The 60,948-nt window shown below is 40.5% G+C and overlaps 3 protein-coding genes across 4 annotated transcripts; 1 reads left to right on the plus strand and 2 right to left on the minus strand.

Moving 5' to 3' along the window:
- Positions 1-33,269: 33,269 nt before the first annotated feature.
- TDP2 (tyrosyl-DNA phosphodiesterase 2) lies at positions 33,270-39,755 on the minus strand. The gene is made up of 7 exons (XM_040073091.2): positions 39,564-39,755; positions 39,401-39,489; positions 36,616-36,783; positions 35,863-35,954; positions 35,266-35,384; positions 34,717-34,887; positions 33,270-33,924 (listed from the first exon to the last, which is right to left on the minus strand). Exons 1-7 carry the CDS (start codon positions 39,753-39,755, stop codon positions 33,643-33,645), a joined length of 1,113 nt encoding a protein of 370 aa, XP_039929025.1. The 3' UTR covers positions 33,270-33,642.
- Positions 39,575-45,912, plus strand: ACOT13 (acyl-CoA thioesterase 13). 2 transcript variants are annotated; one of them, XM_040073101.2, is made up of 3 exons: positions 39,575-39,922; positions 42,874-43,058; positions 45,213-45,912. In XM_040073101.2, the coding sequence occupies exons 1-3, from the start codon at positions 39,842-39,844 to the stop codon at positions 45,367-45,369; spliced, it is 423 nt and encodes a 140-aa protein (XP_039929035.1). In that variant the 5' UTR covers positions 39,575-39,841; the 3' UTR covers positions 45,370-45,912. The 2 variants fall into 2 exon arrangements, with proteins under 2 accessions (XP_039929035.1, XP_039929046.1); XM_040073112.2 differs by lacking the exon at positions 39,575-39,922 and adding an exon at positions 40,700-40,889.
- Positions 45,913-52,572: 6,660 nt separating this feature from the next.
- Positions 52,573-60,280, minus strand: C1H6orf62 (chromosome 1 C6orf62 homolog). The gene is made up of 5 exons (XM_040063664.2): positions 57,983-60,280; positions 55,981-56,157; positions 55,269-55,391; positions 54,421-54,555; positions 52,573-53,880 (listed from the first exon to the last, which is right to left on the minus strand). Exons 1-5 carry the CDS (start codon positions 58,109-58,111, stop codon positions 53,755-53,757), a joined length of 690 nt encoding a protein of 229 aa, XP_039919598.1. The 5' UTR covers positions 58,112-60,280; the 3' UTR covers positions 52,573-53,754.
- Positions 60,281-60,948: the final 668 nt, after the last annotated feature.

The raw sequence follows: 60,948 nt of genomic DNA on the forward strand, positions 1-60,948 counted from the left end.
AAACGTTTATAATGTGAATCCACGGAGATAAGCGTTCAGAGGAGTGAGCTTCAGAGCATTTTCACATGGACCACGGTGTGTATACACACTCACCAAGCACTGTACATACAAAGCCAGAAGTATTTTGTTTCACTGAAATGGAGGGTCAAACTCACGTAGGCATGGCACTGAAAAATGTGCAGCTACATATTCTAATGCTAACAACCAGAGAATACCTAGCCTGAAGGCAGGGTCAGGCAGCAATGAAAGGGAGAAGTCAAGGTCAGATTAAATGGAATGAACAGTACCATAAGAACTGAAAGGAAGGCTTGTTGGATGAATTCTCCAGACAACAGAAGGGCTCTGGAAAGGGTCCTAAAAAAGTAATGATTTACTGAGAAAGATTGAGAAATCCATCAGGTGCCTGTTGAACGGAGGGTGCATTATTTCTGCTCTTCTGCACTGAAAGTTTGCTGATGAGCTCTCACAATATTTTAAGACTCATAAAACCAGATACTTGCAAGTGAGAAAATAAGTGAGCTCTGGGATGAGCACTAGAGGATGAGAAAAAGTCTGTAGCTTATTTCATGTACAAAGGGCAAGCATATTTTGAGGTTCTTCTCATGAAGTGTATCCTCACAAGACTACCTACCCATAACCAAAGATTAAAGTTTGCCCTGTGCCCTGAAAAAATATCTTATAGTCCCAGGAATTGCAAAGAGAACAATAACTTCACTAGTACTAAAGACTGGATATCTGTGTAAATAAACGTCATGTTAAATAGCATTAGTTTCTAGTTGGTATAAGTCTTATTTACTTGGCATTCCCCGGGGACAAGCAAGAACAATGTCAAATTTGTTTTCCTGACAATCTTTCTTTTGTGGTTTTAGTCATATTGTAAAAAGTTGTTGTATTGTTTTGTAACATATTATAATAAAGCATAAACAAAATAGATTCTTACAGAACACGCTATTCAGTCTATTCAGAATCTGAAAATTGTAACATACTTTTCTAGGAGCTAGTGTATCACTAAATCCTCTCATATTTGCTTTTGGCACTACATGTTTATCGTTGCTTATCGAAGCCCTGGGTTATTTACATATAAAATATTATTTGGGATTTTCAAGGGACATTGATCTTCCCTGTAACTGGAGGGTTTTAATAACGAATTAATGCTGCCCTCTGCAGTTATTTTGGAGTCAGAACCTCTTTCTACTGCTCTTACAGCGGTGGTAATGCTGTGGTTACCACAGTGGTCTAAGGGTTTAAGGAAAGCATTTCTTAAATTAACGTATTGTACTTGAAAAAAACCCCAATCATCTATGAGGTTTAGGGATGAGGAAACATTTCTTTTGAGGCTAGGAGAAAGGTTGTGGTGCTGAAAGCTCCTGTGTATGACTAAAATTAATTCCAGATACCATCACTCCCTACAAACTTTTCCCACCCAATTAGCTGAAAGAAAACACAGATCAGGTACTGAGTAAATGCGTAAGGACACCCAGCTCTGCTGTGCAGCTTTCTGAGAGAGTCCCGATGCCATCCAAATATTTTGTCTAAAATCATAGAACCATAGAATATCTTGAGTGGGAAGGGACCCAAAAGAATCACTGAGTATGAAGAGTGACTCAGACGTGGAAGACTGAACACTTCTTGTAGAAAAAGAATGATAAAATTTAGGGGGAGACAGTAAACTTCCAGGTCATTTTACAAGGAAGAAGCATGCTTTGCAAAGTGGAAGAAGAAATAGCAAAAGCAGCCATTTTGATGTTGATGCCACCGCAGGAGCAGGTACTGCTCCTGTGCCAGTAATTTAGATCTGCAACTTTGTAGAAATATGGATTTATAACCATAAATCTGCTGATGTAGATTAAATCTTACACAGTATTTGAAGCAGAAATCATGTTTTCAGATGGGCTACTAGGATGTGGTGCTATGAAGACATTTTTGGACCCCACATTTCCTCATTATTAAGGAATGAGCAAGACTTGAAACATTATGTAGAATTGCTGGAATTTCTCAGACTTCAAAGTCCATGAGCACTAAAAGTAGGATTTAGCAGGTTTTATTTGAAGTTTAAGAATATTGCTGGAGTTGTACCAAGCATATCAACAGCTCCTTGGCTGTCATAACAATTATACTCTGAACTCTATAGCTTTCTCTTTTTAACTTCTTTGAAATGAAAACCCATTTATTTATGAAAAACAAGATTGCAAATAAAATTAGTGCACTGCACATTTTTTATATCTAAACATCTGCAACTGGGTGAGTTGTAGTCACAACTTTTGGATAGCTGGCATTGTCAGTACCCATGAGACAACAGGAAAGCCCCAGGGATGGACAACTGTAAGGACTTGCACCCCAAATATGTCTCAGAAGCCAGTGGTTCGTTTTACCTGCTGGAAGGTAGATTCATGTCAGGACCCTTAGTAAAGTGCTGCCACCCTATTGATGTTGCATACAAAAATAGGAGGTAGAAATGCAGAATCATCACTGACTTAGTGTTAATTCTTCATACAGGTGGTTGGTAATTTGAGGGTTGTAAAGACAGTGATATCAATAACATCTTTTGGGTATAACACAACAGTTTTCACATATGCATTTACATTTTGCTTATCTTTTGACTATGGGTCATTCTTTCTAGTTGTGGCAGACTGAATTTTATTTCAGCTCCACTTAGTCAGGGATGTTTTCAATTCCGGGTTGTTTTGGGTTTTTTCCGGTTTGATATTGCTTACCATGAAAAATTAAAATATTGCTTACCAGCTGAGTAAGATTGACCTTTGATTTGCCAGCCAAGTTGTCAGTGAAAATACTGAAAAATACCACCCAGTAACCTGAAATTTCTTCCTTTACTTATCCTAGTGTTCCCTAGCCCATAGTGCACCCATCACATTCCAAAGTGCTTAAGTCTGACTAAGAAGACACCAAAGAACCTTTGCTCATACTGGTACATGCATTTAAACAACAAAACTGTTCACTTGTCGTTTGAAATCGCTGTTGTACCAGGAGCTTGTTGTATTTTATACTATTTTAAGTCTGTCTCTCTAATGACTTAGCTTGCATCAATTAAGGGGAGAGTATTAGCACTGCACACTTTGTTGAAACACCCAGACACAGAGAAACTTCTCAAAGGTTTGAATCCATAGTTGCAACTGCAGGCAAAAACTGTTGCATGATAAAAAACAGTTAGGGGGGGAAAGGAAAATAAAAGATAACAACAATGTGTGTGTCTGAGAATTCTGGTCACAACTCCAGGATTCCCATTTGTGTAACTTGCAAGCTAGAAGATAGTCAGAAGGAGCAAAGCTGATAAGAAAGAAAGACTGCTGTGAGCTTTGATGGATACCAGGCTCACGGAGTATCCAGCTCCCACCATTTTCCTGTGTTTTGATCAACACTGCTCTGTAACTGATCCAACCTGAAACTGCAGCATCACTCCTGTAATTCACACAAGTACACTCTGAAACAGAAGCTTGTAAGCAGACTCATTAAATCAAAGGCACGGTGTCAAATACAAAGCACTTGTCATTCTTTTCAGGTCTTCCCCTGGCTCTGTTGTCACTTCACCCCCTCTGTTGTTTGTCACCATAAAATAGTTATTTCCCATCAGGCGTGACAGCTTCATCAGCTACTTGTCTTTCTATAAAAATTTGCAGAAAATGTACATCTTCCTTCTACTAATCTCCTTCACTTAAAAGAAAATTTCCAGCCTCTGTAGGCAATGTGAGCAGTGTCAGGAACCGAGGCGAAATGATTTGTGAAGACACATGTAGTCAGGTCAGGATTAGAAGGAGGGGACAATCCAGGTTTGAGGACCTGTGTGCTGATTTGCTTTCCTTTCACAACAGCACCATCCTGCAGCAGTCTCACATGGCTCACTTTGTGATGTGTTCTTTAGGGGACATTTTGCTTCCTGGTCTGGCAAATTCCAAGTATTAGCTGACTATTAATTCTTCAGTTTTTGCTTTGAGCACGTGTTATACAGATAACATAACCTCATGGGTTTCTGATAACACCAGTGAGCTTTGATGTGATTTCACCGGAAAAAAAAGCTTTGCAAGGTTTGTTGTGCTGTGCTGTGTTTTCCTTGCACCACAGATGCGATGCTGAGAAAATTGAACGCCACAGGTGGCATTAAACTATCAAAATAGGAGCAGCTGCCTAATGTTATTAATTATCCCTTTCCCTTGTCCTAGCTACTATTTGATAACTTGCCTTGACTGAAGTCCCAGACAATCCCCCTTTTCCCTCACCGCTAAATCTGCTTTGCTGCTTTAATTGTGTAGGGAGAATATAGACTCTATGAATCAGCCCTACTTCATTTTCTTGAGTGTAATGAAAGAAAAAATAAAAATTAAGTGGCTGGAGAGAAATATTTACCTGCAACAATTTAGCATGCACTGGGAAAATACTTTTCAGACAGGGAGTATTGAAACAATTTTGAAGGACATACATCAAAGAGTTTCAGACACATTTGTGTGTACTTCTTTTAATAAAAATCTTCTCCTGGTAAAAATGTCCATGCTCTAGTGGTTTGGAGAAGCTGTTGAGCAGAAAATTTCAATCCCTTTGGATACGTGCCATGGCTTCCTGCAAAATTTTTGATTTATTGCTATAAATATGTACATACAGCATAACAAGAAAGAAGCATTCCCTTGGCTCATTCTTTTTTATGAAAAAGCAAAATACGGCAATTTTTAAGCCCAATAAGAATGAAATTTCAAAAAGCTGCATGTGTTTGTATATCAGAAAATAAGTTTAAATTCAACGCTTATCACTTCATTATCTTAGTTGAGGGCTACTCTGCAAGGTAAAAGAAAACATCCAAGACAACACGGGACAACATGGACTTTCATATTAGGTTTTTTCACCTCTAAGTTAACTACAGATTTCCAAAAGTGAAAGGGGAAAAGATTTTTTTCTAACTTTTTGTAATATTATCGTTAATGTGTTTTACATGGATTATGTTTTGTCATTCATCACTAATGCCAGTTCTTTTAAGGGAGAGAATAGAGTGCTAGGAAGGAAATAACTTGAGTATTTATTGTTCCTCATCCCCAGTATGGATTTTAGGATTCAGTTATCTCAGAAAATCCCTCGGAGGTATTATAGAAAGAGAGCATAAGCGTAAAATGAGCAACAACCAACATGAACCAACGTGGATGTGAGATTAGTTTGCCATGGGAGTTTCACAAAGCCTGCATCTGTCCTCCCCTAGCGCCATGAGCCAAGGTTCTACAAGTGCAACCATTCAACCAAACTGCCACACCTACCAAGCACAGCTCTGGGTTCTTGTAGACACACTTGAAAAGTTTGATTTCATGGGAACTAACCTAATTGATTATAGTAAACACCATAAATATCTATAAGTTCTCTCCAAGCAGGTATCAAAACCACTCACTTTGGTTTTAGTTATGACTGTTCCACGGCATTGGTGTTCAGGAAGTGATGTGGTATTTGGTGGACTCTACATGTCAGCCACAGTGTGCCCTCCAGCTTGCTGCTGCTGGACACACCTCGCTTCCACGATGTGCCTCTCTGTCCAGTTATCCTTGTGCTGTGCTCGTATTAGTGTGGGGGTCTTCACCCTCAAACCCTAAACTCCTGCTCTGGAGGAAGAACTAAGGATCCTCACATTTCTTTACTGACCAGGCTGGTGCATTCTTGACTGTATCTGAATTTTCAATAAAAAGAATAAGACCTAGGTGTTTAACAGAGAATGCTAGCAGTTCTAGGTGTTGCATGTTGGTTAAAAACAGCTGAGAATTTTTCTATTCTTCTGATTATGCAACTAGATTCAAATGTAGATGTTGTCTAATAATTCCCAGTGGGTTTCAGAATTACCTCTTCTGCACTTTCCCATAAGCAATTTATTTCAGAGAAAAAGGAAATTGCATGGGAGTCATATCAAATGCATCTATCTACTAGACTTGCTTCAGTATATCAGTTTTTCTTGGTCTGGGGAACTGAAGGCAGTACTTCAGAGGGGACCTCAAATGCCTAACAGAGGGGAAAAACCACTTCCCTGCTTGGGAGGTGATAGCAGGGGATAGCAGTGAGCTAGCAAGCAATGAGGGCCATGCTTATGCTCACACATCCCAGGATGTAGCTGCCTTTCATTGCTGCAAGGGCACACTCGGCTCATGCTCAACTTGCTGTCAACCAGGACCTCTACCACGAAGCTGCTTTCCAGCCAACTGCCCCCAGCCTGTTCTCTTGCATGGGACTGGCCTATTCCAGATTCAGGACCTTGCATTTGGAGATTTCTTATGACATTTATCTCTTATTGCATCAGCCTTACTCTCCTGACTGTCTGCTGCTACCTTCAATTTGATAGCTCTGAGGTTGTGCTACATCCCATTGTCCAGGCCCTTCATAAAGATGCCCAAATCTTTAGATTTAGATCTGTTGCCAGTATTAACCCATGAGAGATATCACTAGGGGCTGCCTGCTAATAAGAATTCATGCTACAGGATACCGCCCTTGGAGTCTGGCAAGCAAGCTGATTTTCCATCCACCTACGAGCTTACAATTTGGTTGTAAACTTCTTGTGTGAAACTATAAAAAATCTTCATAGGGTCGAGGTTAGAAAAAGCCACTCCTGTCCTCTAGTCACCAGAACCTGTCCCTGCCTCACAGAAGATCATCAGTTTGGTCAGATCAAACTTGCCTTTAGTTAAGGAATTTAGGATGTTCCCAATCACTTTCATTTTCTTCTTGTTCATGCCCTCCAGGAAGATTTTCTCTATAACTTTCCTGGTGACCAGAACCCCTTGTGTAGCTCCCTGCATCCTCGCAAAAGGACAGAGTCCTTTTCCTGCTCATAAGGAATAAAGGAAACTTCAGCAGTTATTCACCCATTACACCACCAACAAACACATCAGGAACGAGGCTCTGAGCAGCCTGGTCTAGTAAAGGCGTCCCTGCCCATGGCAGGACCACTGGAATTAGATGATTTTTAAGGTCTTGTGCTGCTGTAGAGCCTTCATTAGTTGCTCTAAATGTATGAGTAAATGCTTAATTCTGTTTCCTAGCTGTTGTCTTCTTGTTCTCTTTTTTTTTTCTTTAGCGGCTTTGTCATAGAACACAATGCCTTTCCTGTCCCTGAAACTGCCACCTTACATATGCAGCAGCTCTTCCTGCCAGAACCACAGGGCCACACTCAGTTACATCAGTGGTGGTTTCAAATCCAGCTTAAGCCAGCCACCATCAGCTTCTGGCCCTGAAGCACTTGAATTTTTCCTTTCTTTAAAAACGGTGACTAATGAAGTAAATTATGGCTTGTCAGATGCACAGGGTGTAAAGTCATCTCTCACCAGATAATCCTCATCTTATGGTAATAGTTTAGGGACCTGAAACTGTTAGAGTTTTGAAACTGGACTGATCTTTCTCCTCATGACTTTGCACAAGTCTCTAATGCCTTATACCCTCCTTATTGCATTTCAGTGCTGTGGGAGGCATTGAAGAGGATTTGGAGAGGGAAATTGGGCCTTTCAGTCATTTTTCCAAAAATAATGAAGATGTATTCAGCTCCAGGCAGCTGAAGTTACAGGGGAAGGATTCAAAATTATTCTGAACACATTTTCCTTTTTCTTTCAGAAACGAGGTCAAGAGAGATTATTGATTGATTAAATCATTCTTTGCTCATCCTTGAAGTAGCCTCAGGTCATCGTGACAGGAACACAAGTGAGTTCAGAGAACAGAGAAAGAGGAGAAGAAACAAGAAGAGACGAGAAAACCTTGCTAAGATTTCACCATGGTAATTTCACAATTGCTGCTTTACAATTCATCTATTGTCCCCAAAATAACTTCCATGTATTCTGCAGTTCACACAGCAAGCAGGGCAAAAATGTGTTAGCCACAATGGAATGAATTGCTGGCTCCTAGGTCAAAAGAAATAGGAACTACAGACTCTGAAAGAGTTCCTTCTTGGGAAGGAACTGATCTTCAGGGATACCAGAGATGGTATTAAAGCAATATATTACATCTAATCAAGTAAGATCCAAATGTTCTAATCAAACTCAAGTCTTTTCTGTGTTAACTGCTGAGAAAATGCAAAGAGGCAAGGCATAGTCTTGGTGGAACACACACAGGCAGCCCTTGTAGGGGTTTTGATGCACCAGAGAGAGAATTGTGAGCTAGGTAATGCACATGCAACTCTCAGAAACTTCTGCACTAAGCAAGAGACCATAAATGCAACAGGCAGTGTTGTTGGAAACAATCCCTCCACGTTCTCGTGCTCCCTCTGATGGCATTTGTAGTCACACTAAACCTCATGCCTTACCAGTGATCTCCAAAATATGATGCTGCTGCCTACAGACATTTACAGATATCATCTTTTGCAGTTACCACCTGGCATCAGGTTCTGAAGATTTATATCTTCATTTTCAGCTGCAACTACAGTGTAATGCACTTCTCTTTTTTCAAAAAGAGGACCTAACTCTTTTATTGTGTTATGGTTTGACTTTATGGAGTCTAAGAGAATGCTAAATACAAGATTTCTGATGAAATGGAGAATTAGAAACACAAACATGAAAATAAAAAAGCTTTTCTTTGTACCTCAGTTTATGCATCAGCAGGCATAGATAATATTTGCTCCAAAGTTTAAGTTTTCTGATTGTTCAGGGCTGCAATTAAACCCGTTTTAACTATAGTTAACTTAATAATGCCTTTCTGCTCTCCAGCCTAAGACAGAACAAACATCAAAATTTCCCTAGAGTGGAGTACTAGATGCATAGAATTGCATGTCTTTTTATGTGAACTTAACTAAGGCATTTTAACACAAATGGGTTTTGGTTTTTTCATTTTAGGTTTTTTTTAGAATTTTTTTTTTTTATTGCAAATTCTGAATAGGTGCTAAAAAAATTCACACACAAACTGTATATTAACACTGAAGTAATGGTAAGGAATATTTACTCCTTAAGTCGTAAAATAGAGAAAGACAGCCGGAAACAATCTGTATGGAGAAAAAACAGTTGCTATATATCCATAAGATACTGTGGGACTACTGCCATCTTCTGGAACATGAAACAAAGGCCCAGAAACATTAAGTGAAATACTGTGAACCAGCAAGGTTTAGAATAAACGAAAATTCTTCAGGGATGACTCATTTGCCTATTGTCTTTTTTCAGTTCTTCACCACTTTCATATTTGACTTCTAAAAATCAGGTCAATATCATTTTATAAGCAATATTATACTCTTTTACAGCAATTTTACAGCAATATTATACTCTTTTAATTTAAGTTGTGAGGAATAGAGACATAAGCATTTGTTTTACTCTACTTCTGAGAAGTTTCACAGAAAGATCACAGGGAAATAGTGTAACTTTTTTCATTTATATAATACTGATTGACATTCTTGTCATGGTTTACTATTAGGTGGGGAAATACAACAATTAAGGCTTACTGTAGCCCTAACAGTAATTTTATACTAACTTATAATTCAGTAGATCTGTTTGTGTGATGCATTTTGTGGTAACCTTTTTGCACATTTCAGGCTTTTTGTGCTTTGGGAAGGACACAAAACACTGAGAGAGTTGGATTCATCACATAACATCAGACTTCCCAGAGACAGGTTAGATTTTAGGATCACTGGAAACAAAAAATTTATAATAAATAAACAATAAATTAAAGTGGAGAATAATTAATTAATTAGTTAGTGAGTTAATAAATAAGACTCTATGTTCTCCCTGACTGGTATAACACTCCCTTTCCATAAAAACAGCAACTCCCACTCAATATCTTGAATAGTCACCTGCTAGATGAGACTATTGAATGCATACACCTGATTCGAAGGAATGCATCACTCCTCTCTAAACTCTGAATTATTACCCTGTGGCATAACTAATCTTGGGGTGTTTTCATTTGTTTTACCAGTTTCTCCCAATCCCTAAATTATTTTGTGTTGGATGTCTTCCAGCTCATGTGGTCTCTCTCTCTCTCTCTCGGACCCCTGGCTCCATTTTTGCCTCGGCTACCTTGAGAGACAAACCACAGTTGGAAGAATTTTTCCCTCAGGGTCCCAAAGATCCCAGAGAGGTCGTGAATCTTTTCCTTTAGAGAGAGCAGGTGCCCGCTGATGGCAAAAGGAAAGAGTCTGCCCTTGATTTGGGGGGGAACTAGGGTTTTATTCTGTGGTCCTGCCCCCACAAGGTCCAGAGCTCTGTCCTGGTCCCTGTCCCCCAAGCCAAGAGAGATTTTCCATGTGCTTTCCTAGCTTTTATCCCTGGGGAAGAGGCTATAGGCAGGGACAAGCCAATACCCAATCAGGGATAAGGTGGGAGTGGAACAGAGTTGGGTTACATTCCAGTGTGGGAGAATGGAAGGGGAAAAGGAGCAGGGACAAATTTCAGGATGATACATTTTCCAGGGGAACAGGGGAGTACAGAAGAAACCATTACAAAACCCAATATAAAAATGAAATACAATAGAAACCCAAATAATGCACAACAAGAAGCCCAGAATTACAACTGACTCCTGTCTGGTTTTCCACAGAAAAATGCAATCAAAAAGCCACAAAACATTACCTGTTTGAGACCTCTGCCCACTGGGGTTGTGTGGCAGGAGCAAAACTGCTCAGCTGTCTATCCACAGCTCAGCGAGCCATAAGAGATCTCAGGTGGCCTTTGGGACGGGGCTGCCAAACGCTGTCGTGTGAGTTCTGCAACACTTGGCGCCCTGCCTCGGGTTTATCTTGGCTGGTAATACCACCCATCAGTCCTGTTCCTCCCAAGGCTGGCAGCTTCAGAAAGAAACTGCTTTACCTCTGCCCACTCAGTGCCTCTCACCCATTAATGACAATTTTATGCTCTTGGCACAGCTAGGAGCACCAGCCTGCTGGCTCAGCAGAAATAAACCCATGCCATAAAAAAGCCCTCCAGGCTCAGGTGAGACAGCGGAGGAAAGATGCTGCAGTCTTCAGGTAATCTGGGGATGAGTTCATGATAAATGGCAAGTGAAATACACCACTCTTAAATAACAACTTAAAAAAAATATATTGGCCAAGACCTGTGCAACATTTAACTGTTACCAAGATCCCATTCTGTGAAAAGTCTTTATAGGATTCTTCATTTTATCATGCTGCCCAAAATAAGATACAACCAGGTAATTCTGAGTGAGGGAGTTTATTAGTTTCCTAATACTGTTTTTAAGATGTGAAACTCATTTTTCAAAATTTTCTGTGGTTATATTATTCTTGATGAGAAGAATTTAAGTGTTTATTTACTATGCAAATCTAGAAGAAAATGAGATCTGTGTTCCATCTTTTGGCACCTGACTGAGTAAAAATTTGTATAATTTTATAATACTGAATTTATATTACTTGCTCCATTTTTAGCTGTGTTGAGTTGGAGTGTTTTAACATGAGAACCTTGGCAAAAGAGGAAAGAAATGTTTTCATCAGTTTTTATCCCAAGTACTGATTTTGCTTGTAGTGAACAGTATTTTGCAGAGCATAGGTTGCATTAAACTACGGAGACAATCTGTCATCTGTCAGTAAGTGTTATCCAAGTTACGTTGCGTCCCTAGGAAACACAAAATAGTACTTAAATAAGCATGACAGTGTAAATTAGTTATTGACTTGTTACCCTTGGATCTTATGCAAAACTGTTCTCTGCATTCTAGGATTAATGTTTTGAACCACTACTATGATGTTGGCACTAATGTTACTTGCAGGGAGGTGGGGGATTTATTGCTTCAGGCTTCTCTTGCCTTTGCAAAGTGAAGTTATTTCTCGTTGTGCCTCTGTTTTCAAATGGAAGCTGTGCTGTCAGATCATGTAGACATGTCCTTTGAGTTGTTTGCAGGCACAAAGTGCTCAGCACAAGTGTGCATAAAAATATACCACGTCCTGGAAAACCTTCTATGTTCCAAAAAAAAAAAATGCACATTTAGTGCACAAGTAGAGAAATGTGTGTGGTCTTCCTTCTATTCACTTTTGTATAACTGAAAAAAATACTGGAACTGGCAAGCAAAGTTCCAAATTTAATTAAAATTTACTGAATAACAAGGAGTAACCCAGGAACAGCAAATCCTCGGGTGCCACCCTTTGGTTCTCCGCTGCCCTGCAAAAGCAGTTTTGACAGGGATGATCCATGTGCTGGAGCCTGGACTGCTCTTCCAGGAGTGTTTCCCAGCTGAGACCCTCATTGTCACTAGTGGGCATCCAAGATGGGCCATGATCAGGGAACACTTCAAGGTCTTCTCCCACAAATATATATCAGGCAGTGTTCTGTAAACAGCTCCTACACTTGGTCAACTTGCTTTAAAACAAACCAAAACCAACAAAACAAAAAACAAAAACACAAACCAAAACCAAAACAAAATTAAACCTAAGCAAAGTGGCGTGGGGGGCTGGGAAATGGATACAATGGAATTTTTCGGACTTGTATATCTCTTAAGTTTCAATGCAAGGTATTTATTTAGTAAATACGAAATGTTTTAATTAAATATTACCTAAAGTTTTGGGGTTTTTAAATTTTGACAAATTCAAAATAAACCTTAATTTAACTTCACTTTGGTATTTTTTTAAGTGAAGGAAATTTTGACATCTGATTTGATACTTCTGGAGAAAAATATATTTAATGTGAGATCATATTCATAAGCCACTCAAAAATGATCAAAACATAAATGCACTGCCTGTTAGATAAGGTGGTAAAAGGTCCAGTGCACATCCACAAAGGAGCATGGAGAAACAATGGCAGCAGGAGAAGCCTGAATAATAACTTGCCCTGGCTGCTCCCAGGGCCATTGCAGAGGCCCTCTTGAAAACATTTTAAGTGCTTTGTTTAAAGCACAGATTGATTACTAGATTGGTTTAACAAATTAAATTCAGTTTCATGGCTTCCAATGAAATTGAAGCCTTGCTTCTCTTTCTGTATCAGAGTTCTGCAGGGAGCACCAGGAGATCTTTCACGTCAAGAACACATTCTTTGTTATAAGCAGATCCTGGTTGCACTCCTTTTGAATCCTGTTAATTTCAGGGAAGTTATTGGTGACTGACTCAGGCAGGATGTACTGGGACACCGCCCTTTCTTGACCTGTGCAACTGCATTCACTTGTGTGACTTGCTTGATGACTTCCAGCATCCCTCCAGTTTTGTAGAGAAGAAATCCATTGTCTTTCACTTGCCAGCAAACACCATAAAAGAAAATTACAGATAATTTCTGTAGCTGCTGAAGTCTTACCTTTACAAAATGTATAAATATTATATGCACATTCTGAAAAGTTTAAGTTTTTTATCACTAGAGTTGGGAAATGCAACTTGAGTCTTGTGCCAGAAAGGCTTTTGGCTCACAGGGAAACTCATCCTGAGCATGAACTCATAATGTTCCTTGGTACATCTGCTGGGTTGAAAGAGCTCCGTGGGATATGGTGGCATTAGGTCCTGGGAAATTCTAGTGACTGCCACTGTACACCCAAAACAGTCTGACTAGCAAAAGCCTAGCCTAGAGGTGGCAAATTTCCAGTTTTAATGTTGTCATAACTGTATGAAATAGTAGTTATGAGCATTTTAGAGTGATCACCCAGAGAAATCTGACCACCTCTTATTGAGGGTACATTTATTCATATATGGCAAAAAACAATAAATGACCCCTATTGCTGCCTTCAAAATCAAGCTGAGCCACACTGAATTTCATACAATTGCAAATACAACTAAAAGAGTAAGTCATGTTACTACTAAATGATCAGGCGCTTCATGGTCTGATTCAGAAAGGTATTTAAATCTAATTCTAAATAAAAGTGGCTGCCTTGTTCTATTGCATACTCACAAATTGTAGTAAAAAGAAGTAAATGAGGCTTAAAAATTATCCTGAAATGAAGTCACTCAGCTGTATTTATCCTCTCGAAAACGTAGCCATTTTTGCAAATAATAGAAAATTGCTCTGAAGATACGGAAGTTGCGTTACATCAATCTGCTAATTTTGAAATACCTTATTTAGAAGAATTATGCAATAACTGATGCAAGCAAATGCTTATGCGACAATATGCAGCATTTCTCCATTTAAAATATGTATATTCCTATTTACCTTTATATCTGCATGCACCACATCTTTGCTTCTGCTTACAAAGTTTGACAGTTTATGACAGGACAGAAAAGAAATTCCTTATATTTAGCAACAGAAAACTCATTTCTCATTTTTCTAGTGTCAAGCAGCTGCTACAAAATTAGCTAAACAACTATATCACAATTCTTCACCGTTGTGATTCTTTAGGTCACTCCCAAGGGTCTTCAATTTTATTATATTCAGACCTTGACACCTGGTAATTTTCAGAATCAGGAAACAGTAGGAAGCAATATATTTTTATCCATTTTTCTTCTGAGAAGCATTCTTCTTCATTTAAGAAGACAAAATATCATGTTGAAAATATTAAAAACCAGAAGCTTGACTAATAACCATAGCAAGGTCAATGCTGATTTTTTAATCAAACTTTGGAATGAAAATGTTCTGCATGACAAAGAAACTTTGCCTAACCCTGAGAGAAACCTTGCCTAACAGGGAAATTTGAATTCCTTATTCAATAGCCAAAGGAGTTTAAGAAAAAGTTATGATAAGACACCCAGGATTATTGTTCCTTGAAAAGTTCTTGCTGCTGCCAACTTCCATAGGCTATAGTGGCTAAAATGAAAAAAAGATTAGGTAATTGTCTCTCTATATAAAATGGCTATATGACTTGCACACCAGTATTACTGCTATCATCCATCATCTGCTGTTACCTTCCCAGAAAAATCAGGTATTCAGAGGAATATTTGTATTAAGAAGGTGAGAGAATGCCTTCTACAAGCATCATACATTATAACAAGTCTAAGACTATGCAGGGCAGGACTGACTGATTCAAAGCAGATTTAGAATTTTCATACTGGAATGGATTTACAAGTAAAGCTATTCTTTAAAACATTGACTCTGTATTTAGGTTTTGTTCTGATAGGAATGGGTGGGTTTCAGTCCTGAATCAAGGACGTGATTTCTTAACATGGTTTGGAGAGATTTTCTTAACCTTTCTGGATTTTCCCTGTGACTTTGAGAATCACTCATGTTGGTGTTTGCCTGTAACATGCACAGACACAGAGCTTAAACCCCACCAGTTACTAGTTTGATAGAAAAACTACACAAAAAGCTGCATGTTATTAGCAGGGTTTTTTCAAAGTTGAAATCTGGAAGAAGAAATCCAATCTGTCAGGGGCTAAGAGCATGAACTACGGAGATATTCTCCCATTGCAGTTACGATGCTGAATAACTAATTTTCATCTGTGAGATGTAATAAACCTTGTTTTCAGAGGAAATTCTAAAGAGCTGTTAGTGTATTTCAGAGACCCTTCTTTGCTGACCAATTGTGTAGTCCAATGGGAAGCTTTAAGAGTAAATATATCAGGATCTTAATGGCCATTCTGCTTGAAATGTGTAAGTGGTCATTAACGTCAGCAGAATACAGGCTAGGAGACGGCATGGCTGCAGATGAGAAGTGTAGCCATAATCACTACTTCTATGCAACATTGAATTTCAAGAGCCTTGAATGGGAAATTAGGCAGTTGAGAGGTTGCTGTTGTTTTGGGTGTCATCTCAGCAAACCCCAAGATTTATAGCAAAGCATACCTGCCCCCTTCTTCACTGTTATTCAAAAAATTCCGTAGCTGGTTAGCTGGCTGACTCAGCCGCGCAAGGACACAGCTCATGTAAATACGTATCAGAGCACTAGATGTCCTCCTCCCACAAAATTTCTTTTCATTCTCAGCTAGCAAACATTTTCTCTTTAAAAAGGACCCACAACCACGGGCAGCAGTAACAGGTTGGCAGTGCAATTTTGTGTATTCACAAATGATCTGTGTCCAGAAAGCAGACTCAGGGGAGGTCAGAGCCTTCAAGCCCAGACACTGGCTGAGAACGGGTAATGGGCTTCACCACTCCTTCCAGGCAGACTCATGCTTTACCACACCTGTCTTATCATCATTATTTTCAGCGTGTTAAAACGGTGATGGATCTCATTCTAAAGGCAAAGGCCTAAGAGTGGATTCACCTGTATGCTTGCTATGTAAATAATGAGAATTTTTTGACTGGAAAATTAGGAGCGGATCGTAAACTTCAATGTGGAAACTGAGGTTACTACAGTCAGGCACCAAAAGCTTAATGAAAGTATCAAGTTGCATCATTATACCAACAACTGAAGTTTGTATCGTCAAAATGTTGTGCAGCAGAGCCTGGTGTCTTTTCTAACTTGAGAAATTATGCAAGGTATTAGGTAGAGTGAAGGGTTTGACTTTGATATTAACTGACGATATATTTCACTTCATTGACTTGCTAGAAAAAATGCTCTTTTACTTACAGATCAAAGTTTGCTCTTAATTTTTCCTTCTATGACTATCTACTTCAAAGGATGATTGCATCTATAGCAAATATTGACTCCCTACCTTGTATAAAAGTCTGAGCTCAGGTCTGTGGGTTGTGGCCCAGGCTGAGGTTGTGGGTTTTTTCCTTAGAAAGCATGTTTTCCTTATTTACACAACTGAGACCTAAAGGGACGTTAAGATACGGGAACAAAATATTTGATTAAATTTTTGCTGCAGTCTTGCGAAGGCTTTTGATTCTTGGAAGAGTCAATTTTTTTTTTTTTTTTTTTTTTTTTTTGCAAGGATATGGATTTTTCAGTGCAGTTTTTGTTCAGATTTCAGGCTTACATAAATGGAAAACGTCGCATTTCTTTCACCCATGGCTGTCACCATTCCATTCTAAACATCAGCCAACAACTAACACTTTGGCTTGAGGCCACTGGGAAAATCCTGTTCTGCAGTTTCTGCTACCACAAGCCACAATATGATTAAATGCCAAAGACTATCTACAGGACAAGGTCAGACAAGAAGAATGACTGGGAAGAAGGTAACTCGTGGAGCAGTCAGAGAAATCAACCTGAAGAAAGGAACTGAAAAACCCTATAAACAGTAATGATGGTGTTTAATGAAACGGTCCCACTCCTAATCAAGTAGACTTTCTATTAATGCTTAATAATTGGTAAAAATGCAATCCTGTCCTCTCTCCTTTTACTTGCAGGTATCTTACACAGCAGGACCACTTTGATCGAATAGCTCCTTCTGCACCTGAACTTGCACTGCAGGAGTCATTTCACAGATAAACTGCACAAGGTCTGCCTCATTTTCACTTCGGAATACAGCAATTCAGGGTGTAATTGTCACTTCACATTGCGTACACCCACATCACAGTGCCTTTTGAGACAACTGGGGAGGAACTCAGTGACACCGAGTCCATGTTTGCTTCATTAGTGCACTTCTGTGGATATTGGTGTCCTGCTGGTAAATCTGACCTTGTGAGAAAAAACATTGTTAGAGAAAGACAAAAATAAATATTTCCATGTGGCATCTTTCCAAAAGAGACTAAAGGAGGTAACCAGTGAGAGATAAAGTACCCTTGACACCGGCACAGAGTTTGAAGGTTGTTGTCATTTTACACCTTTTACACTAAACAAAGTTAAATGGAAAAGTTGTCCTTATTGCCTGCTACTTCTACACTCTTGCCCCCATGGCCCCCCCAGTAGCTTCCCTTTCTAATTATAGTAAGTCATGTGCAAATCACGATTCAGCAATATGTTTTTTTAAGCACCTATTCTGGAGACACTTATGCTTCAGATATAAGCAACCAGCTCATGAACCACCTCACAAGTTTGTGGTTTTTTCTTATCCTAGGCACTAGAGGCAAAAAGCATAGAAGTAACTTAGGGGTGTGCCCATTTATCTGACATGTTTGCTTGTATTAAAAGCTTTAGGAACCATACAGAGATGAATTAGTACCTACAGTATCTATTTCCTAAATGGACTTGGATGGACTTGGATGGAGTTTTGTATGGGACGTAAGTTTGTTCTCTTCTCACAAACCAAGAAAGAAGAAAATTATATATGTATTGGGCACAGTGAACTACATTTATAGGTGATTATGAGGTCAACATTGCGTGTGAAAGTGAAATCAAGAGTAATCTTTAAGGACAGGAGCAGGTACTTCAGACTCTTTGACAGGTGCCTTGTGCAGAGGCTGTGACACCGACCTCCCCGTGCAGCTTCCCTGCTGCCGTGAGAAACCCGAAAAGTGGCTGCAACAGCACCAATTGATTTTGAGCTGTTGATAAAAAAGCAGGTTTTGAGTTCAGCTGGTCCTGTCATAACACATGAAGGTGCTGCAGCTCCCAAAATGCAGCACAGGGGAAGGTGACTTTGAAGTCTCACAGCATTTTGGAGGGGTGTTATCGTCCTCTCTCATGTGCAACTTCAGGTGACAGCTTTCCTTCCAGGCTGACCCGAGTGTGCTCAGAAAAAGAAATGATGCACAACAGGTACAAGGAGACAAAAGCTACGGTGACAATATGAAAGCACTTTACCAAAAAGCTCTAATTCCCCTGCCTTTTACACTGGTGTCACACCAGGTTCCCCCGAGCGTTACAGTGCATTTACACTTGGCCTAGACAAGAGCTCCAGCTGAGTCCGTAGTGGTGCCACATAATTTTGTATGTATTTACCTTCCAAATAGCCAAAGCTTGGGCTGAGAAACTGGTCAAATTACTGGATGTTACACAAGAAGTGTTTAATCAAATGTAAGTACAAAACAGGTGGTGGTCATAATTAGATGGTAGAAAATAAAAAGATAAAGCTACACTTATTTCCACTCACCCTCATTCCTTCTCTGTTTAATCACTGATTTCAAGGTAACTTTAGGTCAAGATTGTAGCAAGAGGGGTTTTGTTCATTTCTAGATAATTCTGCGATAAAAATTCTTAGGTTTTGCTTTCTGGTCAGATAAAAACTGCTATGGGCTGACACTCCTGCAGCACTGTAGGTGAAGTAAAAGCTTTTTTTTTTTTTTTTTTTTTTTTTTTTTTTTTTTTTTTGAGCTTCCAGCATCAGCAGTTTCAGGATGAGATGTTTCCTGTTCTGTTAAATAGAAGCCTGCAGTATAAAAATAGACAGTGCTATATATTGAAAGCTTAAGCAAGTTTTACAGATTTAGAAAGTTTGCTACTCATTATTAATTAAAAAGGCTGCTTCATTCTGCATAAATTAATCATAATGATGCACTTAACTGCGGGGCCTGCTGAAAATATTTATTTTGAAAAAGTGGTACCAAAATGAATCCAGAAGTGGTGCTTATAGTAACAGTTAAGGCTTTTAAACTGCTACAATTACAAGCTTTTTTCTAAAAATCTTATCACTCAGCAGGACTGTGCTACCAGTGTCTGTGCATCTGGTAACTATCGAGCAGGTTCTGAAAGGCGGGAACAGAAAAGCAGTTCTTGCTTGGAGTGTCTGGAGGGCTGACAGTATACAGTCTTCCCGTTAGACTTTCTTACCTCCAAGATTATGGCTGAGAACAAAAGTATTGATTCCACACTACTGCAAGAGAAAGTAAAAGAGTTCTTACCCAGTATCCTGCTCCTGCAAATGCTTGGATATTAGAGGATTAAATTCCTTCTAGGTCTATGCCAGTAGCGAGGCTTCTTTGATGCATTATCAGGTTGATACCTGTTGTGGTCCTAACATGCAGAATATTTTCAGGAGGAGACGCAGCGTGCTTCAGCTCTGTACCAGCAACACTGGTTTCACACAGAGCCCTAGAGAGGTGTGTGCAACTCCCTCTTTAAACCTGCAATGTCTGACTTTGTGGGTTCCCATAAATCGTTACTGCAAAGCTTCTTAAAGAGCGGTGGAGGCAGGAGGGGCTGTGTGCTCACCCCAGCGCACCGTGTTAAAGCAGAGACAGCGCACAAAGACCTACAAGCTGACCCAGGAAGCCAGAACTCATTAACTTTTACTGCATTTATGGCAAGCATCATTCTCTAAAAAAAACAGCAACCGGCCGACAAATGGTCGAGAATGAGTTCCCAGGAAACACAAAATGAACAGATGGATTTGTTTTATTCAGTGCAAAATAATACAAACAAATGAAAATATCTGTGAATATAGCATGGACTTACTATTATGATAAAATTGATGTTTTTATTTCATGAAAAGTATCCTTCCTAATGATTGTGATAATGAAGCACATGTGGCATATGTTAATCACTAGCTCAATGTTAAACTAACCATTGTTAAAACATCATCTTTACTCATAAACATTTATTAAGTCATACGTATGTTGTTTTCACTATTTAAATAACCAATAATCTGTCATTAGATGGATAGAATTTCAAGTGAAAGCAGCTCAAATCTCTAAGGTCTTCAGCTTTTGTGATATCTCCAAGGTGTTCCAAGGAGCAGACAACACTGATGACCTTCACCACATGGCAGAGACAACCTCTTATTTAGAAGAATTCAATGCTGTTTTCTTGTAGGCAGTACAATAAAAAATTATTGAATGCTTTCAGTTTATATGTTTACACTGTGCCTAATATAAACTTGTTGGTAAGTGATGTAAAAATTCTTCTTTTTCTCTCAAACCGTTTTTTCTCCAGATTCTCTGTAATGAGCATAAAGATTCTATCAAATCAAGCCAAGTGAAATTAATTATGCCTCAATCTTAGCAAAACACACATGCAAGGAAAACCACCTGCTTACTGACAGTGATTCTGGAGCTAGGAGACTTCTGCCTTTATCAGAATGAGTATTTCTCTCTATCAGTCCCCCAAGTGCCATCACTTGCTTATGGTTTTCATAAAACCAAGAGGAAGATTCTACTATCCTTGCATTAGAAGCATTTCTTTGGTTTTCATCTTAAAGTTTGGCTTGGAAATATACGTGAAGAAATATCACATTTGCTGTCAAATGTTTTTATATTCTGTGTAACTCATGGGTAGCTGGTTTAAGTAGTAAAATAGCTTTTCAGTGAAGCTCAGAGAAAGCACATTATTCTCCCATATTTTTGAATTGTCTTCCTTGAAATCCATAGATTACTCTGCATTTAATTTTTTGTTATCAACACCATAAACCAAGTGCTAACCTCAGCAATTGTGCCAAACTAGTAGTGAAGATAAATATTTTGTAACTTTTACCTGAAAAGTATAGTATTAAAGCATTTGCATGGGATTTGAAAGTACTATTCCACACAGAAATGATATTTTTTTCTGCCCCCTTGCACTGTATGTTGTATTTTATCAAGAGGAACAGAACAAATCAGTACAGGAGAAGATAAGGCCATAGCAATTCATTCTAGAGCTAGAACAACTTCTACCTCTTTGAGACAGGAATATGGGTTACAGATCCCATGATGTTTCATATCCGCAATGAGGTTAATAATTACTGACAGCTGCACCCAAATGGAAGTTGGTTCAAAGCTACTGGATTCTTTCACTTGAAATACTCCAGCCAGGGAGTTACGTTCTTTGATGGAGCATAAATTAGAGCATCGCTGCATGCCTGGAGGCTCTTTCCCAGTGATCCCACCACAGAATGGCTTTCCATTTCCAGAGGCCGCTCTGAGCTGAAGAGCACCAGATTTGTTAGTGTCCTGGCTCTGGCTGAGCCGAGCGCATTTCCCCACAGCAGCACTCCCAGAGCTCTGCTCTGCACTGGTGGCTGGAAGGTGCTGAGAACTCACCTGCGCTTTGGCTCCTGCTGAGCAGGGCTGGCACAGCACCAGCGTTGTCTCTCAACATTCCCCACTCACCACTGGGCTGGGGATGGGCAAGGCCTTGGGAAGGGACAGAGCCAGGACAGCTGACCCAAACTGACTGAAAGGGTATTCCATACCATATTAATATGGTTTGCAAATAAAACAAAGGCTGAGGGTGGGGAAAAGAGAGGGCCATTTGTTACTACAGCATTCATTTTTCAGAGCAATCACTACGAGTGCTAAAGCTCTAGTCCCTGGGAAGGAGGTAAGCACAACCTGCTGATGGGAAGTAGAGAATAAATCTCTTGTTTTCCTTTGCTTCTGTACGACTTTTACTTTATTAAATTGCCTTTGTGCTATCCCACAAGCTTCTTTCCCTCTTACTTTCTCCCCCCACCCCTTGTGCTGCTGAGAACCGGAGTGATAGAGCAGTATGGGGGGGTGCATGACATCCAGCCAAAGTCACCCATCACAATTAAAAACTGTATTCCTCAAATTGTCACTGATAATGACCTGAAAAGTCTACCCAGCTACTCTGTCTTCTCCAGTGCACCCTGGTGTCTAAATCTTTCTTACTCTCACAATTCAGTTCCAGAGACTTCACCTTTGATTCAAACTAGCTTGGCACATTGTGGATGCACAGTATCTACTAGCTAACTAATAATTATTTTTAACATTATAAACATAAAAGATGACATTCTGAATATTTTTAAATCCAAATATTAAAAACACATCATTAATTTTATTCAGGCAAATAGAATTAATTAAACCCACTGTCACTGAATTGATAAAAAAATACATTGATTTATGATAAAAAAATATTGATTTATGACTCTCTGGAAATCCACTAAAAGCATTGTACGATCCTTTGTATAACTGATTTATGTAGTCTTTCATTCAATACAATATATTAGGCACATTTTATTGACAGCTTCCAGCATAAAATAGTGCGTACTGGTGCTTTAATTCAATATTGCAGACTGCATACCCACTAAGTGCAAAAAGGGATGGTTTCTTCCTAGCAAAATAAGTCAGAAACTGATTTATAGTGATAGCATAGAGTAGTAAATATTTATATTCTAGTATTTTTACTCAAAATGCTTATTTATAAAATCAATTATTTGAAAAACATTCATTATATATAAAAAAGACATTCATAAAAAAGACGTTGTATCTGAAGTATCAGGGACTCATACAGATAATACATTTTTACTTAGAATGCTTATTTGTAAAATCAATTACAAAAAAAGACACTCATTATAAAAAAAGACACTGGATCTGAAATATTGTGGGCTCATACACATAATACATGTAATGAACATAAGTATCAAAGTTGGTGCTATCTCGTTTCTTTATCTTATTGCAGAAAATACTTTAGTACAAATATTTAGTGCAAGACTACTAAATTCTCCAACCATTTGTAAATATTTATGAAAGCTTTTTACCACATTAACTGTACCTTAAAATGATACTCACCGGTATTGTGCCCTGAACATGTTTGGGGCAGCTCTTGAGTAGTCTCAAAGCTCACCATCCAATTCTTCCTTCTTTTACCATCCACTCTTTCAAAATTTAATTAAAACATCACTCATTGCTATTAAAGAAGAAAGTCATGTGTTTATTTTAATGATAATGTAGTAACCTAGTTTTAATAATAAGCTATATAACAAATTATGAAAAATAGCAATACCCTGAGGTATTTAATCACCAAATAACATCCCACTGAGGAATAAGACATTATCTAATTGCATCTGGCAGAACTCTCATCCCAAATAACTTACAATCTCTTTGCTCCTTGGATCCATGGTCCCACTTTCTCTCTGCTTCTATTCAGTGGCATAAGTTCTGACATTTAATCTCTTTAGGACTATTAAAAAACAAAACAAATAACAACAACAACAAAAAAACCCTTCAACAATTAGAACACACACACCCCCCCAATCTGGTAGCTCTGTTTGGAGCTTATACCTAGTTTAATAACAATAAACATGAAAACTTCTCTTCCTCAGTGCCAACTTTTCTGAAGAATGCATTGTGGTTAAATAAACAGACAAATTTTTTTTTCACTAAAAGTGAAATATTAGCATATTAGGCCATGGATACCAGTGGATTCTCAACACTTTTCATTTCTGACATAGTTTTTGATGGTCATATGTTTTCAATTTGTACTTATTCAAAACCTTGCCCCTCTTTGCAGCAGAACGAAATTTGGCTTCACTGATTGCCTCAATGTTATCTGTGCTGCCCCGATTTTTCTTTCCAAAACCCACACACTGCTGGTGCTTTTTTATTTGTTCTGTGCTCAGAGAAATAAACAAAATTCAACTAAAAGGATCAGACTAACATTATTCCATGTTTTCTTGAAACTGAATGGCATATTTATTGAAAGTGACTCATTTGCTGGCAAAGCACAATACTGCTAAAGAGACGGGAACAACTTGACAGAATCATCAGGTCGCTTAGAAGTCTTTATAATATTGTCAAAATTAAGCTTGAAAAAAATATAAACATGCCTTTTCAAAAAATCTGAGTGTTTGGGGAAAAGTATTCTCATGACTAGAAAAGGTAAACTGTGTGTCTCTTCTTGCTGATACATTTCATATCTGATAAAAGAGAACCTGGTAGTAGCCTAGCTGAAAAAGGGCTGGCTATGCAAGATGGCTTCATCTAAAATATTTACAGTCATCTCACACAGGTTCTCAAGGGCAGTATCAATCTCATTACCATTAAACTGACTGAACAATTCCTTAGGGATTAAAGATTTTCTTTCCTTAGAAAACTGTGGTGGGAGAGAACAAAATATAAAATACAGTGTTTCATTCTCTTTTCCCTTCCCTGAGAAGAATGAATAAGAAAAATTCCCCAGACGTGACTTTCAGATATTTTGTGATGTATGTGTGCCACATGAAACCAAACATGTTTTCTCACTTCTGCAATTTTTAAATAATATATTCATGTTTCTGCTCTGGACAGCACTGCTGAGATTTGGACATATTTTCTGCCTTCCAGTTACTCCTCCAGCTGCCATAAAATGTACTTTTATCTAATCTGAAGACAGTATAATTGCAATTTCAGAAGACGTATAATCTGCATAACCAGTTTTGTAGTAGCTCACCGATAGATTTTTGAGTGAGAGTGAAAATATTGTGATTGTTTTTATGATTGGGCTAGGGGATTCGATAATGTAATTTATGTCATCATTGCATGAAGAAGTGATTTGTTTTCTCCTTCTTTAGGATATACAAGTAGTAACATTTTTAAAATATGAAAACCTTTTCTTCCAAGAACCATGCACAAACCAAGCCAAAATTGCTATCTTTTGTATACAGATCCTCACCTCACACACACTAAGGTGAAGTTATATGAATCAAAGAAAAATGAAAAGAAGTAAAATATCACCATTCAGCAGGTCTAACGTGGAGAAAAATATAAGATCTTTATGTCTTAGATGTGGTTTGCCATACACACAGGCTGCTATCTGGAAGCTAACAGCTTGTAGAGACTCTTCATTTTCCCTTCACAGCTAGCTTTGCTTTTGGTAAAATAAATTCAGAAACAAATTTTGGAAGTGCATTGTGCCCAGAACCATTATAGGATCAGGAATTCAAAACACCTCTAACTGACCAACATATACATTTGACACTGGTCTGGTGCAATGAAGATTACCTGATGAAGATCACAGTATGTCTTGGGTTGCAATATGTAACCAAAAATGCGTATTCTATTTTCCATCTGTTGAAACTGGTTTGGGAGATGTTTTCTTTATCTCTTGTATAATCCATAACTCTGTGGGGGGGGGGCAGATGTCTTCTGTTAATAGGCCAGATGTTAAAACCAGGTGGGGCAGTGTTCTTTATCTCTTCCACACCCATCCTCCCACCAGGGGAATATCTTCTGTTAATGGGCCATTAAGGCTCACCACATGACTGATACAATTACATCACCCCATTGTGAGATGCTGCGCCCACTTGGAGGAGCTAAGCATTTCTACCTGGATAAAACCTGCAATTCAGAACTCCAAGGCAGCCTGTTTTCCACTGGATTCTAGAGGAAGACTGGACCCATCTCGCCAACACTGGACCCCTCTACAGGATCATCTCTACTCCAACAGAACCACACCTATTACTCCAGGAAGATTTATTTGGACTGCTTCCAACATCTTGACCAACAGGGTATCGGGTCGTAGTCTGACTCTGTCAGGGTTTCTAGGATTGTTTTATTGTTTGTTTGCTTGCTTTTAGGTTGTTTTCTTTTTGTTTTGTTTGTTTGTTTGTTTCTGTACTACTACATTTGTATTTTTTAATAGTCCTATTAAAAATCTGTTATTACTATTCCCATATCTTTTCCTGAAATCCTTTAATTGCAAAACTATAATAATTTAGACGGAAGGGGTTTACATTCTCCATTCCAAGGGAACCATCCAGCTTTCTCTGGCAGACACCAGTCTCTCCAAACCAAGACACACTATGACAGTTTTTCCTTTGCATTGGCTGCTGAACTGTTAGGAACTGTTTCCTGTGGCCAGCTCCTTTCTGCCAGTGATGCAGGTAATACTAATTCCACAGACAAATCAAAGCTACATTTTGTCTCCATTTCCATCTGAAATATGAGTTGGTCTGTTGGACACTAGGCAGTCATTATGACTTATGAGTTGCTATTCATTTTCCTTTATTGATGTGTAAGAGTTGAAGCATAAAGTGATCCTCAAGTGTAGTTAAAGTGAGGCAACAGTTGCCATTGTGACCATGACTACAGCAGCACCACAACTACGTAAAACAGGGTTTCATTAATCTTTGAACCAGCATACAGTAGAAAGTATCCTTAAAATGGAACTCTTGTAGTTAAAGAAATGCATTGATTTGTCTCAATGGGGGCTAATGGCATAGGGACAAAAGCTGTCCTTAGCAAACAGCAACAGAACAGTAAAGTCTTTCTTACTCATTTGCACTCAAGGGCTTTTCCCTACAACATGTCTTGGAAAAAATTTGCCAAATGGTCTTTCCTACATGCTTTTTAGTATTTTTCTTACCGAATTATTACTAACAGAATGAACATAACAAAGTGCTGCCATCCACAGCAAGAGGAAAGCCAAGGAACTAGATTTATTTGTAAAATGGTAAAGGGCAATTGATGGTGTGGATAAGTACTTTTTATGTACATTTATTAATTCATAAACTACAGTATATCTCATCTCATCCTTCAACAACAGCTGATGTCTCCATTTTCCTCTGGAAACCCCTGAAGGTTCCATTATAAGAAACATAAATAATATGTTTTAATGAGATCTGGATTGATTATGTTGGGACAGTTGACATTTTCATCCATCATTCTAAATGTTGTTTAATGATGGATTACCGGCCCGCAATTCCTCTGATATGAAATTAAATAAAACAGCAGGCTGTTTCAGCAGACTAGTCCAAGGAGATGACAATAAATCTGCTCAATTATCGTATCAACAATCTGGTTTTCACTAATAAGGATATTATTATTTCGTTTAGACCTGTTCAGGCATCATAGATTATTTTATTTCAGTCAGTCAAAGGGAGCAAGTGCAGTATTTTATTCTCAGAGTTGCAAAGAACTAAGCTTTGAGAGAGAACAGTACATGCAGCTCAGCAGGCTCCAAGCAGAGAGAAGAAAGCTACCAATCCCCTTTCAAACCAAAAATATATCGTGAAAGAACATTTTGTTTTCAACCTAGTTAACTAATCTGAAAAGCCTCCACCAAAAGAGTCTGTCTGAGAAGCTGATCTGTTGAAAACAGTTATTGGATCCTCTGTGATTTGTGCTTCACCTTGGTTCTGTTGTATATTTATAATTAAGATCATTCAGACTGTATTTTGGCCTGAAAAATTGGACTGCAAATAACTGCAACAAAAAGAATCCCTCTTCTTTCCTTGTTCCGTGCTCATAAAGCAGAAAGCATGAAAAGTTTTTTAACAGAAGCCTAACACAGAGAGTTTTCTTTGCCAGTCAGTCCTAATAAACTCCCTCTCCTAGCAATCTAATCAAAAATGTTACATTTCACTCAGCGCCCACGTTCTCGGAATGTTTTGTAATGGCAGGTAATACTACAAGATGGAGCATGTCCAGTACCCAGCAAAGCCACACAGACATGGGGAAACTTTTAATAGCTGAGTACATTTCAAACTTCTATCCCAGACTGCAAATATGAGGAGCAGGTGGTCAATGGAAAACACATCACACATATGTGAAGGTTGTTTTACGAGTTAATTTTCTGCAGAATAAGGAAATATTAAATACTGGTTCCTCCACTCTCTAAACACCAGAAAGGTGACAGCCTTGCAGTGGTAAGCTATAACCTGTTCCTTGCAGAAGGGAATTTTTCCAACTCTGCTCCAAAACCTGCTTACCAAGTTTTCATAGACCTGACTCTTTTCTTCTGCTTATGGGCATCCCTAGATGTCAATAAAATAGGATTTTCCTCAGAAGAAAAAGCAACAACACAAAATCATTTAGACTCTAGTTGTGAAATCTCTGTACTGAAGTTGCGGGGGTTAGATGAAGAGATGTGTGGAGCGTAGAATTTATTTCTTCCTTAGTGCTACCACTAGGAGCCAGTGAAGAAGTGAAAGCTGCTGAGATGTAATGGAATTTTTGCTTCAGTAAAAAATTTTCTCCCTGGCTCTTTCCTGGCTCATGGCTGATCAGAAAAGCTTTGATATGATAGACCAAAACAAGGACATGGTACAGTCCATTACGGTGTCATCATGAAAGGATAACCACAAACTTCTCTGCAGCGCTGGACTAATTCAGCTTCAAGGAAAAATGGGAGTGATTCTCATTACTAGTCAAAAAGGAAAAGAGAAATGTCATCTCTTCAGTACAAAACTGGTTTGCCTTGCCTTTTTATTTCCCCTCTGATTCCCACCTTGCCAATTTTTTTTAACAGTAGGCTGTATGACTTTTCCTGAAGATGGCCAAATCTCCCTTGGTTCAAGAACTGTAAAGAGAGAATATTAATCTCTGAACTGTAACTCTGAAATTGTCTGACAGCATTTAAAGTATTTTTAATGCTCTGTTGTTATGCCAATTTTCCTCAGTTTCTGTGATTTCCATGTTTAGGCCACAGCTAGGGAGGCTGAAATCTGCTTATTTGAAGTAAAAATAATTGTTCTAATAATAACACACACACACAAAAAAAAAATCAATGAGAGCGTTGTATATTTTTTGAAGTTGACCGAGACTGGTTGGTTTTGAAAAGGAAGCGTGTGTAGAGAGAGGAAGCCTGGCTATCTGTCCTTAGCAAGACAACCCCACTCTTCATGCCTTGCAGCCTTCCTGTTGGCACCCAGGGTTGATTTACAGAGCCAGTAGGGGAAGATGATTGTCCTCCAGTACTTCACATGCTTTTGAGTTCCTAATTTTACTGACTGGAAAAGCACCAGATACAGCTTCAGATTCCTCGGCAGGGAAAAATACTCACTTGGATACTCAAAGCTAGAGCTTTTTGAACCATCTGTGCAAGTATGCAAAGGGCTCCTTGGTGCAGTGCAGGCTGAGGAAGAAATTATCCTGTCAGGAGGCACTTCCCACCATCTTAGTGAAAGCAGGGGAAAGGATGAAAGCAGCAAATGGCCCTCTTCACTTTCTCTGCACTGCAGTAGCTGGTCCAGTGCCCTTGGCTTTGTCAGAAGCAGACTTTCCTTCTCCGTTGAACAAACGGGATGCAGCCAGTGCCATGCAAACACAAAGGCACCAGGGCAAACAGCTCCCAGCTGAGAATCCCAGCAGCAGCTCCCATTGCCCATTCATTGCCTGTGAACTCCAGAAATGCCACAAAACTGAGGAGCAGATGGAGAAAGCAGATTACTGCAGAGGGCAGAGGCCAAGATGGCATTTTCCTGCTGAGCCAATTCTTGCCTTTCATAACACTGATGAGCTAATAGGTTTAACACTGATGAACTAATAGGCTGAGTGTGATGTAAGCTATCTGAAGGCCATGGAAACTTTAAAACATAGCCTATTAGATCAAAGTTGATTCACCTCCAGCTCCTTTCCACAGTAGATGCACTCAGTTTGGGCAGACAAAAGCTCTGAGAAGCTGCCATCAACCAGGACAGGTAACTCACTACCAGACATCCAGAGGTAGTTAGGAGACCTGGCAAGCACCCATCCATCCCATTAACATCAAATTGCCCTTCTGTCACGAACTTTGTGCTGGTGGCAGGGAAGCCCTGACTCGAGGCATAGCATTGCTGGGAGGTTTCTCCCATTGCAGGGGGCTGGTGCAGCCCTCTGGGCACCCTGAACTCTGCTCTCCTCTGCTTATCTGCCTTGTTCACAAGCCAGCCATCTGCTTGGACGTGCGGAACATGCACAAGTTTGGTTACCAAACCTTGGTGAGATAGTGTTGTGCTGTTGCAGAAAGACCCTTTCCCACCACCTTCCATCCTAAATGGAAAAAATTCTGACCTGTTTCAGTCCAAGGAAGTGTCTGCCAGCACTGAAAAGGATGATTGCATTCACTTCCATGGCATTCAAGACAGATTTTTTTTCTGATTTTTCAATAATTGTGAGAATTTTTGAAAGCAACAAGAAAGTGAGTTCCCTTTCTTAGACATATTTGTCCCACCTTACCAGCTGTACTTGCACACAGTATCTGCTCCCAGGTCCAGGTAAAGGTTCTGCCTCAACAATGATTTCTGAGTAGGTTTGTGTTAGTTCCTCTGTCCCACCAGCATAAGGAAATATTATAGTGCAAAATGTTATATGGCATGGTGTAATCCTTCCTTTTTGTCTTTCATTTAAGTGTTACCACTGCAGAAACAGTATAACTTTCATTTCAATTGTTCTAATTAAGCAGTGTTTCAGCCCACTGTGCTTCCTGTTTAAGCTTCCTACTTTCTCAAATGTCAGTGTTACACTGAAGATTTCTCAGTCACTGGGAGTCTCTTTCCTCTGGGCTGATGTTACACAAGCTGTGTCTCTAAGAAATAAAAGGATGCAATCTATGCATCTTCATTAATGGACATTTATTACACTGTTAGTGAACAAAACCCTGGGAAATTTACCTGCTATTCCCCCCCTTTTTTTTCATTTTAAATCCATCAACTTATTATTTAACTCCCTATATATAACATTTCTTTATTTAATTCTAGGTGTATCTCTTCTCTTTTGGCAAGTTCAAGCTCTTTTGATGTAGGAGTGAGACTGGCTGGATTCTCAGAAGAAATTTCAAATGTTTTGTTTGGTTTAACTTTGCTGTTTCTACCCCTTTAAGTTTTAGTTGCTGTATTCAGCAGATATTTTACCTTTTACATCACTGATTAAATTAAGTGGCAAATTAATTTAAAGGCTCTGACTGCTCTTGATTGTCAGCAATTTGGATGTTTATTAAGTGGTTTTAAAGTACATTTAATTAGAGATGCATTGCTTCACATCCAGTAGTCAGTGAAACATTTAGTGTTTATGTCTTCTTATAAAGTATTACCACTTCTGTAGTTCAAGAATGCTTTCAAAGGATGTATGCGTGATTTCTTCGTTCTAAAAGAATGACTAACTACTAATTGCACTGAACTGAGACTTCCTCTTACCTACTGTTTAATTATAAAGATGAATTGGCCCATACAAATGTTATGTCTTTGCTTGCTCTTATGTCCCCTCTCACTATCTACTCCAAAGGTTAAGAGACTGCTGATCAAAGGTGGAATCAGTCAGTGCTAGAAATGGATCTGGAGTTTAGGCTCTGAGATAGATCACACACTACTCTGAATGTTCTTCCTTTTGGTTTTGTTTTTTTTTCCCCCCAGTTTAAAAACCCAGAACAACAGGAGTCAGCCTCTTTCATGTCTTCCAAAATAGTCCAGAAGGTGCAGCCACATAAACAAAAGCAGCCATAATACAGAAGGCCACATAATCTGGTGATGTAGCGCAAGTTTATTGTACTTTTCCCTCCTCAAACATTGTTAGAAAAGTCAAACTGCCTTCACCTTCCCCACAAATCCTTTGGCTGGAACTACCAGGGAGGGGGAGGAGGTGCAAGCCCTGACAACAAACCCCATGACATTTCTTCAGAGGCTCTTGGTAAGGAACAAGATCGTCACGGAGTGAGTCACAATGTGTGATCTGCGCCAACCCCATTTTAAGCCCAGAAAGAAAAGCCTGGCAGTTGCACCTATTTTTCAGTTTCTTGTAGAACTATTTATTTGTGAATAGAAGAGATTATGGGCTCAACACGAGTTTAAAAATGTATCAGTGATTTCTCCCTCCTTGTTTTTGCAGGTGTTATTATAAAATAATGGGATATTATAGAATAATGGGATAATGGGATATTGAAAGCCAATCAAGGATTGGATATCCTTCCCAAAACCAGCTGTTCTCTTTCACCTTTCATGAAAGGACTTTGCTGTTTAATGTTTAAAGAAGTGAAAGCAGAACAGGAGACTTCGGCAGCTGATTTCTGTGGAGATAACTAACCCCCTGAGGTTTATTTGCTTTTTTAGTAAGGCCACCTGAGCCTCTTGCTGAATGAAAGGAAAACCACACCTACTTCAGGTCTCCCTGTTGCTGCCACAAGAGGAAGAGCTGGTTAACTTATTCAGGAGAGGTTTAGAGTGGACATCAGATGGGTATCTTTACTGACAGAGTGGTCAAACACTTCAACTGGCTGTAAATTACTGTCGAAGAATGTGATAATGGATAAGGTTGGAAGTGAACACCAGCAGACACTTAGCCCAGCCTCGGGGCTCAAGCACAGTCAGTCCACTGGAGCACATCAGTAAGGAGTGTGCACAGAAGGCTTTTGAACATCCCCAGCGAGGGAAACTCCACCCCCTCTCCGGGCAGCCTGATACAGTGCTTAACCACCTGCACTGTAAAGAAATTCCTCTTCGTGTTCCAGTTGAACTCCCTGGAACTTCCTTCCTAGCATGTGTTTCCAAAACAAATTAAGCTCCCCAAACCAAGTTTGTTTTGTTATCACAAGCTATGATGTTCTTTTTTTTTTTCTGATTTCCTCCTCCCACCTCACTGGGGAAGGGGACTGAGACAGCGGCAGGGCGGCAGGCTGGCTGGAACCAAGCCACCACAGTAGCGCAGCAAAGGACAAGCTGTTGGTAAGCTTTGGGCTCAAAACCAAAGACAAATGACAACAACAAAAAGAAGTAAAAAGCCTCAGGCCGTCAAATCCATTCACTTCACATCACAGATGGGTTATCTGTCCTTCTTCTCCATGACTGTGCACTGAACTTCACATCTGAAAGTCAGGAGCCTTTCCCTGTTACATCAGCATTGCACATCTACAAAGCAACAGCTTCTACAAGATTGATAACACCATTCTTAGAATAGGAAGGCCTGGCTGATCTTCTGTGAAGTCAGCAAGGTCTTGAGCTGTTCAGGCTTTGCCCAGCGGTTTATAACAGCTTCTAGGAGCTCACTGAAACACGACATGTCTTAATCTGCACCTCATAGCCAGGCTAATAAACACCAAGTAGGGTGTACACCATCCCAAGTGAACAACTTCCATGCACCTGCCTGTATCATTTGCTTGTCAAACGGAAGGCGTGTTGTTGTTAAATCTGTTCAACAGTAGTTCAGTTTCTACTAAAGAAGGCCTTATTTTGTGAGAACCTAGTCATTCTTTCCTCAGCTTCTTTACTGTCTTGCCTGAAGGGGTGTGCACCTTCACCACAAACTTCAGAGGCTAATACAAAACACCCTACAAAAGACAAGGTCTTAAAGGCTGATGGGAATGGTTACAAAATAAACAATGAAGGCACAATTAAAGTAGTTTTGAAATACAAAAACCCAGCCTTTATTGTGAGATCATAGTACATGCGAAAATAGAAGTGTCTTAAATCACTGAGTATGTTTATGAACTGTATTTACAGGCTTTTCCTGCCTTTTTAAAACTAGAATTTGTTTGGTTTTGTGGATATTTTTAAAAATAAATATTATAAAACATGATTCAAGAAAAGATGCATAAAACAAGAAAAGGGAAACCTGGCTTGAAATTAAGCCATTCCTGCAGAAGCCAAGAACAAAGAACATATTAGGGCTGAAAACTTAAATATGCCTACCTTAACCTGAGAGGGTAAAATTTTGTAAAAACAAGAATAAATCACTTAAAAACTAACGATGTCAAGTCTTTTCTTCTTTTTTACAATATAACATCAAAATTACACAGAATGCCCCAGTGATCACTAGGAAATCTGCCACATTCTAGCTTCTCCAAACCGATTAAGTCCATGCTTCGTGGAACGAAATGCCCCCCTTCCACTGCAGGCCGAAAGTAAATACGGTCAAACCTCATCTTGCACTTGTAATCTGCATTCAGGTTGGTGTTGGACTGCGTGTCCCAAGTGTAGCGGCAGTGTTGGGGTTTATCCAAAAACTCCCAGACATCCTTAATGTTGTCGGGTAGACCACCAAGTTTAGTAACCTGAAGGCAGAAGGAGGGAAAAAAAAACCGCACGAGAGTGAATTCACAAACTCTACCTTCAAAGAATAGAACTCAGTTGTCACAGCACTGGATTTTTTTCTGCAAAACTTAAGTTGTTAAAAATCAAAGATCTTGGGATGTTTCTAAACTATGGTATTTCTCCATACTCTAAAGCATGACCATTTCCTGTAGCACTCTGTAAATCCAAAACATGTTCAAAAACAAATGTTCAGGTATAGAAATGTTAAGGTATAGGGGCCAATACTGTGTTTCCTAAACCAATGTCATTCCAGTTCACTGCAATGGAATTTCACAATAGGGAGAGGTGAAGCTCTGACCTTCTAGTAATAATGCACAAATTTCCCTTTTAGTATCAGAAGCCAAAACCTACTAATTTTAAATGTCTTGATTACCAGGGGTTAGGATCTCTTTCTCCAGAGCACCTTCTTCCTTCATTGATTCTACAAGCTCTGAGAACTGGGGAGTTGAACAAGTAAAGACCAGGTTCTCAAAATGAGAAGATGTTTTTGAAGTCAAAACTTCCACCAAATCTGCCTGCATCTGCTCAAATATAAATACTGTTATTTTGTTATTGGGAAGGGTTCTCCATATAAATCACCTCAGCTATAACAACGCTTACTTCTACTTAGTCACAGTTCCACATTTTAAGAATAAGTGTTGAATACTCTGTTCTGCCTCAGCAGGTAATTCCTCATAAAGACAACAGAAAACCCTGACAAGGTTTTGTCAAAATATCTTCTCTAAATAATAAAGTTGATTATTTCTATTTACCTCGCTGTCTCTGAGGTTTGTATCCCCTCCAAATATAACAGTGGTGGACTCAGATTCCTTCTGCATTTTGTTTAACACTATTTGTAGCTGCTTTATACGTTCCTTGGAGTGATTTTTAGTGCTCTCCAGATGAGAGGTCATAAGGCAAAGTTCAGTACCAGATATGCTCACCTATGTGTGAAACAAAGAGGCAGTGTTATTAGCCACACCATGATGATAAACTCAAAGACAAAACCGAATCACAAAGCAAATGACTGAATGACAGACCTCTGGTTAATATTATTTTTACATTGAAGAAAAGGGGCTTACAGAAGTGTAACAGGCTTTTAGTTTTGTTTTCAGAGGTTATGAGGCTTGAAAACAAAGGATGGTAAGTAACATAAAAGCATAAAAGATTTGTCAGTTTCAAATGCAGCTGGGTCTATATGCTTGGAGAAGCTTTTCTGCTCTTTGAGACTGTCATAGAGAAAAAGTCAGTTCAGCCTTCCCTGGGATTTTTTTGTTTGGAAGGCAGAAGTACAGCTGCTTAGTACATCCTGACTCACTCACATGCACAACCAAAAGGTTCCTCTTCATTGCAGTTGTTGGAAAAGATGTTATCTCCTGTTTCAGTAGCTTCACTCTCGATTTCTTTAACATTATGACAGTGAAATAATCATCTATGTTACCTAGAGAGGACCAAGCAAAGAAATGTTCCAGGAAATCTTCTACTTGTGCCACAGTAGAACTGCCATAAAGCAGCTAAGGTACTGAGAGAGACCTTTTTACCATAACCTGTGAGAATATGTTGAATTTTAAGTCTTTAGTGAAAAGTTACATAATAACAGTCTGAATTTTACAGATTTTTTAAAATGCAAATACTTTAAAAATTACTTATCTATGGTACTTTTTGACTACCCTTGCTACCAATCTTCAAAAGTGAAGAAAAAAATACAAAGGAAAATGCCAGAAAAGCAAGCTTTGCATATGCATAATTTGCATCAAGATACATGCTGATACCAAAACACAGAAGCATTAAAGGCTTCCTTCTTTACTTTACTCTTTATACTCTTTAAAACAGTTGCAGGTTTTGGCAAGGGAGACAGAACAAATTCAAACTTTTTTTTCTGTTTTTTTTGTCTTTAGCACCCGAGGGCTTTTTCTTACCCGGAATAATAGTGTAATTGCCTGCCATCACGTGGAGAAGAGGGAGATGTGGTGGGATGACCTCTTGTAAAAACACAACATCCGGACTGTATCTGAAATCAGCAAGGCAAGAAAAATTTCAATTAATTACTGAGATGTAGTACTGCAACACACTGAGGCTAAACGGAACAAAGTCAGAGATTTCAGGTGCACCTTGCCCTCATTTTCCTAGGTTTTGTAATAATCTGCTCTCTAAAAGAAAAAGCCAGCTGCATTGTATTTAGCAGCATGTAGACACCACCATTACTTAAAGGGAAGAAACAATTGTTATTATGAACATGAAACCAGCATGGTAATAAAATGCATGACTTCCTTATACCACGATCTTGCAGGTTTCATGTACTACATGAGGAATTCAACTTAAGCAGCTGCAAAGTAGCTTTGGGACATGTTCTCTGGGAGATTCTCATGTACACGATGCAATTATGAACTATGTTCATGATGTACGATTGCAGCTTGGACAATATTGCGCATTATTAGACTTTTAAAGTAGCCATCTCAAAACATTTAACTTCTGGGATGCTGCACAGGTTCACGCCTCTTACAGTCAGTATAACAACTCTCAGCAACTTAGCATTTATATGGTGATTGATCTGTTGCATCTAACATTACGATAACTGACGCATGAAGACTTGTAAATACTGAAATCAAGAAGCTGGGTTTTTTTCTTTTGAATCCAAGTACGTGACAATACAAAGAGGAGGCGGTACTTACAATGCCAGGTATGTACAGATTCCTTTAGCTCGATCTTTCAGATTTCCTGGATCCAGCCCATCAATGTTCCAGGTGATCAGCGAGAAGTTGCTGTCATCTTCTTTTTGCTGCGAGTCTTCACTACTGACACCAGCATTACTTGTAGTTGCATCTGCAGTGAGGTCAATGCTACAGGGAGAGCGTATTTGTTTGTTAACATGCATAATACTAACCTATCTGTGACTGACTCACTTAAATTCTAAAGCACGTATTGATCTCAACGTCGATTAAAAGCACAGATGATACATGGAAAACTCTAGAACACAAAGACAAAACGAGTTTTAAAGTAGGTATGTCGTTTATTCAGCAGCTGGCCTGACGGGGGATATCTCCTCCAAAGACATGCACTCGCTCTCTGGCTTCTCTTTTATACTCTGAAGTGTTACATATGCAAGTTTTGCAATACATCTCCGCATATTCATTCCCTGGCTCCACCCAGTCCTACTTCGTATGCCAATTCTCTTATCAGTCCTTTTCCGCCTGCGCACTTGTCTCTGGTGGTCGTCTCAGGGGTCATAAGGGATGAAGTAAATTGTCTTCCTCAGAGTTGAACTTCTCACCCCGTCTCCTTGCGCATGCTCACTGGTCGTTTGGTCAAAGTCCAAACCATAAGGCTGATGTCATCTAGTTCTGGAGGTCCAAGGAGCCTTGTTATCTCAGTATCCTTTGGAGTTTAGCATACTTGTGTCCTGTTCAGGTGAACGTCCCTCTCCTTATCACCTATCCTTGCATTCCTTCATGCCATTTCACATGTACGCCCCGTCCTTTCCCTCACAAGCAACTAATACTGTAAAAACATGCAGCAACTATTAAGCAATACACATCATCTGAATGTCTATTTCTAATCAATACCCTCTAGTTTCTAACCGTGTTTCACAGTAAACAAAAAATACAGGCCCCAGTCACACAGAGCTGTGGTACACAGGTGAACTAATCGGTTTTTCCCCCTCCTTACAGATGCGAGATAACATTTACCATTCTGATGTAAGTTAATCAGCTAGTAACCAACGTAATCCAAAGAACTTGAGTACTTCAACTTTCTCCACGACCCCTCTCGTACCCTATGTACTTCAGAAACAGGCTGCTTCCAAGTGGATTCCCCTTGGGGTCACAAGTCCTGCCAGCACACCTGTTCCAACACGGGCTCCTCTGTCCATGTGCCCAGAGGTGCTGCCAGGAGTCTGTTCCAGCGTGAGCTTCCCATGGGATCAGCCTTCTTCAGGCACCCACCTCCTGCAGTGCAGAGTCCTCCCCAGGCTGCAGGAGGATCTCTGCTCCACTGTGGTCCTCCACAGGCTTGCAGGGGCACAGCTGCCTCACCATGCTCTGCACATGGGCTGCAGGGGAATCTCTGCTCCTGCACCTACTGCACCTCCTGCCCCTCCTTCTTGGCTGAGACCCTTGGTGTCTGCAGGGCTGCTTTCGGTTCTCTCTTCTGCTGCAGATGCTGTTGTGCAGCAACTTTTTAATCTTAAGTACATTATCACAGCATTGTTCCACAGTGGGTCTGCCCTGAAGCCAGCTGACCTCGGCTCTGTTGGACACAGAGGAAACTTCTGGCAGGAGCTACCACTGTAGCCCCTCACTGCCAAAACCTTGCCAAGCAAACCTGGTGAGAATAATGTTGATAACACATTGATGTTTTGTTGTTGCTAACTAGTGCTTACCTCAAGACAGACTTTTCAGCTTCCCATGCCCTGCCAGGTGCATAAGAAGCTGGGAAGAAACATGACCAAGTGAGCTGACGTGAACTGGCAAAGGGGATATGTCATACCATAGATCATCATGTTCAATGAATGAACTTTGAGGGAACTGGCCAAGAGGAGCCAACCACTGCTTAGAGATGGGCTGGGCATCAGTCAGTGGGTGGTGAGCAATTGCACTGTGCATTACTTATCTTTCTTGGCTTCCATTTCTCTCTGATTTTATCTCCATTCTTATTACAATTAATTTTATATTATTGTCATTAATTCTGTTTATACTGTAAAACTGTTTTTACCTCAACCCATGGGTTTCATCCTTTTTTTCAATTCTCTTTCCCACCCCACTAAGATGGTGGTGGTATGTGAGGGTGTCATGCTACTTGGTTGGTATCTGAATTAACAACAGCAGGCAGGGATCTGGAAAAGTTCAATTCCACGTGCAGATCAATACACTCAGTATATCCTCCAGGTGTGCTGTGAGATGGTGTATGTAAGACACAGATTTTACATCTTAACTTTCACATTTAACAAGTTGTGTGTGTACATGCCAATTTTATTTACAGAAGCAAAAATACGCATACATCCAGTATAATACAAATATGCATCATTTACGCATATACAAATGTGCGTACGGTAAAACCTGCGTACGTGTTGCCGCACAACACAAGGCAATGAGAAGAAAACGCGCCTGTGCCTTCTCCAAAAGGCTCGCAATCCACCAGTCCACAGGATCCGCAGAGAGAAAATGCAGCCCAAAAGCCTGATATCCTCTCCAAGGGAGAGAAACGTCGGGAAAGGACGAGAACGGGTGCGGAAAAGGAACAGGAGCCACCTGCCTCGCTAGGCGCCAGCCGAGGGGCGATGCCCGGCGGGAGGGGAGCGCTGCTCCCCGAGCTGCGCCTCGGCTCGGCGACGGCTCTCCCCGGGTGTGGGGGCCCCGGCGCCTTCCCGCCGAGGGGAACCTGCCTCCACCCGGGGAAGTTCCTGTCCCCGACCCCCGTCCCCGCTCCTCCTGCCACATCCCCCCTGTCCCTGTCACCTACCAGCCGCCGGTGTCCGCGCTGGCCCGGGCCGCCCTGCCCGCCGCCGCCTCCGTGTCCCGCGGCGGGTCGAAATAGGCGTTCAGCGCCCTCTGAAACACAAGGGCGGCTGGCAGAGAGGGGCCGCCGCCGGGCAGCCCCTCGGCCCCGCCGGCCCCGGCCGTACCTCCATGTGCCAGTCGCTGCCGGCCAAGAAGCGGCGCGCCACGGTGGCGTCGCTGCTGGTGATGGCGGCGAACTCGGAGCACAGCTCCTTCCTCCGCTTGGCGACGTGCAGCGCCTCCTCGTCCTCATCCCCCTGCTGCCGCTTGCGCTCCGCCGGCGGCGGGCTCGGCGCTGCCCCGGCCACCTCCTCCATGGCTGCGGCGGAAGGCGGCGGGAGGCACCGCCCGCCGGGGTTGCCGTTCCGGGGCGCGGGCGGGGGGCGGTCAGCGGGGCGGCAGCATGGGATTCACGGCGGAGAGCCTGAAGGAGGCTATGAAATACATGCTGGAGTCGCAGGGCTTCGACCGCGTGCTCCGCAAGGTACGGGCGCTTGGAGGGCAGGGCTCCGGGAGCGCGGCCCCGCCGGGACGGCGCGTTTATACGGCCTTCTGTCCCCTGCCGGAACGAGGGGCTGAACCGGGAGCGGGGGCTCAGTCCGCGGGGGCTGCAGAGGGCCGAGCCTCGGCGGGGCCGGGGCACGGCAGGAGCCCGGTGGTGCAGGTCGGGAGCGGGGTTTCCCCGCGTTCCAGGCCTCGGCACCGTGGCGTGGGGCCGCGCTGCTCACACGGGGTAGAAAACACCGATGTTATGAGAAGAATAGTAACTCGGTTGTTATTCAGTAACTCGTTAAATCCTCAGTCGGCCTTGCAGCAGCTCTCTGAAGGTGGTTGGTTGTTCGGAATAACCTTCAGGAGTCATTCAGCAGGTGGCATTCTTTCCTTCGCAGTACGTGCGAAGCCGCTAACTTCCAGGACCGTGAAACTGTGAAATAAACTCTTCCCTGTTTAAACTTAGAAAGACACCTCGTTATGACATCTCGCAGCTGAGCCTGAAGTCAGGCTGAAAGCACAGTGCGCACTCCAGTGCTCTCTGAATTTCTGCACTGTACCTTCACTGCACCTTCCGGTGTAAAGAAATGTAATTACTGCTACTGCTACGGTATCATGCTACATTATGCTCAAAACCAAGCTGAAGCTACTCTTCATTTACACTATAAATTGTGTAGCATACAGTAGCATCGCTGCTGTGTAGGAAAGTTCTTGTGAAGCTGTTTCAGTGTTCTCATTAAATTTTCCCTTTAATTTTTATTTAGTTGTGTTACTGTGACATGGAGTGATGGAGTATATAAAAATCAGCCACGTAAAACTTCATACGCTTTGAATTGTGAAGGAGCAAATGTTATAATGGAAGTAGTGCTTTTGTAGACAGCTGCATGATCTGATACATTTAATAGAAATCAACTGTCCACAAAGTAGTTCTTACAGTCATGTTTTTCCAAGACATGTTGGTGAGTATAAAGTTTTTTAAAAATGCGTAAAGCTTTAAGAAGGTAGTTTTTAGAGTCCATTTAGTTCTTAGTCACCACTTCACTGTGATAACTTTACTCTCCTTTTAAGTCTTGATAAGTGGTGAGCAAATATTAGCATTTCAGCCTTGGGAGACAGGCTTCCAAGTCTTGCTCTGGAATACTTTCAGATTTTTCCTGCAACCTTCTAGAATTAGGATGCTAGGAATCTGATGATAATAACAATAAAAGTACAGTTGTATTTGAATTAAAAGTAACTGCTGCTTTTCTGGGAGATAGCTGAAATCTCTCTCACCATAACTAAATGACTCAAGAGGATTTTTTTTATTCTGGAGAAGACACATTTTAGTCTGAAACCTTTCAGTTCCAGCCTCAGACGTAGTTTCTGGTTTAACTCCAAAGCGGTATCTACCCAGGGTTTAAAGCCTGGAAGCTGAAGCAGTGTGCTGCTGTTCCCCAAGGCAGACACGTGGGAGGACAAGGACAGCAGGGCTGGGAGAAGCACAGACCAGCAGCTCTAGCTGAGTAGGTCCTGGAAGCATTCAAGTACTGAACTATTTTTGTCAAGGAGAGCAGGCCTGTAGTGCCAGATCAAAGCAATGACACATGGGACCAGATGCTTTCCTCACCTCGCTGGTGGGTTGGAGCACCCAGTCCCTGACGGGAGTGCAAGCCATCTGCTCCCAGTGTTGAGCATCAGTAAAGTCCTCCTTAGAAATTCTGTCAGAAGCTTAGGCCTCCAGTGCAGTGCAGCATGCCTGATTTAGAACTTGCAGTTTTCATTGATATAGGTGCTATTTCTATATTAGGACGTTGCCTCAGTAATTTCCTCTCTGTTTAATACCACTTTTTTTCCATTTCCAGTCTTCTGACTGTACTGCATCATCATTGATCTTAGTATCATTTGTCTGCAAAATTTGGATAAACTTTGATTTATCAGAAAGGGTGAAACAGCTCTTACATTCATTGTAAATAAGGGATGATGAAACTGGAAACATTTCAACCTTAATACCTTTTAAGATCAAAAAAGATTTAAATCAACTCAGCTGGTAACAGGATGGAAACATTCAAATTTTAAAAAGCCCATGTAAAAAGCCTGAAAATTAGTAGGAATAAATATAATATCTCCACATTTCACTTTTAATAATCTAAAAGCAATTCAAAGTCTTAATTATACATGGTATATATGTGGAACTTGACCCGTTTTGCATGTGCTTTCAGATTTTGAATATAGTGCTACTAACTGAAGAAATTTAAGTCGAGATTTTAAAATACTGATTTGCAGTAACTTCTTGGTCTCAAAATTCCAGCTTCTTGTGTTGGTTATAGGGGGAAGCATGGTACCATAGGTGAGCTGTAATTCTGGATTTACCATGTGTGGGCTGGAATAAAACTGTATATGCAGATAATGATCCTGTAACACTGTGATACAGCCTTGGATGCTTCTATTCACGCATGTGAATTTCCAATCAGGGAGGCCAATCTCAGTAGTATTTCCAATGCTCATTTCAAAATACTGATTTTTATTGAGGTTGCGCTAATCTAATGATTAATGAGTTACTGGTGGTCTCACTTCCATTTTGTGAGCTAACAAATATGCTTTCACAACTATGGTACACACAAATACTTAGAGCAGTTTTGTGTTCCCTTTAATCTGGTCGTTCACTCACAGATTAAAGCAAAAGGATAACTGAAGACAGTTTCCTCCTAAGGAATTTCTGACAGCATAGCAAGTATTTAAGTTCTGTTAAGCTGTCAGTTTAAATATTTATCTGCATTAGAAGTACAGATTTTTCTAAGACAAATCTTCTCAAAATTTATGGTAGTATCTAATGGGACAAATCCATCTTTTAATTTGTCTCATTAGTCCAGAGTCAGACAAAATTTACTTTCAGTTTGATTGGGGGCAGTATTAGGTGTTGGTACTACTGTCACTAAGCTTTTTATTCCTTTTTTGGTTATACAGATGAAACTCCAATCTGCAACTCCTGGAAAAGTTGTTTGTGAATTGAAAGTGGAGGAGGAGCATACAAACAGAGGTGGAACATTACACGGAGGTTTGACAGCCACACTTGTGGATGTGGTGTCAACAGCAGCATTGCTGTACACAGAAAGAGCAATGCCTGGGGTCAGTGTGGACATGAACATCACGTAGGTATCATCCACTATGCTTACCAAAACATATTAACTTTTCTTCCCCTATTGACTCCACCGTACATCTTTTCTATATTGTGGCACTCACTAAAAATGGGTGTTTTCTTTGGTTTCAGAAGTCCTGCTTTGATAAATTAAAGGGGTTGCATATGCATTTTTGGAGATTGCCATTTGGTTTCAAATTTTGAGTTGGACCCTCATATTCCTTCATAGAATATAATGGGATGTTGATAATGTGGTTAATTTTACTCTTAAGAAATTGGTTTGGTTTCAATTTTTGCTTGTGCAGGTATGTCAATGTCTCCTCAAAACCCAAGCTCTAGGGTAAGCAGCTTTCTATAAACCCTTTTTTTTAGTATTACTCCATAAACCAAAGAAAATTATTAAAGCAGGAAAGAGTTTACCTCTGTTGTGTGTTCATATAGAGGGTGAATTACAGATTGAATCAGAATTTCTCAGTGGAAGAAGAATCCTTTGCTCTAGGTCATTTTAAAGTAGTTTTATACTGAGAATAGTTCTTTCTGTAATGAAAATTCAAAGCACAGTGTCTTAAAAAACCAATTGTTCTGAAACTTTCTTTGATCGTGCTATTGTAGCTTGTCAGCTTTGCTTCATTACTTTTAATGAAGAGATTATGACCAACTGGAACTAAAGTAATCCTACTTGGAATAACTAACACAGAGCATTAAAAATCCTAGAAAAGTAACTCCTCATCAAAACTGCCTTAAAAAAAAAAAAAAAAAAAACACCAAAAACCCAAAACCACACCAAGCATTAAAAGTGTGTGGGGAGTATCTTCACCAGGTTCCCTCCTTTCTCTCCCTCCCAGCACCTTCTGATTTCTCCACTGGGTAGACAGGATTAAGCATCTGTTTAAGCTTCATACTACCACTGTGACAACTAGCATCTTACTGGATAATAAAACCTAAAATTCTTCTATTATTATGGGGTTTTTTTCTGCAGTAGCATAACAAGAGGCTGAATTACTGGCACTATCAGTTATGTCCACCCAATTACATAAGGGCTAAAATCTGAAGAAAGTGCTGTCTCTGGAGGTGATCCAAAATTACCTTTAGGCAATGTTACATGAAGCAATATTAACAGCTTTTTTTAACTTGGACTACTGCATTCATTAAACAAGTGTGATTGGATATCAAATAGTGTTACAAGAACTTTTTTCCTTTTTGGGAAGGAGCTTTTTAAAAAGTTGTCATGAGGAAGCTATTTCAGTATTGGAAAGAACAGAGAGAAACAGAAATTTTTTTTTTTTTTTTGGTAACCACAAGAAGATCAGCAGCAGCTTCTGGAAATGAGACAAGGCTGAAATCCTGCCCTTGTCAAGCAATGGAGCTGGTGCTGCATCAGCATTAGGCATGACTGACATTCTTCTGACATGGTGTCACTTATAAAAATGGACTGGGTGATGAAATTCATCTCAACAAGATTAACATCCTCCAGTTCTTCATTTTCCTCTGCAGCTCTAACGTTTGAATATTGTTCCCTTACCTCAGATCACAGTTGGATCATGCGCCTCCTCATTCTTTTCAGGGGAATTTTTGTGCAGAAGTTTCTTCCTATTCCCCAAAGAGCATGTTTTAAAAGCACACCCTCCTGCTCGTGTAAATAAAAACAGAGTTGTCTAATGAATGGAAACAACATTTGAGGGCTGCCCAGATTTCCATGGCTTTCTTCTAACCGGGGTATGGGAACAGTTAACCTATGCTCACAGTTCTATACAGAAATGACCTTCTGGAGCCTTTTTAACAGTGACATTTTGCAGCTGAAGCAGCCAGACTACTTTAGAACGACTGTAGGAAGCCAGCAGTGGCTGGAATAGGACTTGGAGCTGAACTTTCAACTGAAGTCTTGGATACCTCATTGTTTCTGTTCCAAAACAGACTTTTCCTCAGAACCCAGCCAATGGGTTTTTTTCTAGCCTCTATTTTCTCAGAGAACTCTTATACTTACTTAGAACTGCCAGTAGTCAGAGGAGCTCAAATCCATTAAGTGGGGGTTTGCAAGTAGGCAGGCAGAGATGCATCTTTATTACCCACTTCTGCTAATTCCTTCATGGTAATATTAAATGCAGGAATATTCTTGGATTTATCCTCTGTACAGTCTCTTACCTGTTCCTTTTTTTCTTCCTTGAAGATACACTTCTGCTGCTAAGATTGGAGAAGAGATACTGATTACAGCTCAGATTTTGAAGCAAGGAAGAACTCTTGCATTTGCCACTGTGGATTTAACAAATAAGGCTACAGGAAAGTTAATTGCACAAGGTAGACATACAAAATTCATTGGAAATTAATATGAAAAAATATTTTAAATAATAGTGTTGGACTTCAGAATCCCATATAGAATTATTCTCTCACTTATACAATATCTGCACAAAGTTGTGATAGTCTCTATCAAGTGAATTTGTCTCACTTCTATAATAAACGAACAGATTTCTTAATTACCACCAGAAATGGCTACAGGCCCTCGGTTTGGGATGAACAACAGAGTGTGGCAACATAGGGAGGCACATGGCTTTTTTTTTGTCAAGATAGCAGAAGGGAAGAGCCTTTGGACCAGCCATATGGTTAACCAGCATGACGGCATTTTGAGAGATCTGCTTTCTCTGCCTGTGCTGTCATGTGACAAAGCAACCCTGTCTTCAGGCCTGTCACAGTCACACTCAAACACCACTAGAAGTGCTTACAAACTGTACTTGCTCCCTGAAATGGTAGTACAGAGTTCCTGTAACATCATCCAGAACTGGTTTGAAAGTGTAAAGCTGCTAATGTGAAATATTATTTACTGATGAATTTATAACAAATCTGGAAGTATTCAATAAAGCTTTCTGAAACTACCTTTTTAAAGATTGTTTCATAGTTTTGTAGCCTCTTTGCACTAAGTAAAAGTTTGCCAGCATGGAGTAGTTGAGAGAAGGTGTGGTAGAATCCTTGTACACAAATTCAACTGAGATGTCATCATCTCCCTCTGATCCCTGAATGTGAAAATACAGTTATATCATGTGGGCTTTTCAGCTCTCCCTACCTCTGCTTGTGATTATATTTGTATAAAGTCCATCAGCTGCATGTTACAGATGTAAACCAGTAATTTTGGTGAGCTTTCATTCAGGCTAAGGCTGTAGGTTATCTGACCTGGGTTGAATGTGGTAGAGTTAAGCTGCTGTTCATCAGCTGAAGCCTGGTCTCCTCTTGCACTGTTGTGGGCAGGCTTAACTGCTTTCTTCCAACTGTTGACAAACAAGGCATGGTAAGGCTATCAAGCTGTAATAAGAACAGCAATGCTATATATGCAGTGCGTTTCTTCTCCTCTATGCTAGTAAAGGGCATGTGTGAGCCCTTTTTGTTGCGAAAGCTGACTCACTGTCTTCGGTCGTTTGACTGTTGTGATAAGCAGTTAGGGTTTTCTTCTGTGCATTCCTAAACCTAAAAAAGTAATTTCCAATGAATTAGGTGACCTGCTCACAATGGTTTCCAATAGAAACTTGTACAAGTTTACTAATGTGTAATTAACCTTTCCAAAATTACTTTTAAACAACTAATATGAGCAGATAACTAACCCTTCAGTGGAAGTTCTCTAAAAAAGTATCTAGTGGGCTCAGGCCACCAGCATCTATTTTTGATGCAAGTTTAGAACAGTTTTTCCATGGTATATACATTCTCAGAAAAGCTTTTTCTCTGGGGCTGCCTCAGAAGCATACACAGCTTACATGCCTGTGGCTAGTTGATCTTTTAATAGTAGCATCCTCTCTTTAGCAGTACATTCAAAGCTGGTTTTCCCCCAGTTCTTGCACTCATACTCAGAAATCCCATTTAAAGAAACACAATGCTTTGTTGAAACAGTTCTGCAAAGGTGCCTACTACAGCAGTAACCTTTTTTGTTTTAAATCTTTGCTCATCAGAACTAGATGGTTCACTGTATGAAATTCTCACTTTACGGCTCCCTCAGCCTGGAGTGCTGTTAGGAGCCTTAAGCATCTCCAGTTTCTCTGCTATTACTTGGATGAGCAGAGAGGATCCATCAAAGCAACTGGATGCACTTACTGACTTTGGCAATTGCTGTTCTGGTTATCTTCCTATTAGCATGTTCTGGCATCTCCAGTTATCTTTTTTCTCATTCTTAAGTTTACCAATTTTCTTATGTACTCATGTAGTAGGGTGCAAGAAAATAGTTAAAACCACTCCCCTCCAATTGCTATAAACCTGTTCCCCTCACTGGAACACAAGAGCAGTTTTGATTATTACCTGAAATAAAAGGCAGAGGGTGAGAATGAAGGAGGTGACAAATTCATTATGTGCCAAAATATTGAGAACACTCTCAGCTCTACGGGCTGGGGCCACTCTGTCCTTGTGTAACTGTCCCACTGCAACTTAACATGACTTCCCTCAATCGGTGCTGGCTGCCTCAGGAACCTATCAGAGTTAAGTGGTCCCATTCTATCACTTAGTATTCATCATATCTACATAATTACAACTGAAAAGCGTCCAGGCCAACTGAGGGTGGCAAACCTCAACACAGAAACAACAGTATCCTCCTGTTCTTGTTCAAGCCTGGCAAGGATTATTTCAGGCTGAGGGAAACAGAAATAAACCTTCCTGAAATAACAAGTGAATTCTATTCTCCCTTACAACAGACTATTCAACACAGTATTTTAGTACTGCCTAATTAATAAGAGGGGCATCATTAATATGCTGGACAGTTATTTCAGAAGCAGTTAATTAAATGGATTATTTTAAGACAACCTTGTCTGTTATCCCTCACCAGCAGCAATATGCTGACCTCTGAATTTATTTCACAACTGTACTCAGGCACAGAGATGATCTTAGAAGGAATTGACACCATTCAGCTTGCCTAGTTTGGAGAGTAAAGTGTCAAGCATCAGACTTAATACTTGGAAGTGTTCTTTACTGATTTCACTCTAACCTGCATGTTGAAAAATCTGTGTCTTACCTTAGCTGAATCGCAAAGTAATGGAAATAAATTACTGTAATAAGGACAAATGGTACACGGCTCCACCTGGCATCTGAACAAACAGACCTCCTGTGGGGTTGACCTGATTCCATCACTGCAGATTTAGGCATAAATCCCTTACAAGCAAGCAAATAAAGTGATTTCATGAGCTCATCTTGTGAGTCTTAGTAGTATGCCAGATTACATAGCTAGCAAGTGACAGACAACTGCAAGTTCCATATCTTAACAGCTAAAAATGAGATCAGCCCTCCCATAATTGCAGTTTATTGTATCTGGGGGATTTTCTTTTAAATATACCAAACACCCAAATCATACTTATGTCTAGATGTCTGTTCTTATGGAAGCCTCATAGTGTATGAAAGGTTGAGGAAGTTTGTCTCCCTCAGTGGAATTAACTTCAGCTTCCCACTTCATGCAGTACCCTGGCCAGCCAAGTGTTTCATGCTGGTTTCACATCTCTGCTATTGCACAAATGCATTCAGACTGACAGCCACGGGCTTGCACCATGTACAGCTGGGCTTTACAGATGCCTTGAGAAAATAAGAAATCCAAACAGACTTGTTCCCACTGGCATTTGAAACTGGGGTCCAGACGCTAATCAGGGCAGATACAGATCAAGAGGCAGTGAGAAGGGGTTTAGTCATTAAAGATTCCGGCTCTTGGGAAGACATCAGTGATAAACTAAGGGAAAGGTAAGGAAGGGTGTCACTGCTGAAACAAGTGTTGAACTATCAGAACTCCTTGTAAATCTTTTAGGTCTAGCCACCCATCACAGGGGTCTCATGGCTGAGCTGCTGGTTTACAATTCTCAAATTCACAAACCACCACCTAATGGAGATGGGGCAGGGAGGGCAGGGATGGGAGGTGAATTAAGCTATTAAGTAAGAGTTCTGAACAGCAGTTCAAATCTCTTCAGCTTTGTTGACTGGCCCTGAGCCACTGCCAAGCCATACAGAAGAATTTCCAATCACATTATATCATTCACAATTTTAGAATTTCCATCTGCAAAAAAGAAACATTTAGCCAGAAACCCCCAAACTTCTCCCTTACTTCACTGTCCATGGCAATGAAAAAAACCCCACCTAGATGCCTGTTTTGCTACTTAGTTCAGGGCCAACGTGATAACAGTTATCACCATCATTCTGCAATGCATTCTCTGAACCACTGCTACCAGCAGACCAGGATCCCAAGCTGCCATGGTTGTGGGACACAGCAGCATACACAGTTCTTGCTTAAAAGGGAGAAATTTATCTGACAGCTTTTATGAAACAAGACACATTTGCTATCCTTCAGGGGAAAAAAAAATGAACTCAACCAAACAAAAAGACCCCTATTTTTGTTTACTAAGACAGTACCTGGGACTTGTAACACTGTAGTCAAATTCTAGATCTTTGATTTCTTTCCCTTAAAAGCAATAGCTGCTTGAATAGATTTCAGGAGTCCAGAAGAGCAGTTTGTTTAGTAGGTGCTCTAGTATACAGTAATTGTGCTTAAATTAAGGGTCCTTTCCATATGTAAATCCTTTCCAAGCAGAAGTAGGTCACAGATATCTTTAGCCCTAAAAAGCATTTCAGTCATCCAAGCAGAAGAGGAATTACACTTAGCTTCAGTTAACCTGTAGAGCTGATACAGCCCTCCCTCCACAGCATCTACACTACCCAGTGAGCCTCGTGAGCTCCTTCCCAGCTGCAGTGCACAAAGCAGCACCTACTGCTGCAGACCTAAAGGGTTTTAATGTTTCGTCCCGTTACTTCACTCCAGAAAGCTGTTCCAGAATCTGCAGGCTTACACAGCTTGTGAATTTACTGCTGCAATAAATGCAAAATGAAGAATCTGCGATGATATTCCAGGCTAATAAAAGTAAATAGCAATTAAGTAAACTCACATGGCATGTCTATCTGCTTAGTGAATGTAAATGTACTCTACTCATTCTTGATTTCAACTATCATGCTCAATGGCAGTAACATTAATGTAATACGAAATGAAGCCTCCAACAGTCCATTACACTAATCTCACTACTAAGAGGCAAAAAATCCTTCAGTGACTCTTCTCACTGTTCAAGCCCCCAGATCCTGATTCAACACGAGCTGGCGCTCAGTAACAGCAAGTAACCTAAATGACTCAGCAGACCAGGGTAAGAAAAAGGTGTTCTCCTAGGAGAACAGGAGTGGGAAGGGAAGGATGCCTACAGAACTCACAAGCTGCAAGTCTGTGCAAGGATCAAGCGTTTATGGCATTTGTATGATGCTTCAAAGTAATTTCAAAACTAATACATTACACCTTATGTGTCAAGGAAAAGATGTGGTCATTCCCAAGGACCATAGCCACTTACTGCAGTGCAGGCTGATCCTCAGGTTTGTATTTTCAAAGTACAATCAAGTAGAAATTGATTTTTTTAAAGTGTAGGTCATTTTACAAGTTCCAATTTTCATCTTTCCACCTGCTGCTTTTCTAACTGATATTTTGCAATAATAAAAATGAACGTGCAGTGAGAGATCAGTACCTTTGATGTAAAACTTTCAATAGTCAGAGATTAGTAACCAATTGAGTAACCAACTTCTTCCTTTTTTAAAAAGAAGCACTGACCAATCCCAATGTGTTTCTACTGCGTGGTGTATCACTTAATAGATCACTTTTCATGTCCATAAAACAAACACTAAAGCTGTAAAATAGCTTTTGAGGGAATTTATAATTTGAGTCAGACATGACAAAGAGCATCAACTGCAAACTAACTACAGACCTGTTACATTTTGGCAGTACTAGCAAAGCAGTTCTATCTTACCATATTTTGGTAACTCTTGTACAGCTGAAGAAGCTTCAGAAGTGAAGCTTCACAGTCATGTACAGACTGTAACATTTAAGAAGCTTCTCATCATCCAGGAAGCACCTGACGCAAGCTTCCCTTCACCAGACAATTCACTGACATGCATTTAACATTTAACAGCCTTCTGTCTACTTAATTTATCCCTGCCCCCTTGGCACTTACCAAGGTCTTATGGCAAATCCTTAAGCAACAGCCCAGGTAAACTCCCATATTCAGGGGCAATATTAGGTGTTATTTCAATTGTATGTCCAAAGGAGCCACACAGGCAGTATACAGTAGGTAGTAACTAAAATTCTTAAGACAGCCTTTCTGTATTTATAAAAAGCTCCAAAAATGAGGTGTACACCATGACAAACTCTGCTTTGGAAAATTAGCTGTGTGAGATAAAACCTACATTTTGGAAAAAGACTACAGAGAAGCCATCAAGGCTGATATAAAGAGGGCCTGAAAGCAAAAGCTAGGTATTATGAACTACTTCCATTCACTTCTGAAGGGCACTTTGATAAAGTAACATAATAGAAGAATATTTTGAGATTGAACTGGAAGTTCCATTGAGAAAGAGTAGAACAAGAATTGAATTTCTTCCTTCAAAAGCTGTCCTGTTTAAGGAGAGAGAAACTCTTCAAAGATGCCAAATGATGCAAGTACAAACTAACATATTCCCCAACATTCTCATGCTCTGTTGGTCCCCTTTATCTTTTTTCCCCCACTGCTTTGACAATGGTGATGGTTGTCAACTCACTCTGATAGAACAGCAAAAGCATAAGGTTTGGTAGCTGGGTAGTACAGACCACATTCAACAAAATTAATTTTCCAATTTTTTGTTTCCTCTAATCCTGTGTTCTCCCAAATAAGCATGGTATGGTTTGTCATGAGGAACAAATGAGCAGCCTGTCTTACACCCCCTGTACTGAACTAAAAAAGTATTTAAACAGAACAGGTTGTTTCCTGTAATACAGAAATTTAAAGTTAAAATGTGTATGATTACTGACATTTGGACAGCACTGTACACAGCCACTCAGGCTAACATCTTGAAGCTTTTTCTAACAGAAACCAGACTGAAGAAAACAAAAATTCCTAATGAAAAAACTATCATTTGTTTGCTAATCAAGGTACCTATGGCCCTATTCTCACTGTGGTGAGATGATGTCCAAAATGACAAATTAAGAACAAAGGATGGCACTTAGGAATCAAACTCTAAGATCCTGAAACCTGAATGTTCAAGACCCTAGGAAACCTAGCTCAAGCTTCATGTGGACATGTTGTATTGTGTCTTAGAGATCATTCAAAGAAGAGGCACTTAAAGTTGAGAAATTTTCAATACTATCAGCCAGTATGGTAGTTATTAAACATTTTTAGAAAGTCTTAGCATTCTGAAGAGCAGCACTTCCCAGGTGTTTCTTTGTAACTCAAGGCAACTATGAAAGTGAAGTTGGAGCTTTCAGGTGCTGTTTCCTATTAACCTGTAGGAACTTATAACCAAGGAAGTAAAAATACTTCTGTACCAATACAGTAGGATACTAGTAATGCCATTATTTCTGACCAGTACTTTTCAAAATATATGGCCTACATTTGCAAGAACACCTTTACCATGGATCTTAACTTTTTAGTGTCTGTATGTTTTCAGTGTTTGTACAGGGTGACACTCTTAAGATGCAAAATGCTGCTAAGATGCAATTATGGATTTCCATAAATAAAACCAGCCATCTTTCACCTAATTTATTTAATTTCCATTTTTTTCCAATTCCAAACAAAAGCTAAATACAAGTTTTAAACAGGTAAGCACTAGTTTTATCCAAAGGGAGTAGGCTTATGCAGTTTTACTCCAGTAAAGTACTCAACCCTTAAGCAGAGCCTTCTTTGTCATCAAAACTATACAGTAGTCTTCCTTTTATCATTGCACAATCTTAAAATATTCTGTCAGAACCAACTTTTGACACTCCAAACACTATTTTACATTGGTTTATAATGTCTACTCCAAAATCAAAAAGAAAAAAAACCAAACCTTGATGGGTTTTCCATCAGAAATGTTTTAGAAACCAGTATTTCCTGCACAGTTCACCTGCAAGTTTACAAGTCTCAACTCTCAAGAAAAAATAATCCTCTACCAACATTGTTTCTGCAGCTATTATTTAACCTTTTTTTGAGCTGCTTTAGCAACTTCAGACTCCAGGTCTGCCTCATCTGTATAAATGCATTCAACTCAAAAGAATACCTTCATATAGTTATACAGCAACTTGGGGAAAGAGATCCAAAACAAAAGTGCCAGTAAACTTAAGACATGGCCCAGCAAAATAAGAGAGGCAAAAAAAAGCCTATACATTAAATGAGATGCTTTGTTTTTGGAAGAAAGACTTCTTTCCCACACTTACATCCTATTGTAATAGCCACTTCTTCGTTCATTAGAATGAATGATAGTGCTCTTCAATACAATCATTAACAGCAAAGCTCTAAGGCTTTTATACCCGTTACATTCACTTCTCACCCTCAAAATACTGATGGTTAACCTTAGAGATGTTAGGGGGCATGACCAGCACAAATGGGAACACCACCACAAATGATCACCTTGTGCTTTCGGATACATTTCCTTCAATGTACAGTCCCTTCATTTCACATTTTAGTAAGATGCTGATGCAGTGCAGAAGTGTGCAGAGCATCCTCTCTTTCACAAGGTCCATGCAGAAAACATCTAAAAAAAACCCCAAAACCCTGCAAAGTTCTGAGATTACAAATGATTAAAAAAATCCAGGATGATCAAGTTTCACAATGTATAGTGTTCTGAACATGAGTCCATTTTCTTCTGAATTCTGAAAGAATAAAGTGGTGAGGAAAAGTGAAAATCCACTGCTGCATTCTGTGATCTTCCCCATTTTGCTGGCCAGTACCTTACTCTGGCATGTAAGGACAGAGGTGATCCTCTATGGTGCCAACCGTCCAGTGAGTGAGCTGCTCCTGTGGCAGGTACAGGCAGATGCTGCATAACTTGAAGATTGTAGCTTTGTTTTTTGGAGTCTAGAGACAAAGAAAACCCAAAGAAGGTATTAAACCTAGAAATTAACTCAGGTGTAATAGGCAGATCCCCACAGACATTTAAAGTCACTATTTCATATATATAAACAGCCTGAGCTTAAAATTAGTCTGCAAACTCTAATGCACAAAATATTTTCACTATTTTGTTCATTCTTCACTTGAATTATTTCTGTATTCACTGTAATTCTTCTTCTTCATTCTTCACTGTAATTATTTCTGTCACCCAAACCAAACCAATACTTTAATTTTTCTTAAACACTGTTAGGCCTATTTTAGAACTTATTTAATTTTCAACACAAGAACATTAATTCGATGTGAATGCATTATATGGCCCTTAGTTTTTGCATGTATGAGTCCTATTTATAGTGCAAGTTTCCCCTGTAACTGCCAAAATGCAATCCATGAATGCACAATCAGTTTTTCTACTTGAGTACCTTGCAGCAAAATCACTGATGCTGCAGAGAAGGAAAAGCTTTTTGTGATTAAAATACACCTGTTAAGATAAGGACAGAAGACACTTACCTGCAAGTGCTGTCTGTCAATGAAGAGAAACACTGACTGGTTAGGGTTGTTGACAACAATTCCAGTCTTGTCCTTTCGGCTCAGAACATGCAGAAACTGTTTTTCATAGTCACCATGATGAAATTCAAACTTGGCCTACATGGTGTAAGAGAGGGGAATAAAATATTTTTCAAGATAAAGCTCACGTGTAACCCATTAATTTCTTTCAATCTGGGGCTTTCCTTTTCTAATCTGTTCTGAAAAGCAGAAACTGGGGACAACCATGGCAATGTCTTGACACAATTTAAAGCACCCCCTAATTTCATTCTGCCAACACTGACATCAGCCACTGCAATGACACATTGACAACACAAAAGGTACAACTTTACCTGTATTTTACCTAAAACCCAATTTACCTTGCCCATGGCAGAGGATCCCTGTGCAACAATTTCTAAGCAAAATTATAATGCAAAGGTTCCATCCATCTCGCTCTTCCATCTAATCAAATACTGCCATTTGGAATACTGACAGAACCTTACCACCACCATCACATTTAGACAAAGATTCAATCGTACTAAGAGGTACATCTAATCCACTCCTACAAATACAAACACACTGTATGCATTTATACATACATGTCATTTGCAAAGGTCCTTTGGAAATTTTGGAAGGGCTAATACAACAGTGCATAAAGACAGGAGGCAGGATTTGGCATTCAGAACACTGACTGCTTTATAAATAAAACCACACAGCATAATTCTCTAACATCCGCAGAACTCACATACCGGATCAACTTACTGGTTAAAGAGAAAACACCCCCCGCCCCAGGAATAAGTTAGCTACTGAAGTCCAAACGCAAAACCAAATACCTGAACAGGCCTAAAGGGTTCATCAGATCCCTTCCACCGAGAGAACAGGAGACAGACTATCTTCTCAATATCATTACGAGGCCAAAGAATGAAGTCCATCTCCTGGGTACAGCCGATCACGTCCTGTGAGCAGTAAAGTTCTGTACTTAGATTCCTTCCCTCCAGTGCTCAAAGACACAGGTAAGTAACTTAACAGGCACATGCTTTAGAGGTGATACTCAGACAACATTTGTTTGATTTTCCATTTGTATTACTCATACCACAACTGAAGTCTTCTTTGCTTTCCACGGAATTTTAGTATCAATAGCCACTTAATATAAACTACAACTTTAAGGAAACACTAGCAAAGACTCTGTCTTCCAATATTCATACAGCAAAATCGTTTAGTTGTACAGCAGTTGTTGCAAGAATTATTAACACATGCCTTCTAAAGGACAGAGATGGCAAGCAGATACAACTCCCCAAGGCACATCTCTGAATGAGACAAATGAAATCTAAAGTTTAAGAACTACATATTTTAACAGTTTCAGAACTGTTATTACCCACTGCTACCCTTCAAATTAGACCCCATAAACACAGGCCCGCAAAGCCCTCATGCAACAAGGGAACAAAATGCAACGAGAAAACAAAAAGGCAGGATTAGCCTTAAGTTTCACAAGGAAAAGCACAAGTGTTGAAAAAGTAATTCAGCAAGCATAAAAAGGAGCCTTACCCTGCGCATAGACTGGTAGCGGGGTGCATGGAGCTGTACTACATCCTTCTGCAGAAGCTCTAAGGAACTTTCCAAAGAATAGCTGGAATCCCGCACACCTTTCAGGATATTTTCTTCATAGTTATTGGTCATGACTGGTATCACTTCAGACACTTCAAAAAGTGCTGACTTTTTCTTCTAAAAAAAGCACAGATTACATTAAGATTACAATCCTTTTTAGGGAACTTTAGGTAACCATTTATTTCAGGATTTGTGATTTTCTGTATAAATGTATTAAGCAAACATCACACTAGGGCTAGGACTTTGACACAAACCACACTAAAACTTATGTGCAGAAATTTATAAATTAAACAGAATCAGACTGACAACTTTTATAAAAGCTGAACAGGTTTTTGTAGTCTCCAAAAATGCAGATTTACGTATAAATCTTGCAAACACTAAAATTCTGTCTAAACGTTAACAGAATTGTCCCATCTTCAAGTAGAGTACATGACTTTGGGATGACCAAGAACTTCTGCAAGCTTCTCTCTGCAAGTATCATTTAAATAACACCTTTTTTCTCCTTTTCAATTTTTTACAGCTGGCCTTTTATGAGAAATGAAATCTTTCAATGTCACATTTGGTGACAGCAGTTCATTGAGATCCCACCTGAAGTTAGCTATAATCTTCTCAAAAGAGGACTATTTTCATTTGTTAAATAACTTTTATACTCAGTACAAATATTTCAGCATCTCTCAAGGCAGGCCAAAACATTTTAAGAATCTAAGATCACTAAAGCTCTATGTCCCTTTCTAACAGCTTTCTTACAGCTCATTAGGAGTCTTGACCTATTTAGGGGCCAAAGTATATTTTACCAAACAATGCTCTACTTCCCTTCCCCCCGTCAGAACATAGGTAACAGGCAACTATTTGCTGACCAAGCTAACTTGAGCTAAACTCCTACTTTAAGCAAACTGGCATAAAACAGACATCTTCAGTTCACTGTGATATAAGCAAGTACAGCAGGATTTGCAATGAATTTCCACAAAGTAACCATAAAGTAGTATCAATGTTCAACTAGAAGAGTTGAAGATGTGTCATTTAAGAAAATCTAACTGTTGCCACTGCTTAAACATTCATTTTACCAGAACCAGAAATCATACCCCCAATATATCCATCTTTGCTTGCACTAGAACCGACAAAAGCAAACTGAACTTAGGAATTTTTAAGAAGCTTTTCAAAGAAAAGTCTTAAACACCTAATTATTACAGCAAATGCAAAAACTATTTATTTGAGGGGGTTAAACGATTTCAGTGCTCATCTACATTATGTACTCTGTTGCCATTTGCTTCTACACTTCATTATTTATTCAGCATATTCACTTCCTCTGAGTACCTACTTTTCTCAACATTCTGTGGATAAAAACTCTCCCACAAGTGCGGGTCTATAGCCGGCTTTAGAAAGACCCAGCTCCCCACCCAGATGTGCAGCATCCAGAAGCAGAGGAGGCAGCCAAGCAAATGAAGATTTCCTCTTTGCCCTCCCCACTGCCTTTCAAAATGACAGCAGCAGTTCCACCCATGGCCTGCGCACTTGGGCCATTTCCACATCACATCTTGCGACATCCCTTCAACTGCCAGGTCTTCCCTTCTGCTTTCAGCAGATAAATACACACAACATTCGCCCCAGACAGATTCTGCTCACAGCCAGCAATTGTGCAGGTCATACCCCAATTAGCCCTAACGAGTTACAGTGAACTTTGAAAAGTATCTACCCAATACAGAAGTTACCAAGTAACCATTTAATGAGGCACTGGAACCCTCTGCGCTACAGAACCACAAAACATGAAGAGCCATAATGACAAACATGAACGAAGCAAACATTATAGCAACTAGCAATTAAAAAAATTAGAAGTCAATGGAATCTGTTAAGGATAAAGCATTTGATGCAATCAGGCAGCGAGACTTCGCACAGAATACTTAAAACGCATCGAACACAGAGACACACGTAAAAACCAAGTTACCTTGTCTTTGAACACAAAGGCAATATACATCTTGAAGTCAAACTGGTCAGCTAAAGATTCTTTTTTCTTTCTAAGCTGAGCACGAAGTCTGTTCAGAGCTTGTTTCTTCCGGGAGTTTGGGTCCCCCATTTTGTAATACAGGTGGTACTAAAGCCTTTGGAAACTGTCGCTAAACTATGGGCACCTTTTCGTAAGACTTAAGTACAACAGAAACAAGTCGTTTGATTCCTGCTAATACAACTGAATAGATCAAACGCTAATGTAACCCAAAACCGCACCTCAGGCAATATTCGAGGAGAATGTCGTATTGGAGGGGTCAAGAAACAAAGAAAGTAGTTGTCCAGCCATGGCTGGAGAAGAAGTTTTACAATAAATCAAGGGGGAAAAAAAAAAAAAGGAAAAAAAAGGGGAAAAAAAAAAAAAAAAACCCAAACCAAAAAACACCCAAGAACTTCGAAGAGAAAAATTTGAACAGTTTAGCCGCAGGAATAAGTGGTTAAGAATGAAGGGAGGGAAAAAAAAAAAAAACCAAACAAAAAAAACCCAAACACCCAAACAAATCTTATCACGATTTATGTGTACAATAAAAAGCAACAGGCACAAGCCCAATCCATGGGGGGGGTACTTTTGCTCTGCTTACAAAAAAAAATAAAAACCCGAAGCTGAAATTACAAATTGCGTTTTACCCCAGCCAGATTCATGACTCTACTGATTATTATTCTCAGCCTTCCACTATTGCTATGTTGCCCGTCTTTTTCTTTAGAATTATTACACTTGGTGGAGAGCAGAGAAAAGGGTGCAAAGGAGTGCACAACCCGGGAAGTATGACATTTCTCTGCCGCCAACAAGAAAATCAACTACAGTCAACACAGCGCTGGTTTGCAGGGGAGCAAAGAGAAAAGACAGCGGAGTCATTTCTAACTTCATCCTGCTCATCATTGCCCTGAGGCTACTGCTGCCTAAGAAGAGAGGGATCATGTTGGCCATTGACAAGGGGCGGACAGGGGTTCAAAGGACCGTATTCTCACCGAGAGACTTAAACCTGAATCAGTGCCCCAAAGCCGGGCTCCCTACCAGTGCGAGAGCCCTACATCCCCCGACACCTCATACGCTCCCTGGGCTGCTGATCCCCCGGGGATCCTTCCCTCTCTCTGCTGCTGCTGCGAGCACCGTCAGCCGAGGCTGTGCATGGCCGGCGCTCTGGGCTTTCCCTTCGGCTTCTCTCTGCACGCAGGGCGGCCGCGCCCGGGGCAGCGGGACACCCACAGCAGCACCGCCTCTCTCCCCTCTCACTTCATGGCCACGATTTGGAAAACATGGAGTGCGTTTTTGCTCCTGCTTTGCGGTGACAGAATTTTTTGCGAGGTTTTCGCTTTGGTTTTTTTTTTTTTTTAATTGCAATCTAAGCTGCAATTTTAAACCTCTAAATCACCCTCACCCAGGGGGGAAAAAAAAAAAAAAAAAGCAAATCCCCAATTATCAGGTTATTTTCTTCCTCTCTCCAGACATTTTTTCCCCTCCCCAGGTGTTTGGTTAGTCGGGGTTAAAAAGTTTTTAGGTTAGCAAATTCGTCAGACCAGGTTAAGAAGAGGAGAGGGGGGAATACTTCTCCCCCCTTCTCTCTCTGGAGAGAAAGGCACACAAAACAAAGGAAAACTAAAACAAACAAAAAAATGGAACCCCTCCCAAAGCTTCCCCCCCGTTAAGCAAGAGACTGAGAGGCTCCGACGAGAGCCCGGGACCGTGGCCCGCTCGCTACCCGCAGCCAGCGGGCGCAGGAGGAGCAGTGGAGGAGGAGGCGGCGGCGGTGCTGGCAGCACGGAGAGGAGCCATGTCAAGATAAAGCCACGAAGCCGCGGAGCCCCCCCATCCCTGCCGCAGGGGACACGGTGACCGGGCCGCCCGCTCTGCCGCTGCTCGGCCCCGACCTGGTCCCCATAGTCTAGCTCAGCGCCCCGGGGCCGGGGAGTGGGGAAATGGTGGCGGAAAGAGAAGGAGGAGAAAGAGGCGACGACGGCGGCGGCGGAAGGAGGAGGAGAAGGAGGACGCTGTCCCTGCGCTAGCGGCTCCTACGGAGGAGGACGGCGGGCATAGAGAGATCCCGGAGCAGCGTCGAAGGAGGACCGGGACGGCTGGGAAGAATGATGAAAGGGCTGAGGAGAGCCTCTTTTCGCCCAGGCGGTCCCGGGACGTCCTCGAGGGCGACGGCAGGAGCGGGGAGAAGGGAGCGGGAGTGCCTGCGCCTCGGCACGGAGCGAGCGCGGAGTGGAGCTGCGCAGCTACCACGGACCCCTCAAAATGGCAGCGCCTGAGTCACACAGGCACCGCCCTACCCGCACCGCCGGCGCGTACCAAGCGCTAGTGCCTCCGGGGGGGCGAAGCGCTGTTGTGGGCGAGGCAGTAGAGCTCAACCTCGGTAACAACGGTGGACACACCTTGTCAGGAATAGCAGGAAGCAAAGTACAACAGCGGCTTGTAGTGTACTCTGAGCTCTCACCGCGCCAGAAAGCCACACTCCCTTGCTCTTTCAGGCCCTCCACCCCCCGTGGTCACGCCTCGTGTAACCGCCCGCTCACCCCGCGTGGTGCCCGCGGGACAAGGACCCGGATGGGGCTGCTCAACGCCGTTCTCGGGGCTGGGGAGGGGGGTGCGACGGGCAGGGTGTGAGGCAAAGGGGAGGGAGGGAGCATCGCCCCCCCCCCCCCCCCCCCCCGCCCGAGGTGGTATCTGCCTGGGGAAGCGCCCCTCCCTCCCTCTCGGATCCCCAAATTCCGTCACCTTACGGGAATACTTAAACTTGGTCCAGCCTTAAGCGTGATGATGTTTTAGGTAAACAAGTCTTGTAGTGGCATATTTTGTGTAATTTGTAACCCCGTCCGGGTTTGTATTCAACCCTTATGCGAAGTAAAACTGTGAATAAAACAACAACTAAAGTCCAACATATTCAAAGCTGCCGTGGCGAGGGG

The sequence above is a fragment of the Hirundo rustica genome, chromosome 1 (assembly GCF_015227805.2).
Source record: "Hirundo rustica isolate bHirRus1 chromosome 1, bHirRus1.pri.v3, whole genome shotgun sequence".
Classification (NCBI taxonomy): domain Eukaryota; kingdom Metazoa; phylum Chordata; class Aves; order Passeriformes; family Hirundinidae; genus Hirundo; species Hirundo rustica.

What these genes read in the sequence shown, in the direction of transcription:
- C1H6orf62 (XM_040063664.2), bottom strand. Translation starts at nt 58,111, where the DNA reads ATGGGGGACCCAAACTCCCGGAAGAAACAAGCTCTGAACAGACTTCGT. An exon ending in GCTACCAGTCTATGCGCAGG is followed by an intron (nt 55,392 to 55,980) that starts GTAAGGCTCCTT and finishes TACTGCTCACAG; the next exon opens with GACGTGATCGGCTGTACCCA. An exon ending in TTGACAGACAGCACTTGCAG is followed by an intron (nt 53,881 to 54,420) that starts GTAAGTGTCTTC and finishes CTTTGTCTCTAG; the next exon opens with ACTCCAAAAAACAAAGCTAC.
- TDP2 (XM_040073091.2), bottom strand. Translation starts at nt 39,755, where the DNA reads ATGGAGGAGGTGGCCGGGGCAGCGCCGAGCCCGCCGCCGGCGGAGCGC. An exon ending in AGCGCGGACACCGGCGGCTG is followed by an intron (nt 36,784 to 39,400) that starts GTAGGTGACAGG and finishes CTCTCCCTGTAG; the next exon opens with CATTGACCTCACTGCAGATG. An exon ending in CAATTACACTATTATTCCGG is followed by an intron (nt 35,385 to 35,862) that starts GTAAGAAAAAGC and finishes GGTCCTCTCTAG; the next exon opens with GTAACATAGATGATTATTTC.
- ACOT13 (XM_040073101.2), top strand. Translation starts at nt 39,842, where the DNA reads ATGGGATTCACGGCGGAGAGCCTGAAGGAGGCTATGAAATACATGCTG. An exon ending in TCGACCGCGTGCTCCGCAAG is followed by an intron (nt 39,923 to 42,873) that starts GTACGGGCGCTT and finishes TTGGTTATACAG; the next exon opens with ATGAAACTCCAATCTGCAAC. An exon ending in AGTGTGGACATGAACATCAC is followed by an intron (nt 43,059 to 45,212) that starts GTAGGTATCATC and finishes TCTTCCTTGAAG; the next exon opens with ATACACTTCTGCTGCTAAGA.